This window comes from Equus caballus, chromosome 1 (assembly GCF_041296265.1).
Source record: "Equus caballus isolate H_3958 breed thoroughbred chromosome 1, TB-T2T, whole genome shotgun sequence".
In the NCBI taxonomy this organism is placed as follows: Eukaryota; Metazoa; Chordata; class Mammalia; order Perissodactyla; family Equidae; genus Equus; species Equus caballus.
Window position 1 is genome coordinate 197,114,694 of NC_091684.1, and position 72,089 is coordinate 197,186,782.

Genomic DNA, 72,089 nt, shown 5'->3' on the forward strand with positions numbered 1-72,089 from the left:
GGGTGCCCCAGACCCCTCAGCCTCTCTTACTGCACCATCTCCACATCATGCCATGTGTAGGTCAGGTTGGCAAGACCAGATATGGGGTTCCTAAGAAGGACCAGACACCTTCTATACGAGCTCCACCCAGTTTCACAGGCCAGAATGTCTTCCCTTCCACAGCTCTGCAATGATGCCCTTCAAGAAGTATAAATACAAAATTTAATCCCAAGGACTTTCCTCTCTGTCAGACCAAAGTCATGCTGAGGAGGGTAAAAAAGCTGCTTCTTGTTCCCCATTCTGAAGGTGATGTTCAAAGTAAGAGGTTTTCTATTTTTGTACATGCTTTGTAAGCATGAACACAAAATTACTGGGAGTCCTGACCGGTAAATTTCTGTTTCTGTTTTTATCCAAACATGCTGAAACACCACTTTCCTATTTCTTTCCCCAGAATATGCTTTCTGTGTCCAGTGCTCCCCTCCTAGTCTTCCAGAGCCCTTTACGTGACAGTCTGAAGTGAAGGTGCAGCAAGTCAACCTTTCATTGATTTAGCAATGCTTCCCTTGGCTTGGAGAGATGGAGAAATGTTTCCAGTCCCTTACAAGGCTTAAAGGTAGAAAATCTAGTTTTGCAAAAGGCTGACACACTCTGTCCATGTGAATACTTTCCTTAACTTGCTTGGGCTCTGACACGCGGCAGTTATGGACGCCCTCCATAACCCAACTAGGCTCTGACTCCCATGTCGGGCCACCAGTCCCCCTCCTGTACGGGAACTTAACCCAACTCTTCTCCGGTTCCAAACCCGCACTGGGCTGCCCTGTCATGGGACCACCCCTCCCACCTCGCTGAGGCCCTGAAAGCTCTTGGGTTCTTGGGTTCCTTTAAATTCCTCATATCTGAAATAGTCTATCTTGCTCTATTTTCTCCCCACAGAATTTGCTGTAAATATTGCTATGCTCTATAGAAAGAAAACAGGGTAGGAAGGAAGGAAGGGAAGCGGGGAAGGAGGGAGGAAATGTCCAGGGACGTTTTCTGCCCACGTACCTCTGCATGCTCGTAAAACTAAACCCTTTTTCTTCCACCGTCTCTTTGTGTCCCTGGATTGCCAACATTACACAGCTGTGGCAACAGCCATCAACGCTGCAGCCACACACCATTTGCAATTCCTCTACCTCTTAACAGTTTACTCTTCTCCCAAGGTATTTTGCAGGTAAGGGTAAAAAGAAAAGGTTAAGAAAAATTTTTGCTCTGCGGCAGCCCTGGAAATTTTAAACTCTGAGAGGGGCATTTACACCATGAAGCCAGCAAAGAGACAAGAAAAGCTTTGCTTTTCTCAAAGCCCATTAAAAAAAGACAAAAAAGGAAAACCAAAAGCATCGCAGAATTAGACGTCACTAAAAATATTTCATTAATTCAAAATGAGTGAGACATGGGGCTCCAACCTCTTTCCTTCCTGAGATGACATCGATAACTTGGTACCAAAATTGAGAAAGGAATAAATGAGCCTACCCCCTCCCCACGCCATGGCATACCCGTCTGGGAAGAGTAAAAGGAGGGGCAAGACAGAAAGTGGCTGGAGGACGGAACTAGTGAAAGGTGGGAGGCCTCGCTGGAAGCCGTCCCCGTGCGTCTGGCCGTTAGAATGCACGGGTTACACGGTGCTCTGGGGACAGCGGCAGACGCTCCTTTGGATTTGAACATAAGCAATGGCCAGCCAGGGAGGTTTAATTACCTTTGCTTTCGATTACCACTGTGATATAATTAATTATCTCCGTCCCCAAAACAACTCTTTTTTTGGTTTATCTTTTGTTGATGGGTCTTATAAATGATGGAGCAACCAGACTTTTTAACCCTGTCTGGCTCATCGGACCACAAGCACCCCAGTAGAAACTGCCAGCATCTAGGACAGTTGTCTCCCACGTGCAGTGCACAAACCCACAGCAGTGAGCAAGATGACTCTCTGGAGTGCTGAAAAAAATGTTAGGACTTCTATTTTTTTGTATATTTTTATTCCTAAAAAGAGAAAGAAACCAACGCCTACTAATATCTATTCTGTGGGTCAACTCCAGCACCCTAGGCAGGGCAGCTGTCCGGTTGCCCAGTAGTCAGACGTCACCTATGGGGAAGAGGTACTGAAAGGAGAGTGGGAGGGGCTGACAGCCCTGCCTGGCCTGTGCTCTGATTTTCCTCATTTTGCCCTAATTGAGCAGTTTACGTGTGCGCAATTAAGTGGACCCACAGATCATATTACCTAGCTTTAATCAAGCTAATCTTCACCAAATGCTCTGATGGCGTTAAGATATTTCTGCAAAGAAAGCAACATACTAATAATTCAAATGCATGTAAAAATACAAGAGGATGGCAGTGGTAAAGCTGACACTTCTAGTTCCTAAACAAGCTCTTTGTCAGCTACATACTTAATCCGTCACTTCAAGGTAAATTAGATGTTTTAACAATAAGCAAGAAAGCAACTGCTTTTCAAGAGAAATTTGTGTATGGGAAGAGCATTGTGAAAATGAATGTTTGGAAATCTTTCCATCATTATATGATTTTGTTGAAGAAAACACTGTAAGTATATCGCTATAAACACTCTCCTATCTGAAGACTATTTTTAAGTCTTCAAAATGGAGCATTTCAGTGGGTTTTGAATGCCTTTGTTAAAAACATTAAAATGCATTACCTCCAAATTTGTTTTGCAAAAACATCTGATTGAGATCATAGAACATGGAAATTTGCTAGCCATATTTCTATGAAAACCATTGCAAGATGAATTTGGGGTTGAAAATTGGGTTACATGATCAAGTAAGTCAAGTCCATGATGTATTTCTTCTACTTGGATATTTTTAAGATTTTATTTTTTTTTTCCTTTTTCTCCCCAAAGCCCCCCAGTATATAGTTGTATGTTCTTTGTTGTGGGTCCTTCTAGTTGTGGCATGTGGGACGCTGCCTCAGCGTGGTTTGATGAGCAGTGCCATGTCCGCGCCCAGGATTCGAACCAACAAAACACTGGGCCGCCTGCAGCGGAGCGCGCGAACTTAACCACTCGGCCACGGGGCCAGCCCCTCTACTTGGATATTTTTAAGGAATATTTTTCAACTACAACAATAATTGAAAACCAAGTCTCAAAGTAAACTCAAATTTGAAACACATCTTCTAATTGCTTCATTGCAAAGTTTTAAACTAATATTTTAAAAACCAATAAAGTATATTCAAGTACACTGCTCTCATTTAAAAATGGGAATAATACTTTAATGAGAGCAAAAATATTTTGCAGCTATAAACAAACAATAAAATATCATCGTAAGGTGTTTACTTATATTTATGTCGTCACTTTCAATTCCTTTAAGTGTGTGTTTTATAGCAAACATCTACTATAGCAGTACATGTATATACATCATAAATATGTGTAGATTGTGGGTGAATACTCAAAAACATTTTGCTGATAGAGGCACAAGGTCCAAAGCATTCATGAGCACTGTGCTACAGTGCTTTCTGCCTGGTGAGAATTTACTTCCAGCACATGATGGTGCCTACTGTGTACCGCAGCCAGAAGCTCCTTGGTAGTTAAGTAAGGGAACAACACAAACATATTCAGAGTCATGCATCAATAAAGCTTCAATTAAGAAAGATAAAATGCACTAAAATGTACGCCACAAACTATAAGCTTCAAGCATTCATCTTGACCTCAGAATCACAACCGGTGCCCATGGTGGCTCCAGGACCCTGCTTGAAATGCATTTAGAAAGGCCCAATATGACTAAAGCATGCTTTTAGTTCAAAGGTTGCTAAAACCACTTAACTGCCCTTCCACCTTCGAGTGAAATTTCATGTTCATGGATGACATCAAAATTTCTGATAAAGGAAACACAACTTTCATCGTAGGTAAAATTTTCCCTATGCTTATACGTCAAACCACATCGCCCCAACATCCAGCACCCTCCAGCAGACTTTCCACCTCAGAGCGAAAGCCCAGAGTTTCAGAAGTGCTTACAGGGTCCTCTCTGATCTCACCCCTCCCACTTCTCTGGTCTCAGCTCCTAACCCTCTGCCCTCAGTGGCAGGGCTGTAGCTACACACTGGTCCCTTGCCCTTTCTTGAACATTCCAGGCCCACTCCCACCTCAGGCCTCACTTGCTGTTCCCTCTGCCTAGAAGACATCTCTCCCCATTGGGTCCTCGTCCCCAACCTCAGGTGTCTCCCCGACTGTCACTTCCATGAAAGCCCCCATCCCCTCCCTAATCTATTCTTCTCCTTAACTCCCACCAGCAGCTCAAATAAGCATTTATTTACGGGTCCTTCTTTTAATTCAGCCCCAAGGGAAGATTTTTGTGTTGTATTTACTGCAGCATCCTCGCACCTAGGACACTGCCTGGCACACAGGACAGGAAGTGTCTTTTGCGTAAGTTCTCATCTTAAGAAGAAAACTGAAAAATTGTTTCAAAATGCTGAAAAGGACCAGGAGAAACCACTTCCATTAATTTATTTGACATTTATTGTGCGGTTACTATGGATAAGACACTGTTTTTGATTGCTTGAGGAAATACAAAGATAAACAAAATAAAACTCCCTCAAGAAGTTTATGAATCGATATGAGACACAAACACAAACAGTTACAATACCCAAGAGGCCACAGATGGGAAGCAGCACCACGAGCTGCTCACTGAGGGAGGAGCGAGGAGAGAAGCCCCTTCTGACTGGAGAGGGAAGGTTGGGGACACAGGGTACTGGGAGCGACGTCAGAGGAAAAAGCATTCCAACTCTCAAAAGTTAAATTGTGTTCAGAACTTTAAACAAGTCATAGTTCTATAATAGCATTCATTTTTCTCTAAGATTATTTTCAGTTTTTCCCTCTTTCCATTTCACAGAGGGGTAAATAAAATGAACTTATAAACGTGTTTGCTCTTAATAAGCCTAGAGCGTCTTATAAATCTAGGAATTATTAGATTTTTAACAAAGTTTTTTTTTAATTTAGAAACAGAGAAATTTGACCCACCATAGCAAGGGGACATTGTCACATCAGAGGAGAGTAAGTGTGAGCTCAGGTGACTGGGACATACCCTGGTCTGCAGAGGGGGCGACTGTGTTTGATTTTAACACCAACAGTTTCTTTCAACAAATGCCACATTCATGGCCAATTTATGTTTCTTACTATGTCATTTTGCAACTCAAAGAGGAGAACATGGAAAAGTCAAAGTGCCATGAATCTCTGTTAATCTTTGATTCAAACATTACCTCAAGGATCAAGACATCAGATGTAACAACTTTCAGGTTTTTTTCCCCCAAGTATTCAAGTTCTTTTATGTCAAATGGGAAAACAAGATATGAATCCGGGATGACCACATTTATGCTTGCCGGCATTTTTATCTCATTCTGCTATTATATGTCTGTGATCACAGCACCTGCTCGGTCAGAAGCACCAACAGACCAGTTCAAGAGCTCCTGCAACTATTTAGCTACTGAATGAAAATGGGTGTCTGGACGGAGGAGACTCCTGCTCTCTTTCTTTAAGAGAGAAGAGCAAATATATCTTCCATGCTGTAAAAAATGCCTAACCTTCCAGCAACAGGGCGACGGTGGGCCGGTGGAAGAGAGGATGGCATCCCACGGGCTCTTTGAGGTTATAGCTGGAGTGTGTTCTTCATTGCAGATGGTTCCTATCAAACATGGCATCAAAAACTCAAATCTGTCAAAAAAGGACTTCCCAGGAGGCCTGAGGGGTCATTTTCTTTGGAACAGCACAATCAGTTGTCTGAAGATGAGCGGGTTCTGAGAACAGAGGACTCCAGCATTATTTCCACATTGACTGAAGAGATAGGGATGACTATCAGACCCCACACAAATATTTTATTTATGAATAAAAGTTTGAAATGGCATCTAAACACAAAATTGTTTAAGGCAGGAAACTCTTCCCATTAAAAATAAACACGCACAGAGGTCCGCCTGGTGACATAGTGGCTAAGTTTGCATGCTCCACTTCAGTGGTCCAGGGTTCACAGGTTCAGATCCCAGGTCCAGACCTAGTACTGCTCATCAAACCATGCTGTGGTGGCGTCCCACATAAAATGGAGGAAGACTGGCACAGATGTTAGCTCAGCGACAATCTTCCTCAAGCAAAAAGAGGAACATTGGCAATAGATGTTAGCTCAGGGTCAATCTTCCTCACAAAAAAAAAAAAGTCCACAGAACCAGCCCTGATGGCCTAGAAGTTAAAGTTCAGTGCTCCCAGCACTTCAGCAGCCCAGGTTCAGTTCCCAGTCACAGAACCACACCACCCATCTGTCAGTAGCCATGTTCTGGCAGTGGCTCACATATGAGAACTAGAAGAACTTACAACTAGTATATACAACCATGCACTGGGGCTTTGGAGAAGAAAAAAACAAAAGAGGAAGTTTGGCGACAGATGTTGGCTCAAGGCGAATCTTTCCCAGCAAAAAAAAATAGAGAATAATGGCAAGGGATCATTTGATCTTAAAAAATAAATAAATAAACATTCACAGCTTTTAATCAAGTATAAAATACTCTCTCCTGCTGGAATCATTTTCTTAAGCAATTAGAATATGCAAATCAACAAAGAAAAATATCTTAGGGGTAATGCCTTGATTATATGACAAGGATCTTTCTCAGCAGTCATGAATGTCACTTATCTACAAATGTCTTTGGGAAGAAGGGCAGGGATAGATGCTGGACAGACCAACACAAAGCTCAGAAGAAATTCACTTGGTTTGCTAACCCCTTCCGTAACCAGACTCGTGTTTGTATTTTCTTGTTGATCAAGAATCAATGAACAGTTTCTTGCTCAGTTCGCGATGTCCTTTTGGACAAACTCTGATTTCCAGAGCCAAGGAGTTAATGCTCATGTTTTACATGACACTCAATAGGTGAATTATGAAGCAGGTAGTGTACATTTCATTTCTAGGAGGAGATACACATCTCCCCAGTGGTCCACGGGGACAATGGAAGGCAGAAGAAAAATCTGATCTTCATTTCGCTGTTGATGAAGTGAATATCCTGAATGGATAGTCTGTGGCAGTCTGATGAGAAAACACAGCTCCCAGCGGAAATTTGAAATACTCTGAGTTGCTATAGAAAGGAGATTCAAACCTGCCTTTGTTTATTTTCTCATTTCCAAGGGCTTTTATACCATTTTCTCCAAATGTGAAAATGCCCCTTGTGTCTCCCCTCCCACTCATTTTTGATTGTGTATGTTACTCAGTGCATAGGAGCAATTCCAGCTGGGAATGGTCATGCCAGCCCCAAACAAGCACCTGAATTTGGCTTCTGTCCACAATCGGGGTCCATGAAAACTTGTGTCCACTCTTAGGCTCTTTGCCTCTTGCCTCCTCATAGAAACGGCCTTTACCCATCCAAGGACCAGCCACAGGAACCACCGCGCACAGACCCAGGTGAGTGATTCAGTAGCGCCTGTATCATTCATTCCCTCCTGACGAGCAGACCTCAGGCACATTTAGAATCAAAAGTGGGGCCGAGCTCCAACAAAGGAAAGTCTGCCCCCCAAGGACATTCCACCATCAATTTTTACTGAAATCCTTTATCGACTCAAGTCTAAGTTCTTTTAGGGCTAGACAAACATCTTTCGAGTCCTATGGCCTATGAACCTATGCCACTATTATGACTGATCTACTCCATGGGAAGACAAAAATATCCGACCTTCAAAATTGTCAATCCAAAATTTTCATCAAAAGTTTTTTGGAGCTCCCAAAGTACACCTGGAAAACAGTGCAATGCTTATTATCTCAGATTTCTTTATATTTCCCTTGGAGAAAATCTCCCCCCTCACTACCTTATACCCTACCCTTTCCAAATGCAAAACCCAAAAGGCTAGCTCATGTTAAATTCTAAGATCTGTAAAGGAAAAAAAACTCAGTAAATTTCTATTGATTAAAGCAAAAGAGCATAAAAATTTTCTTCCATCAATGAGATCACAGGAAAAGAAGGAAAACTGGAACCAAACAAAATAGGCTTGCCCTCCCTCAATCAAGGTTTTTATTGAAAGTCCATGGTTTGTAAGCACACCCACGGTTTTTACTTGCTGCCAGAGAAGTGAAAGGATTTTAAGTTTCAATCCTATGCATTTTCCTTAAGAAGTGACACTGCAGACCAGAGAGAAGAAGTAGCCATGAATTGCCAATAAATATTGTTTTATGAACTTTAGGGCCCCAGGGGGGCTGTTATTTTACCAACGAGCTAGCCTTTTAAGCAGGACAGATGAGTGCACTGGCACATTAGAGCTGCCATCCTCCAGCCGTTGACTGTCTGTGCATCCCCCACTGAGATGCCAAGCAGCAAAATAAACTGCAGCCTGCAAGATGAGGCCTTAAATGATGAAAATTAGTTTTGACTGTCACCATGAGCTAGGCTCCGTTTTGTCCCACCCTGAAGACCAACAGCATCTTCTCGTTTTTGCCTTTCCTTCTGGGTGACTTTTCTCTGTGTCTCTGCCCCTCGTTCTGCCTCATTCTGTGGAGGAAGAGGCTGGGGTGAGGGGAAGGGTTCTCTCTCCCCTTCTGTCTCCTTCCCCTGGTCTCTCTTCCTCTGTTTCTATCCCTAAGACTCTCCTCTTCTCTTCCTCCCTCGCCTCGGTATTTCAATCCCAGTTTTCTTGTTTTGCGGGAACAGTGCTGATTTTCTGCTCTAGGAAATGAGAGAATGCAGCTGGGCAAGGAGCCTCCTGCGAGTGAGTCACTATTGTCCCAGTGGTTCCATTTGTCTTCTTTACAAGTCTCCTTGCTTCCCACAAAAGGGCCGAGTTCCTGATAAATGGGACAGCGAAGTGTCACATTTTTCCCTTCTAAATGCAGAGTAAACTCACAGCCTTGCTCCACTGCACTGAAAAATGAAGCTAGAACTACATGCTGGAAGGTCCTTAAAGCATTGCCTTTTAGGCATGGCCCTGGAGCAGCTTCCACACGCTCAAAAAGCGCTTCACTGGAAAAATATTTATCCTTATACAATGATTTCCCGCAAGAAAACTTCGGTTCCATGACTACCTGTCCCAGGAACCCTAGTTACACCACCGACGTTAGAAGCCCCACCTGTGATGAGAAGCATATGGAGGGGAAAAGATGACTTCTCAGCCCTTCCCAGTGACCACTGAGTCCTACAGACCCTTCTACCTCCACTGGCTGCCATAGTGTCAGCAATAATTGTGAATTGGTAATGATGAGGCCTATGCTTTATGGCCTAACGTCCTGCCAAGACTAGAGTCCTGACCTATCCTTTCTCTTCCCAGAACTTTATTGGCTCTCAGAAATAACTGAGATTTTCTTACAGCTTTCAATAAGCCACCACTACCAAGAATAAGAGCCTCCCTCCATGGCTACACCAGTTCACACCTATAGACCCTGTTGCTCCAAACCAGGAGCTGGCACACTGTGGCTCACGGGCCATATCTACCCACCTGTTTGTGTAAAGGTTTAAAGGGACACAGCCATGCCCATTGGCTTACATATTGTCTGTGGCTGCTTTTGTGCTACAGAGTTGCATAGTTGCCATAGAGACTGTATGACCCTTTACAAAAACAATAGATATACCTGCTCTAAGCAACAGAATGCCCAATGATTATACTAATAAATGCTATCACTCACTGAGTATCTATCATGAGAACATGCTAGATGCTTTACATGGATTATGTCATTTAATTTGCACAACAACTTTATGAGTTAGGTACTTTTATTATTACCATTTTAAGAAAGCAACAAGGCACAGTGTATACATATATCAAATCACCATGATGTGTTTTAAATAATTTACAATTTTATGTCAATATAATTATACCTCAATAAAGTGAGAGAAAGATAGACAGAGAGGAAGAAACTAAGTATCTTCTAAGAGGATCCAGAGTCAAATCCAGACAGACTAGTTCAAGTTGTCTCCAGATTTGGGGATGGTAATGCTCTGGCAGGCAAGAAATTGGATGACAGTAGTACATAGTGCAAAACAAAACAAAGAATGTAGTACATAGTGCAAAACAAAATAAAGAATGTCTTTTTCTAAAACTGAAGAAAGTAGGACCAAGGAATGAGAAAGTATTTGGGTTAATCAAGACAAGAGTTGGGACAGCAGACTATAAAATTTTACCCAAGTCAAACTTTTAAATCTCTTTCATAGATTCTTTACATGAAATCTAGGAAAGAGAGAGCAACTAACTAGGTACTGAATAAAGATTTGATGGATGGATTGATGGATGGATGGATGGATATTGGATGGATGGATAGGTGAGTGGCTACATGGATGAATAGATGGATGGATGGATAGATAGACAATTGATAGACGGAGAGATGAGTGGATGGATGGATAGATGGATAATGGATGGATGGATAAATGGGTGGATGGATGGATAATAAATGATGGATAGATAGATAATGGGTGGATGGATAGATGGGTGGATGGATAAATATATAATGGATGAATGGATAGATGGGTAGATGGATAATGGATGGATGGACAAATAGATAGATAATGGATGGATATATAATGGATAGATGAGTGTATGGATGGATGGATGGGTGGATAGATGATAGATAGATAAAAGAAAACTAGGGTTTCTCACAGAATCAAAGGGAGAATTGAATGGTAGGGACCACAGTAAATCCAGAGACCTCAACAGGAGAATTTAGAGGTCTTCTCTACAGACCAGCATCATCAACATGACTCAGCCCCAGCAACATTCAATTTCTGGGTATTTCCAGGCTAGATTTCAAATTCCAAGGAGACAAAAACCTTATTAGGCCTCTACTATGTATACCTCTACTAGAGCAGTGGTTTTCAGTCCTGGTTGCACATCAGAATCACCTGGGGAGCTTTTCAAGCATACTAACTCCTGAGCCTCACCTAAGATCAATTGAAACTGAACCTCTGAGGGTGAAGACCTGGGTGAACCCAAGACTCTATTCAGTGATTATAGTAGGGCTTTCTCGCTCTCCCTGTAGTCCCAGGTGATGTTGGTAGCCATCTTATAAGACCAACCGGAAACAGAGCTGAGAATCTCAGAGCTCGAGAACACTTCTCCCCACTGCCTGCTGACTCTAGCCTTTTCATGTACAGGAGCTAATAAAACCCTCCTTATTCTTTAAATAACTTCTGTTGGGCCTTTTCTTACTTGAAAAAAATATGATACTCTAACCAACAGAATCCTGATCTCCCAGAATGGGGCACTCTCACTAATCTGCATCTTCACAGTGAAATCAGGTCTAATTAGTTAATCAACATATTCCAAGAGTCCACTCTACACCCAGACTTGTCCAGAGTGCTATAGGGGGCATTAGTAATTGTTAGAGGCCTGTGTTCTCAGGAAACTTATGAAATAATTTCTTAAAACTCTGACCTATGGAATCGAGGAGAAAGAGAGCATGAGAGATTTGAACCAAGCTAGTATGCTAATAATATATTCCCTTTTTGTCTGGCTACTTTCTTTTAAAAAAACGAGTTTTCAAACAAATACAGAGAAATTGTGTTGGGAGGGAAATTTTTAAGAATATTATCTTGGACATTGGCTTAGATTTTGGCCTCCTGATCTGGGAAGAAAACTAGTAATGTTTCTAGAAGTATTTGCAGGGCTGACTAAAGGGCAATCAAAAGAACTCATAAGATTATCTACAGCTGCAGACTCGTGCTTTTTGAAGCAAGACAGACTTTCCATGTAAAATCACATCTCCTCAGTGCAAGCTAGCGGGCAGGCACGGGGAGCAAACACAGATTTCAAAGAGAGCTTCTTACCAGACTCATCCGGAGCTCCAGCGGCCACTTGCTTCTGAGCAAACCACGTGATCTTTGTCAAGAGAAATAAATCTCCTCCTCTGTGGTAGTCCCATGGAGGGTGCTTCCGAGATGCGAAAAGACAGAAATTTAAATAATTAAGGGAATAAGCAACTGCAGACTCTTGTCCTTCAGCACTAGAGAATTCCTTTATTAGACTTTCAACCTTCCTGACTCTGAAGCAGCCACACGGGGCCATCAAAACTGCAGCCATTTAGGGCCTGACTCCCTCTGCTCAGGCCTCGTACACACTCTCCAATAAGATCCGTCACATAGCTTACAGAGCAGTTGAATGGGGAGCTACAGGAATTGGAACCAGGGCTTATCATCATGAGGATATTTGAAGAAACCACTCCAATCTGTTAAGTGAACCTGAAAACAGGCAAATTCTGATAAAATTTACAAACAGAGAGGCAAACGGGCTTTGATGGTGACGGTGATGACGAGTTGAAATTAGAATGTAATGCCGGCCTTTTCCTTTGGAATTCGGAAGTGGTTTTCTTTTTAGCTTTTGTATCTCAATTTCTGAAACTAACGGTGGATATCACTTGGTGGTAGTGTATCGTACGATATTCACTGTGGCTGAAAAACGGACTCTTTCAGTCTCAAAGAGCAACTGCTCAAATCAACCAAAAAGAGAAACACAGTTTTCTAAATAGGAATGGCATCTTTTTAAAATACGGTTCTCCTAAAACAAGAAAGTTAGCACTGTTATTGTGACATGCTTATCAGAAAGACAGACACCTGGTCAACTGCCTACCCTTCCAAGCAGGCAGATCCCATTAAGGCCGAGCAGAGACCTGCTCAGCAGAGTGGAGAACCATTTTTTAAAAACCTTTTTGTGTTTATAGCTGTATGGGCTGTGCCATAACACATCTCTCGTATAACTAACAAGAGGATTTCTGCGGCTTGGAAACCAGAGATAAAATTAATGTATTGGTTGATACCCACAACAGCCTCCCAGGTGTCATCATTGAGAATTATTATTTTCAGCAGTTCATGGCTCATTTCTTTAAAATTAAAATTAGTGTTGTGGCACCCAAGGATAATTTTCCAGCTGTCTCTACAGAGAATTATATAAGCTTGGTGAGTCTAAGGAGTGGTAGTTTACTGCCAGTCAGTGTCAATGCACTGGATGGGTTTGTATTTACAGGACCCGGAATCACAGCCTTACCACTGTCTTCATTCCTATGAAATCCTTATATAGCCATGTTAGCTGATAAATTATGCCCAGCATCTTAATTACCTTATCAAAGTAAATGATTCCTAATGACCAAGGAGGGAATCAGGGAGTGCAGGGAGAAATCAGGGCCAAATTAGTTGGGATGAAATTGAACCCTCTGCAGATTGGCAAATCAGATCTGAGCTAGTTAGAGGAAACGTGTGGCCAGAGTCAGCAGGAAGATGAGGAGGTGGCGTGGAAAACAAGATTAACTAGGAACCAGAACGAGAAGGTCAGAAAGGTGAACAGGGGACGTGGCAGACCCTGCGACTCCTGGAAACAAGCAACACTGCTCACACAGACATTTACGTCGGGTTCCCAAACACAACCAAGCCTTGCAATAATCCAGAGGGCTGGAACTGCTTAGGGACTTGGGGAGACCCTATGGGTGAGACCCATGTTGTGCCACCCTGAGCCCCTTTGCTCCTCAATCTTTCCCAGCCTTGCTCTGCTCAACTGTCGTACAGAGGGACCCGCCCTGGCAGGCTGTTTGCCATGCTCCCTCAACAAGTGGCTTCCCACTGGGCTTACCAACAGGAGCGCTAATAAGAGACGGGAAAGCCGGAGGAAGGGAGAGGCCAGCGTGTTTCTCCCTTTCTCTATCTGTTTTCAGTAGCATCCCAGCAGAAAATGTGTTTCCTCCTTGGGCCCAGATCATGCTGGCCAGACAGCTATGGGTGACCCCAACCCATGGGCTCCAAGAACAGCACCATCTCCCTTAGTCCCTCCAGATAGGGGTAATGCAGCCTCTTGTTGTTTCTCATCTCTACAAGACCTACTGCCCTCTACATGACTACCCATCTCTTCCCTAAGCCATAATAACCGAGCCCTTCTATTAGATTCACTTTATTTTAAATGCTGAGAGTGATTTCTGTGATACAGGAAATAAGAGATGGAGAGGCCACCACGGAAAGGCCTCAGGAATCTGTGTGACAGGCCCTGTCACTCTTACAAGCATTGGGGTCTGGGAGGCAATTCATTATGAGAAAATGCCTGCAGAGCCGGGCGCCCAGGTTTACATGAATTCACAGCATTGTTCTCCATCAAGCAGCCTAGGAAGTGAGGAAACCCGGGAGCAATACCCTCCCAAAGCTGGCCCTTGCGGAAGAAAACTGCTGTAAGCAAAGCTCTTCCTCTTCCCCTCCCTCCAGAAGAGACTTGAGAAGATGGAGAGGGAGCTACCCGACGGCGGGGAGGCTGAGCAGGCGGCCAGCATCTCCTCCCCACTCAGAGAGGAGGCGGCGGCATCACGGGATTTCCACGGCACCTAAGCAAGATGAACAGAGCCACACAACGGAAGAAGACAGCAGAGATTTCCAGCAACAGTGTGCACCCTGCAGCCACGCAGCAAAAGCTTAATTGGAAGAAAATACTGATTAAAATTAGCTTCTCTCTGTCTTCAAAGTCAAACTGAGTGGGAAGCCTGGGCTGGGAGCGCCTGGAGACCAAGGGCCACGCCCCAGCACCTTGGCAAGGTGGCGAAAATGCTTATGAAGGATGCGCTCCAGTTTCTCCCCAGGGTGAACGCCACGGATCACAAATCACCAAGAACTGAAAGAATCCCGTCTTCCTCAGGGAAGAACTGAGACAACGGAATGGGATGGAGACCGCCCAAGCCATCGGTGGAAGAACGAAGACCTCCACAAGATTCGGAAGAAGCAGACGCCCCTGCCATTAACAGTGCAGCTGCTGCACTCCCCCCTCTCTGCAGTCATTGCCGACCTGTCTTCCATAAGCTCCTCACAGCGGAATTAAAAGTCACCGCCGCCGCTCTTCATCTCCCTGCCTGTTTGCTCAGTGGAATGAAATCGTTCTTCCTTATGCTGCAAATGAACTGCCTACTTCAAACACCCCACAGATGCTCGTGGCATTTTCTTGAGGAAAGTCCTCCTCTAACAAGCCCTTAATTAAACCGAGGTGACAGGAGGGGCTCCCCCCCCCCCGGCCCTTCCCCCTGGGCTTGTGCCACAGGAGTGAGTGCATCCCCCAGTTTCTCCTTCTCCCCGTGTGGGCTCACGTGCAAAGCGCTCACGCCCACACACTCAGGGAGCCTTTCCCATGGAGTCTTGAAGAATGTCTGCTACAGGATGCTGTGGTTCTGGGGTGTCTGGGCTCTGGAAGGGGGAGAGGGGGAGAGAGCCCACCTCTGCACGCCCTTGTCCCTTGTCACTGACAGCTCCCCTGTGTCAGGGCCAGGTCACTGCTGCCCGCCCCGCACCAGCAACCGCAAGCATCTGACCAGAAGCACTCATGAACCTGACCTCCAGGTCCAGCACAAAGAGGCTGCAGCAGAAACTACGTCAGTGTCGCCTTAGCCTTGAATGATTTTCCATCTCAGAAACTTCTGAGAACATTTGAAGGTGGAGCAACACCTTCTGAAATTAGGCCATTTGAAGGGAACATATAGTGAAATCCAAGATTGGCTTGTGCAGACGTAGTCACCGGGCCTAGTGCCCCTGTCTGCCCCGCGCTCCTCCAAGAGGCGGTCCGGAATAGTGGCCCCGAGGCAGACTGCAGGGCCTGGGGACCTAAATTGGGTTCCAAGTTCCACCACATGTTGGGTGACAGAGCAATTTCCTTCTCTGGGTGGTATTTTCTTATCTGTAAAATGGAAGGGTCATAAGAAGGCAGCCTCCTCGAGGTTATTGTGAGGCCAGACAGGCGAGCCCTGGTAGAGCAGATGGCCTTTGCACAGTGCAACTTGCTCTGTTAGCACTATTTCCTAAAAACCCAAACACTGATTCCTGCTGACTGCAATTCAAGGATGAGAGTTTCGTTGTTGTTTGTTTTTGTTTTTGTGAGGAAGATTGTCGCTGGGCTAACATCTATACCCATCTTCCTCCACTTTACTGGGGTCGCAGCCACTGCATGGCTTGATGAGGGTGCCAGGTCCTTGCAGAGTAGGGCCTGCGAACCGCCCCTCCCCCTCACCCCCAAGCAGAGCTCACAAACTTAACCACTGCACCACCTGGCCGGCCGTCATGTGTTTGTAAGCCATCCGCACCTCTTCTGGGGGCACCCAGGGAGGTGGCACATGGGGAGCGGATTTGCTCCCCTAGGAAGAAGTTGGCAGGGATTTCTCAGAGCTGGAAGAGCTGCTAAGCCTTGCCCTGGAGCACATAACATCAGCGCTCCACCCACTCTCTGGATCCCTCTACCACAGCTCGTCTCAGACGAATCCCCTGGGGGTCTTGCTATGTTGTATCTCATGATTTCACAGCTCTAGGTGGGGCTTGAAGCTCTGCATTTTGAACACACTCCCTGGTGGTGCTGGTGCTGCTGGTCCACGTTGACACTTTAAGTACCGAGGCCTTTGTGCACACCAAACTCTAGCGCACTCGCTCCCCACAGCCCACCTGTGACTCTTCATCCGCTGCTGGCTGCACCACCCTGCCCTCCCCCACCGCAGCGCCACCACCACCCACTGAGAGCTGGAGAGCAGGGGAATTGACACCTGGGGGCAGCTCTTAACCAGTGACACAGGGTACAGATACCTCAGTGACCTCACCCCTGCCCTGGATAAGCTCTGAGGGGGGACCAGTGCTACCTCAAGAGCTCTTCTGTGGGACCAAGTCACAGTCCCTCTGTGGGACCTGCTTGCCTCTGTACAAGCCTTGGTTTCCTTCTTTTTGCTGTCCAGCTTCCCCACGATTCTCTTCCCAGATTTGTTGCTAAGAACACTTCTTAACAAATCCCAATGCATGTTGTTTGCCATTCACTATCGATTCATTCATTCAACAAATACTTCCTGTTCTCCCCGACTGCGGCACACGCCTGACAATGACCCAAACACCATAGATACAGAAACAGGACTCAGGCCCTGAGTCCTCAGTCCCCCTGATTGTCCAACAACCACGGAGACCAAAGTCCACAAAGTTAGCTCTTGGAGGGAGCAGAAGCTCATGGCAAGGTGGTGGCAACCGCAGCATTGAAACCATCCCACCTGGAGAACATGTGTGGCTCTAAACATGCTCGTCCCCAAGTGGCCTTTTCCGATGGTATCCTAAACAGAGAAATCGCAAGACCAGGACTTGTAGCACATCAGTTGCTCTTTCCAGCCTTCCCTCTCTGGGGACCTCTGACAGCAGGACGCCAGCGGCAGTAGACAGCCTGCAGCTGCCTCCTGCCTGATGGATCTGAACCAGATTGGCCGAGCCTGCCCTCGCTGCCCCACCACACAGAGAGGCACCCTGTCCAGAGCTGCAGGTGCAAGATGGCTTTCCACAGCTCCTGCCCAATGCAGGCAGCAGCATGGGGAGAGAGCAGCGGCAGGAGAAGTGACAGCTAGTCACAAGGTGACATGGGCTGGACCCCCTCACTCCACCTTCCCTGCGCCTCCGGGGGAATGGCTGATGTTTCTCAGGCTGCCTCTCTCGTGAAGCCAGTCAGAGGTTCTGCCAAGCTGGGGCTGCCGGAAGCTAGAGGACTCCTCTCCTTGGAATCTAAACGAGGAGCAACCCAGGCCAGGTGGGCTGGAATCCGCACCCGGATGCAGGGAAACATGGAAAGCACCCGTGAACAGCCGGTAGATAAGGAGGCCTGGTCACTGTATGTGAGCATCTCGAGGGACAAACAGGTGAGGGAGAAAAGCATCCCTCAGAGAAGAGATGAAGTTATGACAGCAGGACCTCGCAGGTACCTTTGCATTAGGCATCAGCAGGATCATGCGTTTAAAATCATGGGCTACAGAGCAGGGCCTTTCAAACTTGGCCCAGAATTCCAACTCAGAAACATCCTCGCTGTGTGCCCTCAAGCAGCTTGTAACATCTCCGTGTGTCCCAGTTCCCCACATGTCAGCTGGAGTGATGACGCCAGCCTCAAGGGGATGCTGTGAGATTGGATGGTCGCCTGATGTGCAATGCTTGGACAAGGCCCAGAAAGCGGTCCTCCCTGGGCCTCAGAGCCTCACCCTACTCCTTGACGCCACAGCTCATTTCCCTGCCCTTCCTTTGAGCAAATCTCCTTTCCTTTTAACATCCATTCTTGTCCTTGGTTTTCTCACAGTTCACCTAAACTCGAATGCACTCACCTTCATTTCCTCCAGGCGCCCCCAGAAGCCTGCCTCACCCACAGAAAGCCAGGGCAGCTCCTGGCCTCACAGTCTGACCTTCTGAACCTCTGGGTCCCCCACCTTCTGGAGCAGCTTCTCAGACACCTGATAAATGTGGACAAATACATACCTGAAATCATTTTCCGTTGACAGGATGTCTTTTAGCTTGAATAAGACAAACATTTCTCTTTGCTTTGTGCAGCCACTGCTTGTGCCCACACGAGCCCATTTTGAGGACCATTAGGTGTTGTTTCTGCACGTGGCTCAGAATGAGGAGTGTCATCAGGTGCCGTGTGTCCTAACAGCACCCTTCTTGATTCACAGCGAGGCCCCAGGTGGGTTACTTTGCCTCAAGTCACTTAAAAATTTCTTTAACACTAAAACAAGGAAATCTTGATATACATAGATAGCTTCCTGAGATTTAATGTGAAATCACTAAAAAAATTATATATACGTGTATCGCAAAAGTTAAAGCACTTCACAATTGTCCAGTAGCAGTGAAAATACGCAAGAATATTTTTCATGAAGAGTTGCTTCAATATAAACACCTTCGGGGGAGTTATATATTTTAAGTACAGTCACATGATAAATATTTGATTTGCATTCGTCAGATAGTTGGGAATGAAAGTTATAACCCCAGGAAACACATTTAGCGCTTCTAAACGATGAACATTTGAATAACAGTGTTGAGGGACCCAAATAAGAGTGAAATGTACCCAAGAGGAAAATTCAGAGACTTCAAAATAGCTTTTTGGAAAAATAAATAAATAATAGAATAACAAAAAGCGCTGCCGCTTGAAAGATGGGGCAGGGGACAGAGGTTTTAAAAATTAATGAACTGAGATCTTTTCTCCAGAAACATCATTTCTGTATCATTTAATCAGACTTGAGCTTTCTTAAATTGCCTTTGAAACAAGTTAATAAACAATGCTTGCCCACCCTGTTATGCATTTCTTACAAGTAAAATGTCCCAAGATTTGTCCTTCAGTGAGCACAGGAGAAACACCAGCGGTCCCTGCGGGCTCTATTTGAGGTCAACAGTGAAGGATAAAACCATTCTCAAAGGCTTTGGAAGGCACAGGAAAGGACTACCTACTCAAAATATCCCTCGTCTAGGGGCTGGCCCCGTGGCCGAGTGGTTAAGTTCGTGCGCTCCGCTGCAGGTGGCCCAGTGTTTCGTTAGTTCGAATCCTGGGCGCGGACATGGCACTGCTCGTCAGACCACGCTGAGGCAGCGTCCCACATGCCACAACTGGAAGAACCCACAACGAAGAATACACAACTACGTACCGGGGGGGCTTTGGGGAGAAAAAGGAAAAAATAAAATCTTTAAAAAAAAAAAAAATATCCCTCATCTAACTTCTGTGGGGCAGAAATATCCACCACCAGTGTCAGGGTCACTCCTGGACATTAACCCCCTTTCTCCAAAGAGCTGTGAAAAGTAAAGATGTGGCAAACAACAGGAATTCCTTTTCTATGGCTGAATACTATTCCATTACATATATATATCACATCTCCATGATGATTCCTCTGTTGACAGACATTGAGGTAGTTTCTGTATCTCGGCTCTTGTGAACAACGCTGCAGTGAAGATTAGAATGCGGATATCTCCATATCTCTTCGAGGTCCTGATTTCATGTTCTTTGGATACATATCCAGAAGTAGGATTCCTGGGTCATATGGTAGTTCTAGTATTGATTTTTTGAGGAATCTCCATGCTGTTTCCCATAATGGCTATACCAACATGGATGAAGCTGGAGGACGTTATGCTACGTGAAACAGGCCAGACAGAGAAAGACAAATACTGTGTGATCTCACTTACATGAGGAATCTGAAAAAGTCAAACTCAGAGAACCAGCGACTGGAGCAGCGGCTGGGGGATGGGGGAAATGGGGAGATGTTGGTCAAAGGGTAAAAACTTCCAGTTATGAGATAAATAAGTCCCAGGGATCTAATGTACAACGTGGTATCTACAGCTAATAACACTGTACTGTATACTTGAAATTTGCTAAGAAAGGAGATCTCAAGTGTTTTCAGTACACAAAAACATGGTAACTACGTGAGTGATAGATGTGTCAATTACCTTGATTGTGGTAATCATTTCATAATGTTTACATATATTAAATAATCCCATTGTACACCTTTTAAAAAGTAAATTTTTAAAATCTTATAAAGATAAGATAAAATAAACACGTGGACTAGAACACTATAGATTAACCCTTTAGTACCTATCAACGCATTAACAGAGATTTAAATCCCCAGAAGGTGGGTGTTGAACCAAAATATTTTGACAGAAAGGAAAGAGGACTACCTTGAGTTAAAAAGGAGGGGCTGAGATGACATTTCAAGGAGCAGAGAAGACAGAGAGGGTATGATGTGGACAACAAGGACGCTATGTTGGAGTACTTTTTGAAAGAATCATGGAGATTGGAGAGGAAGAAAAAGAAGAGGGAACGAGACACCTTAAAAGAATCCTCATCTATTTTAGTTTTACCAAAGGTAGTAAAACCTCTACCAGGGCCCCATATGTGTCTTAACATACCAGAGAGAGAAGCTGCCACGGGTATAACGTTTTGCTTTTTAAGTCAGGAAATTATTTCTCAAAGGGCGCTGAGAAACAGCCCCCTTAGTTTTCAAGTCCACAGGAATCCACTTTCCACACAGTTTAAAGTGGAAATCTTGAACTAAGTGAGATAAAATACACGTGAGATGTTTAGTAATGTGCAAGCCGAGGAAAATCTCACCTGCCTGCCCACATTTTGATTCCCAGGTGTCATGTAAACAACTTTACTGATGCTCGACATACTACCAAAAACAAGGCTTAAATTTTCAGAGAAATAAATAATTATTCAGTAGTTTGGGGAATGGAGTTTCTTTTCATCAACTGTTCTATGTTGTGACCTTTTCTGTTTCTGAGAGAGCTGACAATACAGAGGGAACTGAGGTATGAAATTGAGAGATTAGATTACTGCTGAGTTTGTTGCAACTCTTAGCCTCGCTAAGTGTTAGCTGGAAATGGGCACGGAACACCCAGGTGAGAGGGAGGGCCAGAGATCCCCCAAAAGGAGAGAGGGGTGAGAGAACTCACCACCCATCTGTTGGAGAGCTCCTCTCAGACACACAGGCCCTGATTGAAGTTTCATCGGGCAGCAATTTCAGATTCTTCTATATTAAGCAGGCACCAAACCATCCCAAACCAAATGCTAAGTTCTAACTAAGTGAGACGTTCTAAGAATTTTAAATTGCTCTCCTTCACTCAGGAACTGACTCCCAATCAACCTCCTATCCCAGAGCATATGAAGATGGCAGGAATTTTGTGAATATTAAGTCACTGTGAATCATGCACGGCAACTTAAAACTATTGCAGACTAAGGTTTGGTTGAGAGCAGTATTCTAATCGGAAAAATTATAGAAAAGTTAGGCTAGTTCAACGCTCCAAAACAAACTGAAAGAAACTGCAGCTGAGAAGCATCGCACGTTCCCGATCTCTGTGTCAACTTCCTTGTTGAGAGAGCAGGACCCTCCCTCCGCCCTCTTCCGGGAGCATGTGTCAATCTGGAGGAGACGTTACTGGGAGTGACCTGTGTTGAAATAAAGCATCCTGGGGGCAGGGATGGGCTGCCCAGGTGGCCGAGGAATGGTGTGCAAAGGAAAGACTGAAATAGGTCAAGGAGAGACGTGGAAAGAGCAAGCCTGGGAAGCAGTTCTAACCCAGGAGAGAAGTCAGAGGCAAAGACATAACCAGGAAGACAAATGAGTCAACAAGAGCCAGCAGCAATGAGAGCAAGTCAGTGAGTAAAATTTGAGATGCACCAGAGTGAATGGTTCATAACTAAGGTCAGCAACCACAGAAGTGCTGTTTTCATATGGTCCACCTGTGGGGAGAGACAGTGAGCAGGTGGCTCAGAAGGACCATGCAGGTTGAGTACTCACCCAAGAGGCTTAGACCAAGGGGTTCAGCCCAGGAGTGGCCAAGGGCTACACTCTCAAATTGTGTTTGTGTGCCTAGTGTGGCAAGGAACGCGCAAAACCCCAAAATAAACATGACGCATAGAGCATCAATTGTCCTAGGTGGAAGCTGTTTTTATTTTAAGACAATCCAGAATGTGTTATGGAGCAGAACTCAAAATTCCCATTAATTTTTTATAATTTTCACTGACTTTTAACAACAATGGAATGTTTATTGTATTAAAGGCTTTTGATGCATATTAATGGTTTAATTGTGGAAATGAACATAAAGCATTTTAAAATTTTCCTACTCTTATGTTCATCTACATCTTTGACTTGCGTCAGATGACAGAATGATTTTTACCATAATTAGGGAACATGAGCCCTTAGAGAACGTGACTAAGTGTCACTTGCTCATAGATGACAAAGACTAGACGCGGGGGAAGCCACCAACTTTTTATAAAATATAGTCAATCTGTGGTATGATCTATGTCTCAGCAGGCACCAGGAAATGTTTATTCATTGTGTCTCTGATTTTGGCCCTAGGAAATGTACCAACTAGAAACTAATCCCAAAATCCACTATTGTAGGATCTCACAAGCAAAGCTGACTGTATCTGTGGCTATGTTTTGTCGTATATGGGGCTAGTGCTACATGCAAATCACATGAATGAATAAAGCAAGACAACCGCAGAGGGAGCCCAGAACATTGCCCCAGCTCTGCCTCTCTGCTCAGCCCTGACTGTTCTTTTTTTTATATTGAAATATAATTGACATACAACATTATTTAGTTTCAGGTGTACAACGAAATGATTCAATATTTGCATATATTGAGAAATCATCACCACCATAAGTCGAGTTAACATCTGTCACCATACATAGTTACAAAAAATATTTTTTCTCGTAATGATAACTTTTAAGATCAAATCTCTGAGAAACTTTCAAATATGCAATACGGTATTATTAATTATGGTCTTCATGATGTGCACCACATCCCCACAACTTACCTATTTTATTACTGGAAGTTGGTACCTTTTGACCCCCTTCACCCATTTCACCCACCCCCTGCCTCTGATAACCACCAATCTGTTCTCTGTATCTACGAGCTTGATTTTTTTTGTTTTTTAGATTCCACATATAAGAGAGATAATACAGTAGTTGTCTTTCTCTGCCTGACTGACTTTACTTAGCATAATGCTCTCAAGGTCATAACATGGACATGTGGAGTATCAATTGATCTGGGTGGGTAATTCAAACATTTTTTTGTTTTAAAACAATCCAGGATGTGCTATGCAGCAGAACGCAAAATTCTCATTAATTTTTCATAAAATAAGAGGCTTTAAAAACTGTGGCACTAACAAAGAGAGGTCTGCGTAGGGTTCTGTCCCAAAGTTCCCTGGGAGCACTAATTCTCTCTACTTCACCAATAAGGGAGCTTAACTGTAAGGTTATCCAAATGTACGAATACAGTTGAACCCATTGGGTCACCTTTTCTCAGACAAACAAGATTCAAGTAAGCAACCCTTCATCTCCTGTGGTCTATGTCCTGCCTCGTGACAGGTGCACATCCCTCTTTGGTTTGAATGTTAATTTAAAACCAAGTTCGGAGAGCAGGTTCTGGAGCCCCAGAGCCTCAGGATCACGAGGATCTTTGAAAGACTGTGTTTGTGAGGACTCTGCTCAGCCTCATGAACAGTCCCAAGCCTTAATGGCCTGAAGAAGAAGAAACCCCTAAGAAAAAGCCATCTCTTTGAAAACTTTGAGCTGGTGGGTGAGGGAGAGAAGAGACAGGAAGGAAAACCAGAGCTGGGCCAGAAGAAAGCCAGGTCTGTTCCTGTTCTCCAAGTCAGCGAGAGCAGACACCTTGGAAGTCACACACCGAGAATCAAAAGGTAACCACTTCCGTCTATCTCGCCCAGGGACCCTACTCAAGCTTAGTTCTCTGCACTCAGTTTGGAGAAATATGAGATTCCCCCAGGCTGCTTCCAGGTTTCATGACCTACTGAGGAGGCATATTTAGTTCAGATATCGCCTGGAGGAAATCGTAGGCACTTCCAAGTAACCCACAAGGAGCATATGAGCCCACTCTGAACTAAGGAAATCTGAAGACCTGTGCCTTGCCTTAGAGGTTTAAACCTGCTAAAAGGAAACCACGCATAGATGGGTTAGCCAGGCTCACCCCTGGCAAACCCGCCTTCCTTCAAGGATCTGCCCCTGAAGAGCTCAAGGCTCAAGGTGCTGTGAGCTGTCCCTCACTCGCGGTGCTGAAACGTGAGGGCTGCCTGCCAACACCAAGGCAACGTCGAAAGAGATGGGAGTGCATGAGGAGGAGCTGCTGTTATAGCCCACAGAGGTTGCCAAAAGGAGCCATGATCAAAGAGTGCCACCACCACTCACCACTGAGCTGCTGTCACTGAGAACAAGTGACACCGAGTCACCAGACAGGACCCTCGGCAGGGACTCCCACAGACAGGATTGCCCCCAGACACAGCAGACCAGGCTGAGTAAGAAAGGAGGGGAAAGTTTTCCCTGAGGGATTTTCACAGCTCTCCCTGCCACCCCAACGCAGCGACGTCCTTGCAAATCCAAAAGGAGATGGGATTGTACACCTTAAATTTACATAGTGTTAAATGTCTAATCTATTTCAGTTTTTTTTTTAAAAAGGAAATGGGAGATCACTGGTCTTTTGATATATTATTGAAGGCCTTCAATTCACTGAATAAAATGGACAATTTTACACTAGATAATTTCATAGGGATTAGAGACCCAAAATTTTAGGCCAGTTCTACTCTATGTGAGTATATTAACTCCAGCCTCTGACTCACCAGGTCCCAGTAGGTGACACTGGAATAGATAACAAAATGTGGTCAAGTGGACATTGCTTTTCTAACTGTTCCAAACTTCATCTGTAAACTATGGATAATAAGATCCTCCTCATAATTTGTTAAGATTAAATTATTTGAAAGATACGTGAAAAGTCTCTGGCATACTGGTTGGAACAGAGGAGGTGCTTATTGAGTCGGAGAGAGACTGTGAAGAAAAAGTCCAGGAATGAATAATTCCCACTGTATATGTATCTGTACTGCAACTCCTACCACAATAATTACAATTAAATCACAATTATTCTTTTGTGTATATCCTTCACAAAGATAAAATCCATGTTTATGCAGATCCTTGTGTCCTGCCATTACATTGTTTTTTGAGTGCTTAGTAACCATCTGTTGAATTGTTTACTTGTACTTCCTACTATTAGCCTTGAAGCATGAAGAGTGGAAATGAAATTATTGGGGTGGTCTGCAGTCTTCTTGCCTAATACCTAGAAACTTCAGTGGATTATAACAGCAGCTACTCCTCCTTATCTCTAAACTCCTTCAACATCTCTTCAGCATCTTAGCAGACAGCCAAATGCGCCTGGTCCACACACCCCATGATTGCGTTGTTACTGTCTACTCATCACGCTAATAGTTGAAAATTACCACAGAGTTGAGCTGTGCTGTCTGCACTGTCCGCAAGTCAAACAGCAGAAGAGGGGGGAAAAGAAAACAGGACAAATGAAAAAAGGATGTGCTATATTTTCTGCTCTCTCACCTGTGGGCACAGCTGCTGGACACTTTAGCTACAATTTTTTTTATTCCTGCACAAAACTCCTGAAGGTTCACTGAAGGAGCAATATCGCAACTTTTCTGTAGATTTCCAAATGTGGGTTTTGAATTTTTTAATGTTTACTAATTAGTTAGTCCAAGCTATACTCCAAAGTTCAGAAATCAGATGAAATGCCTTAAAGAACATACATTATTAACTTTTTCAAAAAGTTAAAGTCCTGCTAAGCCCTGAAATTCACTCATTATTTCATGGATGTCCATTTTACAATTCAGCCTACTGACCCTAAAGTGACAATCTCTAGACATTTCTCTTTTTTTATTCTGTTTCCCATGCATAATTCCAAGTTGGTAGAGAAGCTGTAGACGTGGCACTAAATGGATGATACAGACCAAAGAGAACTCTCTTGCTATCTGCATCTTTATGATCAAATCCATTTGCAGATGCCAAGCCCCACACTCAGCATTGTCACCATACGGGAGCTGCGAGGCAACCCAGACCATACAAAACAAGAGCCAGGTCGTTGACATGCACGACCAGAATTCAGAACAAAAGACACAGTATTTGATCTGGGCCTGGACATACCTCATAGTAAAACACAGACATTTTTAATCTTTGATGCAGATAATCAAAGGGAAAAAAAAAAAAGAACCTATGGTGTTTGATCCGATCTCAGAAGGAAATTAACCATGGCTGTTCCATTAAACATCTTGGGGAAAAACTCCTTGTACAGAAACACGTAACCTACATTTGATGCTAATTTCAAAGGATGTTGTCAGTAACTGCGCTGTTATGACTAAGCCAGTGTAGAAAGAGCGAAAAAGAAGCGAGTGCCCCCATCTTGGTGAAAACGGAACAAACGTTGAGAAAGAGCGCCACCTACTGGAATCGGTTTCCCCCGCTCTCTCTGAAAACAGGAAAAGTCATACATCAGACTGGAGAACACAAAGGTGCCCTCCACCTCTCCTGAACTAGAACTTCAGCAGGGTCATAGGTCAAAGCACAGTAACTTCTTTGGAGCTGGTTGACCCTGGTGTCAGGCCACACTGAGGTGCAGGGAATTTTTCAGTAAAGTCAAAGAAGAATTTTTTTAATTAATTGACTACTTTCAACCCCTGTTTATAGAGATGTATTTTAGCAACCAGAATCAATATTATACAGAAAAACAGGAGTTTTTCTATTGCATTTCTAAGCGGCCAAGCAGAGCTAATAATAATATCGCCTAGCATTTGTAACTCTGGTTCACAAAGTCCTTTTATACCTATTATCATTTAATAATATGTAGCAACTACTGTTTCCGTGATCAATATCCAGCCAGAACACACCAGTATGACATATTAAAAGTGTTCATTCTGATTGGTGTCTGTGCGGTACCAGCTGTCAGATATTTCTAATATAAACTTTGACTCTATCACATCCTGATTCAATTAAACTGAATCGAAAAGAGAAAACTTGGGTAAATTTCAATGAATAAATAATATTTTCTTAAATCTATCCTCCCATGCTCCTCCTCCCTCCCACATACACTCCCTAAGCCAATATCTGAGCCGGGGCTGGGGGAGAGATCCTGGCCACCAGTTCTAACCACGCTCCTCCTCAGTTGGAGGGAAATATCCTTCACAGGATTTACGCACACACACTTACACACTTCTCTTGCCTACCTCTGAGGAAGGCTCAGTTCCTTCATTCACAGACTTTACTGAACACTACTGTGTACCAATTAAGTTCTAGAAATGCGGAGATAATAAGGAGGAAAATAAAATGAATCCCTGCCCACTACCGCAAGAAAGTGCCACATGAACTCTGACTGGATCAGTCATTGTCTTAGTTCCAGCTGCTATAGCAGAATACCATAGACCACATGGCTGAAGCAACAAATTTTGACTTTTCACAGTTCTGGAGACTAGGAAGTCCAAGATCAAGGCGCTGGCAGACCCAGTGTCTGGCGAGGACCCGCTTCCTGAGTTGTAGGTGCCATCTTCTCGTTGTATCTTCAGATGGTGGAGAGCAGAGGGAGAGGAGGCGAGCTCTCTCGGGTATCTTCTTGTAAGAGCACTAGTCCCGTTCATGGGCTCCACCCTCATGACCTAATCTCCTCCCAGAGCACCACCTCCTAAGACCATCACATTGGGAGTGAGGATGTCATCACATGAATTTGGGGGACTCAAACATTCATTCCATAACAATTACCTAAATGCTATAAGGGCCAGTAGGAGAAAAAGTAGAACACCTACAGGCCCTAAGGATGAGAAGGACTTCTTAAACAAACTGCAGAAGCACAGTCCAAGGGGCAAAGCGTTGGCTAATGAGGCTGCATCAAAATTCAGCTTCTCCGTTCCGCAGAGAAGACCGTGCGCAAAATTAACAGAGCTCTCACAGAGTGGGAGAAGACTCTCACAAAGCTTTATCTCTTCTAGACTAATATCTAGAATGTCTGAGAAACTCCTAAATCCAAAATAAAAAGACAGCAGTCTCAGAGGAAAAATAGGCAAAGGATTACAAAATGCAATTTACAGTAAAGAAACCCGGGAGAATAACAAGCATATGAATAGACACTCAAATCCATGAGGAATCCGAGCGACGAAAATTAAAACAACAATGCAACATAACTCTACAACAGTTAGACTGCCAAAATTTAGAAAGCTGGATAATGCCAAGAGTTGGCTGGGGTGTGAGACTATGAGACCCAAAGGAGAAACAAGATAAAGAAACCAGTGCCACAATAATGACTAATAATGCCACAGAAATTAGAAGTATCTTTAAAAATAAACCTACATTTTTGAGCACCTGTTCTGAACCAGTCCCTGTCCTGGTCACCTTAGAGTGCATTACCTTCTTTAATCCTTGTAACAACCATTATTACTGCCCCCACTTTATAACCGGTATAAGGCAACTAGAGCTCAGAGCAATTAAGGCCTGTGCCTCGGGTCACACAGCTGCAAATGGTTAAACGGTATTGAAACCAAAGTCTTCTGACTCACCCACCGAGGTTCTTCCTCCTACAGCAAAGTGTCTGCCATTTCTTTCTATACCCCACCCCTAGATACGCGCCAGTGGGCCCAGGAAAGAAAGCTCACTTGTAGAAATAAATCACTGCAATTGCTTCTGAGGTAGCTGAATCGACCAACAGTGAAGCCAGCTCCTTGCTCTGGGAGAGCTCACTAATGGTCTTTTCTGGTTACGCAAAGGTAGGACCCTAGTCCAGGCACGGCTTAAGAGGAATTATGAGACTTGCCTGGGGAAGCTCCAAGGGTGAGAAGGGAGGGAAGGTGTTAAGGGTCCAGGCTCGCAGGGGAAATGGAGGGAGACCCGCCATGCGATGAGAGACCCGGGCGGCAGGGCCCAGGAAAGGGCTTGTGAGGAAGAACGCCCATTGTGGGGAATGACGACGAGGACACCTGTAGGAACAGACGCTTGAAATCCACATGCAGTGGTTTCCCACCCTGCTCGAGCTGGCCCCCAAGACCCTGGCTCCACCTCACAGCCAGCCCTCAGCATTGTTCCTCCACTCCCAGCCCACTCCACGTTCCCACCGGCATGGCAGCCTCGGACAGGGCATGGGAGGCAATGTGGACACACTTTCTTAGTTTATTGGCCACACTGACCACACCTAAATCTGGCAGGATCACTTTATTCTTTGTATACATACTGTCGTACTCCTTCCCTCAGGATTTCATTTGTCTGCTGCTCGAATCTCTCCAGAATTCCTTCCAGACCTTACGTGGGGCTGGAGCTCGCTAAGCCATGGACTGCTCTTCCTCTAATTAACGTTCACTTTACTGACTTACGGATTTTCTCACCAGGATTTCGTAATCATGGTGGAGAGAGGGAGAGACCGCGCAGCCAAAGCAACCCAGAGGAGTATGTGCTCACTTCATTCTCATTAGATGCCCTGGCCCATTTGGCCTGGAGTAAGGGGAAAACTAGGAAAGACTTCCTGGAGGAGGTGACACCTGAACCCAATCTGGAAGGTTAAGTAAGAGCTCACAGGTAGAGAAAGGGAAGCAGAGTATCCAGACAGAGGAAAGGGGCAGAGGTCCGGAGGGAAGAATGACAAGGGGCATGTCTGAGATAAAGGGAGCTGGAGTGACTAGGCATAAAGAAGGCAGAGCTTGCTGAGACAGAGAATTGAAGAGTGCTCTGAGCAGCATTTAAACTAAAGACTGGCAGGCTCTGGTTTGTGCTTTATTTACCCTGACAAAAATTGCCCCTAGGAAAGCCTAACACAGGGTCTTTCCTATTTCTTTAATCAAATGGTACAAAAATATTTACAAAGACTTTTAAAAATAAGCCATATTTAATCATCTGCTTCTCAAATCATCAGAGATACCGCAGAAAATCTATGCTGTAGACACCATATTAACTTCTGGAACATGACAATGGAAAGATAGTTATTGTTCCCATGGACACAAACCTAATTTTTATGAGGAGTAAAAGTTCACATCAAGAAGTTAAGGCCATCTGCAGAAATCCGGGAGGCCCGAACACAGCATTGAAGCCAGGATACGAGGTTCAGGAGCAGGCTGAGAAATGGCCTAGCGAGGAGTGGCAGGTGGGTCCCAGGAGCTGCGGCCACCAGAGTGACGGGAACAACGGGGAAGAACAGAGCAGAGGTGTTAGTAGCAGAACGGCTCTCTTCCCTGTGGCTGAGGCCGGCCAAGGAGGCCAGGCCACAAAGTAGATCCTGCAGGACTCCTGCGCCTGAAAGAACCCCCTCCAAGCGGTTTCTGTCTGTACTCCTCGCACGGCATCGCCAATGCTGTCCTTTCTCCGGGCCTGCTCTAAACCTGCTCATGGCATTGTCGCAGCTGCACGTGCTCAGTCATGTGTTTGCTATTTCCATGTGCATAGAAATATGCCAGACACACACACCCCAACAACAACATATGCCTGAGCGTCTGTCAAGCGTGCTGTCCCCATTTCCACATCTCTAAGTTCCTGCAGCACACGCGGCTCCCAGCCACCCTTGTTAGCACCAGAATCAGTCAGGGGCGCCTGCTGTCATGTGCTGCTCGAGGACGTGTAGACTGGTGAACACTCTCTGGAGCTGTGTGTATTCTGATTTAGCAATTCCCCTGCCAGGAATTTACCAAATAAATATGCAAATGTGTAAGTACAAGAATATTCATCACAGCATCGTCCACAATGGAAAAGGAAATTTTTGACACCTTCAATAACCATCAATAGGGAAATGGTTAAATAAACCTTGGTACATCTGCTCATGGAACATGACAAAGGCATTAAATACAACAGAGTAAGTTCATATGATGTAAAAAAGCTGAAAAGGCAGATTATAAATTGATATGTCTAGATTTATTCACATTTGTAAAACATACATGTGAATATATGTGTGTGTATTTAAGTATACACATTTTTAAAGTATGAAAGATTTATTTAGGTGATTTTTTCTCTATTTTCTTGTCTGTGTTTTCTAAAGTTTCCACTTTCAATACCAATATTCTATATCTGCTGTAAGAATAAAGTTATTTTTTAAAGAAAAAGAGCCATGGGTTTCAGTTGCCATCACAATAGGAACCAATACTATGAAGTAAGTGATGCAAATATAAATTGGGCAGACATATTGTGTTAACGGTTCTATTGCCAGTTAATAGAATACAGTGCTCGGGACTCGGAAGGTGGAGTTCACTGTCCGCACACCCCCTTCCAGGCTGGACTCCAGGTGCTAAGAGTGACTTTGATAAACTAAAGCTCATCCTGAGAAGTTCCCAGGAGAGTGAAAGGCTAGGAACTGTCCTTAAGGAATGACTGATGGAACTGGGGTATCTATCCCTGACACCGACAACCTAGGACTGGCACCGGCGTTGACTAATGGTGGAAGGAAGATCTGGATCATTCTCTCCAGCTTTGGAGGACCAGCAGGCGGAAGTACACATAAGTTGGATTTTCACTTACAGCAGAAGGAAAAGACAGAGAAAGAAAAGAAGGAAAATAACCTTCCAACAAATCAAACCTTTTGAAAACTGAGTAGGCCAAAGTGCTAAGTTAGTTCATCACCGGAAATGTGCAAAATGCAGCTCAGGTCCACCCGTCAGGAATGGCATGGTGGGGCTCCTTGAATTGGGGATGATCTCGAATGTTCTTTCCAACTCAAGGGTGTTATGAAAATTGACCCAGCCCCTTTTCACTGCAATATGCCGTCTACAAAACAGAGGACAGGAAATAAATCAAAGGACTGAGTTCAATAACCCGCAAAAATGAGGACAGCTTAATTCCCTTGAGTGCAGCGTGACTCACCCAGAGCCCTCACATTTTAGGATTCTTTTCCGCAGAGTGTGGGGAAATTGTGATGAAAATGTTAAGTGCATAAGAAGTGAATGTCACTTAAAGTTAGACTTCCCTCCGGCTGCCACACTGCAGAAGTAACAGCCTCTTGTCCCCGTTCCAGATCTAGTTTATCAAAAAGAAGTTTGGCTTGAGGATTTGGGTGACTGCTCGGTCCCCCAACTGAGAAAATTCATAGTTGTAATCCTCCCATAAGAAGGTTTTCTCACACAGAGCTTATCTCGTTGATGTGAATCTGTTTCATCTTTTAAAAATGAGTGGAATACTAACCTCTCTCTCACAAACATAAGGATGAATAAGAACAAATTACATTATTTCTCTAGAATATATATAAACGATAATAAGTACATTTCATTAGAATGAAACTACATATAAAATCGGGCGGATTTGCCCATATGACGCGCATGTCAGACCGCACGATTGTTTCCTGTGTGAGGGTGATTGTTACGTGACAGGATCTCATGAGAACAAGCACCATCCACGCACTCCAGCATCCCCTGGAGAAGCGGAGTCTGGCCTTTCCCAGGAAGAGTTCCCCACATCCCTCAAGTTCTGAGCAGCGTCCGGAGGACAAGTGGGGCGGATCAGGGTCCGAGTCCCATGATCCCATGAGACAGAAGCCCAGAGGGCACAGGTTTGTGCACTTATTCAGGAAGACCACAACATTTCCTGGGGCGCTGGTCCTAAAGAGGGGCAGAAGGTAACACCAAACAAAAGCAGAGCTGGTCCTCAGACTGGTCCCCCATCCAGAGAAGGGGACAAGTGCCCCACGAAGCTCTGGATTTTACCCATGAAAACCCCAGTCAGAGTTCAGAGTCTGAAGTGGAAGCCCCACAGCCACTGGTGTCTCTCCAGGGACCAGACTGAACTGTGATTCCAGCTCTTGACTAGCCAATGTTTATTGAGTGCTTACGGTGCCAGACACTGTGCAAGTCGTTACATCCTCATTTTGTGCTCACGACTCTGTCAGGCAGGAACTGCTATTCTCCCATTTCACAGACGAGAACACTGAGGTTTCAGTGAGTTTCCGAGGCCATGAGGCTAAGGCGGGTCTTTCTGGCACCAGACTCTACATCAGATGCCTCCTCCTGAGGTGAACTGATCAGTGCCGATGGTCTCACTAACTAAGACCAGGCTGCAGTCTGGGATTCCGATGTTGGGAGCATACAAATTGGTACCGTTATTGCCAGCTCAACTCCTCAGGCTCAGGCAGCTCCCTGGATGCTTCCCACACATGACATAACTCCAACTGTTCGGAAGTTTAATCCGCTTACAACATTAACTGAGAACCACTAAGAGCAGGATGCTGTGCTGTGCTCTCACCTGGATGAGAACCAGACACACGTCTCCCCTGAGCAGGCTCAGTACAGTCCCCGAGGGAGGATAAGACAGATACAAGGATGCGAATACAAGACATGACAGCAAGAGAGAGGCTGGAAGAGGTGAGAGTGTTCCCAGATAGAGGAGAACGGACAAGGAAAGAAGAGAAGGACAAAGCTCCAGGGAAAGTAGCACGATCAAGGCACATTTACCAGAGATAGGTTTTGACTAAAATGAAAAGTACATGAGTGAAAGTCATGAGAAGTAAGTTTCTAAAGACAGGTTTGGGTGCAACCTGAAAGAGCCCAGGTGTAAAAGGTGAAGAAGTCGGACATCCTTCTACGGGCCACGGCTGAGAAACTCGACATTAGAGCATGAGGACCTTGGCCTTGACCTTGGCCTAGGACCTATGCCCCTAACACACAAAAAATAAAAGGGCCCAGTGCCCAGGAACAAATTCCAGTCAAATTTACATGAATGGTCTGGGGTTAATCCCCATGAAATCCTTAGAAGATTTTTTTCGAAGTTTTTCTCTGGTTTTTTTTTTTTTTTTTGCTCTTACCAAATGCTGTTTTTAAGGTAAATAAATAAACATATAAATACATAAATATGTAAACGATCTTCCAAAAAGTCTTTCAAAACTCTGATGAACTACACATAAACACACGCTGAATGGCCTTTAAAATCCACGTAGGAGATGGTTATAGTACCAGAGTCTCACTGAGTTAACCATATTATATATTTTCTAAATAGTTTGGCATATAAGCTCAGCTACCTTTTGTTAGAAATTCAGTTGACCTCAGGAAAATAACCAGAAATATACTAGCTTGACACGTAAGTGATGTTGTCAGAGGACAACCCCATTAGGATCTTATAGGGCCACTCATTTTGACAGTAGGTCCCACCCAAGTTAAGACCATGGACAGTTTTATGCCAAATTACGTGGCGAGGAAACATGAGACTCCTTGCCAAGCAAAGGGACATATTAAGGGAGAGTCTCAGCACAGGCAGGTTCAAGGCTAGAGCCTAAAGGGGTTTCAGGGGAAACAGTTTCCCCATCTCAGCCGTGTCCTATACAATGACGCTCCTGGCTCTCTCCAGGAAAGTTCTGTACAATCATTGGGCCAGAAGGGAGAGTCATATCTCAATTCATTTAGTTGTTCAACTGACCTGGGAATCTGTCTTCACTCAAAATAAAACCAGCCGTTTACGTATTTAGCATCCTCTGCTTTGGGAGTCCTTCAGGGTTTCTAGGGTGTTTAGTGTCTTTGAAACAGTATTGATGATAATCAGTGAATCAATCAATAACCAACAAAATTCACTTATTCATTTATTTATTCAGAAAAATTTAGTGAGCACCTACCACAGCTAAGCCCTGCACCCTGAGGTGATGTAGACAGTCCCTTCTCTCAAGGTCATACTCTAGCAGGAAAAATGACTTTGAATATCTATCATTATGCCAAAAACTGTGAGTGTGTTAGTTGGGCAGATACAGGAAGGAAGGAAGAAAAAAATAATACACCAGGATATTGCCCTGTCCTCAAGATTTTCTCAATCTAGTTGGAGCTACAAGACATAAAATCAAAATAAGTGAAACTTTATAAACTTGAGAATGAGAATTTTGGCTTCAAAGGGATCATACACACGCACACGTTCACACACGAGGTTTCAACTTGAGTCTCATCTCAGTAATGCGTCAGCCGTTTTCCCCGCCAGCGAGGGAACTTGTCTGAAAAAGTCCTACCTAATGAGTCTTCCTCTGAAATCCGAGTTGAGATGCTAAAAGGGCTCTCCACACTGGCACAAGGCAATTTGTACACATTTGAGAAATGATTCTGTAAAGAAAAGCTTCGAGAATGTCACTACATTTGGAGCACACCTGCTGGGGAGCCAATTGTCAGATGTTATTAGATGGTACCTCAGCAGCCGAGGAGGTTTGAATGCATAATTATTGTGTTTATGTTCTGCTGAAGTTCCCCATTTATTGTCATTCTCCCTGTGATGTCTGACCTGCTCTCGAGGCCCGGGTCCACCTGCTTCCCTGGGGTGATAATGACTCTAAGTCGGTGACTGTGAAGCACGTGCTCCCAACATCTCCTTGAAGATGATCAGAAGCTGCACCTCCCCCACTGCAAACTTCCTTAAAGGTGCAAATCCCAACAACATGAGCCGTTATGACATATGTATAATACGTGAAGCATGGGAAACTGACATGGAAACAGGTTACCACCTGACATCACAGTTTGGGCTAAAGCTCTGTTTTTCACAATATAAAGTTATGACTCTAATACCACAATTCAAGTGTGAGGGAATATACTAATTCTTGTCTCAAAATTAGTTTATTTAAACCTGGAGTTCTACAAAGACATCTGTGCAACCTTCATAGGCAAACTCATCTCAGTGGACACAAATGCCAACTCACACGTGTCCCAGCCCTGTGCGGCCACACCTAAAACAGTGGTTGGGACTATCAGGAGGGGCTTAGTAAATCTTTGCTGAATGAACAGATGATTTCAGTGAATGAAAGCAGAGTGAGCAGAGTGAGCAGGGAGAGTCTACCGAGTCAAGGATAAAGATGAAAACACGCGCCAGGGAGCCCAGCATCCTGTGCGCCGTGGTAAGGAGTTAGGCTGTATTCTCGTAACACTGAGAAACTTCTGATGGATTTTTAGCAGCACAATGATTCGATTTGTGCTTTAACTCTGACTACTACAGGCAGACTGAACTATAAGGACAAGTTGAGCGAAACAGCAGTGGTCCAGGAGAGAGGTGGTGCTTGGACCACGGTGGGATCGGAAAGGAAGAGAGAAGTAAATGAATCCAAGATATTTGAGAAGGAGGATCAAGGACGGCCACCAGATTTCTGCTCTAGTGACTAGGTGGACAGGGGAACTATTTGCCAGGATGGAGAAGACGATAGGGCCAGGTGTGGAGCTCAGTTTTGACGCTAAATTTAAGATGCTTGTGAGACATCCAAAGAGAGATCTCAGGAAGGCAGTTACACACGAGTCTTGAGCCCAAAAGGAATGTCCAACTAAAGATAAAAAGCAGAGAGATGGTACTTAAGTCACGGAAAGGATCAGATTGTTGAGGGAGAGGCTATAGACAGGATGAGGGGCCAGGATTCAGCCCTGAGGAGCTCCAGTAGGGGCTGCCTGGGGCAGAGCCCAGTGAGGAAGGAAGAAAATCAGAAGATGGTGGTGTCACAGAAGCAAGGAGGAGAATGTTACAAGAAGGAAGGAGCAAAGAACCAGGTGGCGGGAAAGTGGTACAAATATTCACGGCTTTGTCGACAGTCATCATGGACTTGGACAGCCATTCTAGCAGAAACCGGATTGCCACACAAGGGCAGTGAGAAAGTGGACGTTGCTTGTAGACCACTCTTCCAAGACGTATGAATCCACTACCTTCATCATTTCCGTAAGTTCTCTCACCTGTTTCATCCTAAGAAACAAACTCAAAAAAATTTTCATAATATGCTACGAAAATTTACAGACCACTTACCATGAAATAGTTCCGCCATTAAAAAGAATAGTTAAATGGAAAAAAGTTGAGAGTTGGAAAAAAAAAAAAGAAAATAAATATATATGTTAAGAAAGAATGTGTTAAAGAAATACCTGATAATAAGTTATGAAGGAATTTGATAAGATTGTGAAGCATTTCCATTCCTCCGTTATGTGTACATGTAACACAAATTTTATGCTAGCGTGAATTGTTTTTACAATTAGAAAAAGATAAGTTTTATTTTGTGTTGTTTTGCTTTTTAGTAACTACAAGGACCAAACAAAACAGTGTCAAAAAGAGTGGCCCTAATTTAGAGGGTTTTTTTGGCCTTGAAACATTATTTTTCTGATTAGTAATTATTTTTACTTTTTTGTTTTGTTTCACATGACTTTGCATTTTCTTTCCTTAATGAAAAAAGAAATGACTTTCTCAGGGCGGTTTGACAGCGTAGGGCACCTGCGCTACGTGCAGACACTTTGTCCCCGGGGACCTGGAGCGTCGGCATCTCGTTAATCCCTGTTCACACCCAGTGACTTACATTCATCTGCTCAGTGTTCCAGGCCAGGCGCGCGCTCGAGCCTGCTCTCAACCCCTCACGGCAGAGGCTCAGATTTAACAGGTCGGTAACGTGTGGCCTGGGAGGGCCCAGGCATTGTAACAGCCCTGCGGAGCGAGAGACCCTCCATTCTGCCAGAGCTTTGGGTCAGGGCTTTGGGTCAGGGCTTGTCACAAAACGTTCCCGAAAGGCAGTCTTCCAAAAGTCAGTATCAACTTCCAAACTTTCCACCGAAGAAAGACGTCTCAGCGCAGCATAGGGGCCGACCTGAGCAGAGGCGCGGATGGAAGAGCGCCCTCAAACCCAAGTTCGAATTATCCTCCTTCTGGGGCTGCTTTTAGGGTGAGAGCTTCATCGGTTTACTTTCTTTTCCTAATAAATACCAATAAGTAGTTAGAGGAATACCATGTTTTCAAAGCAGATCAGACAATTTGGGGCCGTCTAGTCGTCTACAAGGGCGGGGGCATCGGAAGGTCTGACCCTCGGGCAGGTCCGGCCCACAGCAGCCGCGCAGCCCACGGAGCGGGAGGATGGAGTGGAGACCACCTCCACCTCTGCCTCCGCGGGAACAGCTGGTTTCCCGGGAGGAAATTGCACTATTCTGGGATATGTGTTCAACCACAGATCCTGCTTTGCTTGTAAACTTGTCATTTGAGTCTGAGTTCTATATCTGTCGCTGAAATGCAGGGGCAATAAATCCGTGTCGTTCTGAGTCATGGCCCAATCAGCGCCAGTGACCTCCTGAAGAGACAGGAGGGAACCCGACACGAAGAAGATGACCCATTAGCTCTGTGCCCTTCATGGTCCTCAATTTGTCAGTCAGACCACCCTCCAATTCCTGTCTATTCCCGGATACATAATTTTTCTGCTCCAGAACATATTCTTTTATTTTTACAATGCAAAATAGAATTGTCTGTTCTTTGTTTTATCAGTTTGCAAAGCATACCTAATCTGCTGCTATTCATTTCCGCCTTTCTTCTCCTACCAAACATCTGAGCACTTCACATGTTTTTTGTCTGATTGTATTGTTTTACATTTATATAATTTCCTAACACTCTCCAAACACTAACCAAAAAAAAAAAAAAAAATCCTCGAGGGAGCCATTCATTCAGTTGTTCACATGCCAGGTTATTATTACTCAGTCTGGGAGAGATATAAAATATAATTTGATTAATAATTAGAAGAGACTCAGAGCTCAAACAGTCCAACCTCCTCATTCTCAAACGAGCAAAGAACCAAGCCCAGTGGTGTGCTGTAAGCTGATTGGATCCCCGGGGGCGGGGGGGGACACAGGATGGGGACACGGCTGGAACCGAGAACTGCTAACTGATAAAGCTCTGGACGTTATTATTTACGTGCCTAGCTCAATCACACTGGCCTTGCATAGTGGTTATTCAGGACTCTGTCTTCCCCAGTCCATTGGAACATTCTGGAGAGCAGGGACGGCAGTGTGTCTGTTTTACTCACAGCTGCACATTTTGCACACGGCAGCCCTTAGTAAATAGTTGCCATCCTCCATGCATTTGCTGGCTTTCTCATTGGACCCAGGGAAACGAGACGGTTGCTGATAACTAGCACCGCTTACAATCACGACAGTGTCAGGCAGAAGGACGGGTTCTTCCTCTGCATCTCAGCTTTCCTAGCAGCACACCCAGCAGACCCCTGTCACGTCACATTGGCTGCGACTGGGTCACCTGAGCACCTCCAGGCCAATCACTGGCGAGGGGCATGGGGCCACCACGTTTGTCTTGTGAAGTCACTGACATCCACGTAACACTCTGCAACAACCTGGCAGCTTGGTGGTATAGATATGTAAACGAAAATGCAAACTTCAAAATTCTGTGCGCATTACAATTTAGCTTTGTAAAAGTTGGCAAAAAAAAACACATTTGGAATATACACTAATTACAATAGCTTTGCTTGGGGGAATTTCTTTTTCTTTCTGTTGTCAGTTTCTTCCTTGATATTGTAAGATGGTTTTAGAATTTTTTTACAAATCAGATGAACTTTATATTCACATATGTAGCCCAGCTTAACTGGACAAAAACCTTTGACCTCTGACTTTGACCCTTCAGGACTGCCAACCGGGGGTAATGGACGCCCTCCCCAGGCAGGTCGGCTCCAGGAGCAGCCAAAGGCAGGCTCCCCAGAGGACAAGCACTGACAGCAATTTTCTCGACCACGTCCAACGAGAGTGAACTGAGGGCAGCTGAGAAAAGTGGGGACAGGACACATCACGCTATTTGCGGGAAGTGGAGAAGAACGGCAGGGTCGCGGAGAGGGCTCGGTCACCCTTCCGACTCTTCTGTAGTCTCCTCAGACACAGACTTGCAAGGGAGGTGGTGACACGCTGTAAGACCACACAGCAGCCTTGCACACGGTATGGTGTGATGTGATGAGAAGAGCAGGGACCTGCGCCCCACAGAGCAGGTCAGATAAGCAGCCGCACCTGCGGGGACACATTCATCGAGGGCCGACAGGCAAAGGAAAAGAGATCAGAGCCAGGGAACTTTACCATATTGGCTGTTGGAGGGTTTCCAAGCGTGGAAGGTTATACTGCTGATTTTATGAAACTTCCTTCTTAGGGGTCGTGGCCAGGAAACTTGTAAATGAGAATCTGGTTCCGGGCTCCCAGCACAGCACAAGGTAGAAGTTTTCCAAGGCTTGTGGATGGGGCTAACCCCCAAGGGAGAACTCCCAAAGCAGGGCTGTGCCGCCGGCCTCTGAACTGCTCCCCCAGCTGCCCTCCTTCCTAATGTCCTCTGACGGGCGCAAAGCCCTGAGTCCAGAATCTACTGAACTAGTTTACTTTGTAGTAAACAAATATTTTCATTTTGGCTTTCTAAAGGTAAGAAATATTTGATATTGTATATACGGAAATAATAGATTATAAACATTAATCATTACAGATGAAAATGAATTTTTTAAAAAATATATTCCATGGACCTACTAAGGAAATACAAATTAATACAACACAAATGTTTTCCATCTACTATATTAGAAAAAATATTTAACAATATTAAGTGCCAGAGAAGAAATGAAATTGCATTTGATACTCTGGTGCTAGTAGCCACGTCAATTAGAATTGCCTTTTTGGAGAATAATTTGGCATAAAAACAAAATTATCATTTTGTTGGAATTACAAACCCATTGCAGAAATCTAATTTAAGAAATATCCAAAATGCAGACAAGTCTGTAGTAGGCTCGAAGATGTTTGTCATAGTATTATGTATATTAATCTCAGTGTACAATGTTTGGGAGTCATTAAACTAAATCACAAAACACATCAATGGGCTATTGTGCCACTGTTAAAAACTGTAGTTACAAAGACTATGTTGAAGCATAGAAAAAATATAATTTAACTCACACTTTAGTTCTGAAATACAGAGAAAATGCAATATCCTTATTCGTCTGTAAATAATTTGGTCATCCTACTGAGCCCCCACTCACTGAGGAAACAAGGAAAAAATAACTTCCTTCAACTCTGTCCAGTCTGAGATTTTGTCCAATCTAATGGTTTAATAACAACAATAATAATATTCCCTTCAGGTTCTATTCAGGCTTTCTTGGATAAAATTGTTTGTTCTCTCAGCCAGCCTGTTTCTCTTTAGCAGAGGATGGACTGGAGCATGTGGTGGCATGGACGGGAGAGAATGGGGCCCCAGCCGTGGCTGGACCTTGACTGCTTGCTGGCTGGCATCCTCTGATCTCCACAGTGCCCGCTTGCACCCACAGATGAGATCCGCCGCGGTTAGAACAAATGGCCTGGTCTCTCTTGTGTCTGTGCGTCAGGACTCGCCGGATAACTTGGCCTCCCCTTGGAGCTCACTACTGAAGAACTCTGAGCCCTGGCCAGGTCCGCACCTGCCCCGTGGCCCAGCATCCATCCCTGCCTCCGCCTTAGGTGGGCCTGGGCAATCCCGCGGGCTCTTGTTTTGGCATCTGTGCTGCACAGGAACTCCTCCCCTAAAAACCAGTCTCAGCTCCCTGAGCTTTGCTTGAACATCTCGCATTACCTTTCCCTCTGGCTGTGGCCAAGGGGAGAGGAGGCAATAATCCCTTCTTCCTGCTCAGGACTACCTTGAAGAATGGACCGCCACTGCTCTGAGTTTAAACTAGAAAAAGAGCTCAGGAAACTCATATCTGAATGCTTGTTCTCCCCTTCCCTTTCTGGCCCCTCCATCTTATTCCCTCTTCCTCTCTCTCCCTCCCTGTCTGCCCCTCTCCCCTCAGGTCTCCCACAATTCCACAATCCCCTGAGCCCAGAAGGGGTGAGCTTTTCCTTTACTGTCCCTAAGACATAACTTCTTTCTTCAAATTCCTAGTTAAGTCTTGGGGTTGGCAGGAGTCTCTCCACTAGACAACTGGAGAACACTGCAGCAAAAGCTTCCAGATTGAGTTGTCGACATGCTGAGGGGAGGGGAGGAGGGCAGGGAGGATGGGGTGGAGACAGACAGTGAGGGGAGCTAGAGAATTTAGTAAATCTCTCAAGCCGGACTTTTAAGATTCTTGACCTACTGCATAATCCTATTTTGAATGTTAATCCCAAACATGGCCTTGGTCTTTCAGTTAGGATCCTTTATCCTTGAATACAGAAGATCCAACTCAAATGTGCTTCAACAGTAAAGAAGCCCGGAGTCTTCAGAGTTGATTGACTTAGTGGCTCCCCAATATCATCCCAGTTTCCTTTCATTACTCGGTTCTGCCATCCACAGACACAGCCCTGGACATGGTGCAGAAGGACTGTCTCTTGTGGGGTCTTCTTAAGACTGAGAAATGCCTCCTCACCCTCCCATCTCACCGGCCGGACCACGGTTGACTCTTAAGCCATGGAATTGGTCCCCCTCTCCTGAATCGTGTCGGGGAGGAAAATACCTGGACAAAATCAGGGTTCTGTTAGCAAAGAGGACTAAGGGCCTACACAGGGAGGAAGCAACCAGCAAAGGTCTGGCCTGCTGGCACGGGGCTGGGCATTTCTTCTGCAGCAACCTCAGACTCTTGCGAGCCTCAGGAAGTTAGGCACCAAAGTTGGGTACCCATTAAAGCAAAAATAAGAAAGGATGTTAAATTTTTTTAAATTGCAATCCTGATTTCATGTTTATAATAGAATGTTGAATAACAAAAGCCAGTTGAAAATATGCATTGACTACATTTAAACTATGTTTAAAAATACGTTTTAATGCAAGAGAGAAAACACACCGAAATAATAACACTGATTGTAGTTGAGGTCTTGGGACTGTCAGTGACTTTCCCCCTAATTTCCAAGTCTCCTATAATATGAACAAATTTCTTACATGATTATTTACTTATAAGAATTCCAAATTCCATTCTATTTTACAAATTCTTTTAAAATTCTCATCACCATTGTCCTCCAGCTTTCTTTGCTTGAACATCCTATACAAGGAAATAATCTGTATGGTCTCCCAGTAATCAGCTTACACATGAGGCACAAATACTCTGCAGGAAGGAGCAGGATAATTAAACACAGTGTCCCTCTGTCATAAACGCATGATCACTGTATCAAGACTTGCCTGTAAATGCACTCCCTCATTAAATCTGGAGAGCTTATTTCAACTATTTTTCCCACAACCCCTGTACAACTCTAATGGGCTTTGTAATTATTTCCTATTTTCCAAGGCACTTTCTAATTTGTACATTAGCGGCACTGAAGCATTTAAGCTACTATTTTTGAGATAATGTCTGCCCCTAAAGCACCTTTCAAAGGGAACTCCTAATTCTACTCTCCCCTCATCTCCTAATTTCTTCAAGCCCAAGAGTCAGCCTGGCTTCCAGAGTAGTTAATATTGTATTTGAAATATTTAGAGGTTTTACCATTATGCCAACTCCCGTTTGTGCAGAAGAGGATCCTGACTATAACATGCCCCCCTGCCCTGCACCCCCGCCCTGCCTCCCCCCCGCTGGGCTTCCCATGCCCGCGGCTGCAGCGCTGCGCCTTCTCCCTGTTGGTTTTCAGGTACCGCCGAGCGTCTTCAAATCAGCCTGGAATTTCTTTTCTTCTGCCAGATCCAATCTGGATAGTTTATTGGCCAAGAAAACAGGGAACCTAATGGTGGCTCCAGCACCGTCACTCTCCTCCTCCTCGCTCCAGTCTGGAGTGAAGAGTGGTGGGCGGTGTAGACGCTTTCTCTCTGGCATAGCACTTGCTAATGCCTCCATCAAGAGACATCTTCATAAACTGAAGTCTCTTTCTAATTGCCTTTTGTGTTCTCTCCAGTTAACCTTCTAGCCTGGATTAGCCAGGGTTCTCCAGAGAAACAGAAGCAAGAGCGGGTTGGGGTGTGTGTGTGTGTGTGTGTGTAGAGTTTATTACAAGGAATTGACTCGTGTAATCATGGAGGCTGGCAAGTCCCGAGCTCTGTGGTGAGCAATGTGGAGATGCAAGAGAGCTGAGGGTGTATTCCAGTCTGAATGCCGGCAGCCTCAAGACCCCAAAAGAGCTGACGCTTCAGTGAGAGGCCAAAGGCGGGGAGGAGTGGGTCCCCGCTCAGCGCGGTCAGGGGAAGGAGTTCCCTGCTGCCCAGGGGAAGGGCAGCCCTGTTGTCCTATTCAGGCCTTCAACTGATCAGATGAGGCCGACCCACAGGAGGGCAATCTGCTTTACTCAGTTTACTGACTCAAATGTTACTCTCACCTAGAAATATCCTCACAGACACACCCAGAATACTGCTTAACCCAACATCTGGGCCCCCCGTGGCCCAGTCAGGCTGACACATAAAGTTAACCATAGCATAGCTCATAGTTTTTTAAAATAACACTTCATTTACCTCCTCCTCATAGACTATATTTTTTTTACAAAACTGCTTGCTTATTGCTTTCCATTTCTCTTCAACCACCTTGCCCTGCGGGTTTTGGTGTTTTTCCTTTTTTTAGGATGTCACCACTCTGAGTTTCTCCTCTGCAGATTCTCAGTGAGGCGCCATCAATAGAAAACTTGAAGATCTCAGCTTGTTTGGTGTTGAAGTCATCAGAGCTCTTACGGATTATACCACAAAGCAATAAATGTGAAAACATCTTTAAAACTTTTTTTGCTTCTTAGACAAAGAAAAAACACGTTCACGTTAACGAAACATCACTGGTAGTGCTTTCAAAGAATTGAAAGCCTACTCTTTGTGAAAAAGGAATATATAAAAATGTGTGTGATTGCTCACAAATAAGATCTTTATAAAAACTGGGGAACGAAACTCTTTTAATCTCATAGTGTTCGCTTCATCACCTGCACAGATAAGAAATTTCCCTTTATTCTTCAGGAGTATTGTATACACGCCTTGATTTGGCCGTACTAGAAAACATAAATACAAAACATCCTGTGCTGCCTCCTGGGAACTTCGTTCCACGGAATGGAGCAAATCTGAACCAAAATTAAAATCCTAAAAGGAATACTGACCACACCAAGTGCGGTGGATTGTTTGCAAAATTGGTGCCAATAGTCCCATCCTGCGCTGACTCTGGGCTTGGCCATTGGACTTGCTTTGACCAATAGGAATAACAGCAAACGTGATACAAGCAGGGACTAGGAAAGCGCTTGCCTTTTTTTGCTATTTTCAGGAAACTGCAACCACCACCATATAAGAAGTTCAGGCTGGCCTGCGGATGACGAAAGACACTTAGCCAAGTCAGCTCCCTCGCCCGGTAGACATCTAGGCAACACCAGGTGTGTGAGAGAGGTCATCCGAGACCTCCCAGCCTCACCTTGCCGGCCCTAATCAGAAGAACCACCCACCTTACCCATAGATTGGGAGAAATAATCAGTGTTTCTTGGCTTAAGCCATTAAGTTTGGGGGTGATTTGTTACAAAACACAACCTAAGTGAGGGAGAAATTGGTTCCGGAATTAGAGTGAAATAGGAAGCCTTGGCGTTGAGCCCAGGTAGCAGGGAGAGCCTGGAAAAGCAACAAAATACTTTAAGCCGCTCTGGAAAATGGCAAGCAAACTGTTAGCAGAGGCTGACAAGGAAGGAAGAGCCTACCACGGCGGGCTGGAAAAATGACACCATGTTACGTGATAAAGAAACAATCACAAAACTATCGCCCATGGTAACTTAGAAGACAGAAAAAAGCCTCATGTGATTAGGGACCTTGCAAGATGATTTCCAGGCAGAGACTGAAATGTCAGTTGGCTTATTTTAGCTGATTAGGATTAGGATAAGGTGTGGGAAGAGAGATGGGTTCCGGTTGCAAATGGAGTTCAGAGGCTACAGGGTGGAGCCAGAACTTGCTGGATTGGACAATAAGATTCTTTCTCATTTCCAGTCTCAAGGCAGTGAAAGATGCTCAAAGCAAGAAACAGCCTCAGGACAAAGATTAAATTAAAGTGACCCCCGATGAAGGTAATGCCAACTTGGACGAATATGCCCGAGACGCTTAAAAATGATGAGAATCCTCTGGGCCGCCAGCTTTCTATGAGGAAGCAGCAGACAGACTGCAAATGCCAGCCATTCCCTGTGGAAATACAGGCGGAGGGCGGAGCTAGGAGCCATGGAGGACGACGGACTCTGGAGCCACTCCCAGGGAACAGGACCCAGCCCAAATTAGGATCATTCCCTGATCCCAAAGGAAATGTGCCCTGGCAGCATGTGTTCAGCTGGATTTCAGATTGCTGGGGACTAGTAAATTCAATGTGATCCCTGTTTTTTGCCTTTTGAACAGACATCTCTATTGTGGTTATCCTGGCCCTATCTCATGGAGGGGATGTATAACCTGTCTTTTTAGTTCGTAAATCCTTAGATCAAGAGGCCCCCCACCCAAGGAGCCTCATCTGGACCTGATGGGGATCACAGGACCCCAGACTTCGAGCGTGGTGCCATAATTAGGATGAGACTTTGGGGTCCTGAGTTGGGAATATTTTGCGTGTGAGAGGAATGTCAATAATTGACGGCTGACAGGCAGGCCATTGGTTGATTGTAATAATGGCCACAATTCCTTCCATCTCAGTATGTTCCTTTGCCAGGTGACTGGACAGGTACGCCCACTCTACTCCTCCACGCCTCAGAGCTGGGCTTGGCCACGTCACTTGCTCTGGCAAATAGGAAATGAGCAAACATGACACAGCAGAGACGAAAGCCCGCGTGCAGTGGGGCTTCCCCTCTTGCCTGCTGTGCTTTGAACCTGCTCCGCCATGTGAACAAACCCACGCTAGTCTTCGAGAGGACTAGGGGCCATGTGGCAGGGAACTGCAGTCAGCTGTACCAGTGGATAACCTGACAACCATCTCACATATGGTGAAGCTATCCCAGCCACCAGCCGCTCCCCAGCTGACTGGATCCACTGCATTGTGGGCTAAGAAATGTTGGCTTGTAAACCTCTACTTTTGGAGGGTTATTATGCAACAAAGACTAATTTATACACCAAACAAGAAATGCTCATTGAGCCTTTACCATGTGGAGGTCACTATTTAAAGGAAAGAACAAAGGAAAATAAAAGACACAATCTCTAATCTAAAGAAGCTGGTAATTTAGATATAGAAAAAATATTCAAAAATATTAGTAATACATGGCAGAAATAGAGGGTCTTATCAATCGAATAGGCACTGGATGCTTTAAGAAAACAGAAGCAAGCGCTGTCATTGTGGGCAGAAGGGAGGTCACGGGAGACATTATAGAGGAAGCGGAATCTTAACTGTTTGAACAGAAAGTTCGGTAAAGTGTGGAAGTGAGGTGAGCAAGGAGGAGCGTACAAAGCAGGGGAGTGGCAGAGCTGCACGGCTCTTTCAAGGACCGGCTTCTGCTGCAATAGCCAGCAGAACCCCACCCCATTCTGGGGAATAATAAACACAGCCAGGTTTTATCCCCCCACCCCCTCTTCAAGCCACAGCTGAGGACCTCCGGGCTCCGTGGCCCTGAGTTCCACAGGCACAGATGGCACTACTGGGCAAAACCACCCGTCAACCTGTCCCAGATCCTGAAACCCCTTCTCGGGCTTCATCACTGAAATCCACTGCTACCCATTTCCTGGTGCCTGGCTTCAGCCCTGACCCTCACTCCTGCCTGATCCTCTATGCCCTGCATGGACGTCCAGAGGTTGTTATCTCAGCAGATGCCCCCATATGGTTTAGGCTTCCAGCCTTGGAACCTATCCCAAGTCCCTTGCCTTGAGCTAATGTCCAGACACCTGGATTTTGGCTTCCTGTAGGGCTCGTGATAACCCTGTCCGTTCCTCTACGTGTGACTTCAGTTCAGCCAATGATTATCAGGCACCTGCTTTGTGAAAGGCCATAGTCCCTGTGATGCAGGATGATTGAGTACAAGGTCCTGCTCTCTAGCAGCTTAGACATAAACTCACACATGTGCCGTAGAAGCTGTGTAGATTATTTGCAAAGATGGCCGTGACAATTCCTCTCATCCCCATAGGCATGCCTCCTTTGGAATGAGACCTTGTAGGTCCTCTCATCAAGAGGTGGAGTCTATACCCCACTCCTTGAATTTTGGCTGCCCTGTGACTTGACCAATCAAACTCAGCAGAAACGATATTGGGTGATGTCTGAGCCACAGCATCGGGAGGCCTTGCAGATTCAGCTCTCGCTCTTAGAAGCAGTGCTCCCCAGGAGGAGGCTCAGGCTGGCCTGTGGGAAGAGAGCCACAGGCAGCAGATGGCCATTCCAACTTAAGCCCCCGGATAGCAGCAGAGACATTGGTGACCCCAAGAGAGACGAACAGGAGAACCACCTATCTGATACCAGCCCAAATCACCAGAATTTGACAGGCAGAATCATGAGCAAATAAAATGATTGCTGTTTTTAAACCACTAAATTTTGGGTGGTTTGTTATACAGCAAGAGGTAACTGATGCAGAAGCAGAGAGGAGGAAGAGATAAATTCTACCTGTGAGAACATTACTCATGTTTTCTGCAGATAATTGCATGTTTTTAACAGACGTTTACTTACCCAAATGAGTTGCCCACTGGCCAGACTTCAGGCTGAATTGCAAGGTGCACTAATGGGGCAGGATCAACGTTAACCAGAACAGTCCTCCCTGGCTGCTGGTCTGGGTTGGGGAAAGAGTGGTCCCTCACCCGAGCTGCTCCTGATTTTCCCAGCTTCCTCCCCACCTCACCTGGCTCTGGAGCCACAGCTCATTCTCTAGCACTAGTGCACTGACAGTGACTCCTGCGTCAGTGACAGCCAAGCAAGAAAGTGCAGACTAGAGCGCAGACTTCTGCTTAGAAGAACATCCACTTGATGTCCATAAAAGATGTAGGCATTGTTCCCATCAGGTAACAAGACTCGGGATCAAAAACTTGTTCCTACCCATTCCTTTACTTTCCAAATAAAACTTTTTTCTGTTGTCTGCTGAAACTCTGTTTTCTATCTAAAGCACACAAAAGGGAGAGTACTGGCCATCTCTGTCAAACAAATATGAAATGAATATTTAAAAGTTCCTGAAGCAAGAAAAAGTCATTATGCTCGTCTATTCTTATACCTGGGTTTCAAACAGTAAGCCCATTTTCCCCGGCAGTGACAGAGGACCTACCAGTGAAGATAATTAACACTAGAAATCGTCCATGAAAAATGCACACAGGGAGATAAAAGACCCAACTAGGAGCCATACCCCAAATTCTGGGAAGGACCAATACCACTTTATAACCAAAATTCATTGTCGCTGTGCCTCCCGGGAAGCGCTAGCCAGGCTCTGGGGACCACAAATCTGAGATGAGCCACCTGTAATTTCCCTAAAGCGAGAAGGGATGGTACACCCACAGAGTAAACTCCAGGCAAAGGGAAAATAAATTAGTGGCTCTAGGCGACTCCCTTCTGCCTTGCAAGGATGGAGCTTGCTTTGGATTTTCTGAGAAAAGTGTGCAAGCTGAGAAGGGGAGCCGAGGTAGTTAGGGTAATGGGAAGATTCTGGGTATGGAGGGGGACTGAGAAGAGAGGCGAGACAAGGCAGAGCTGAGAACAGAGCTGTCTAACGGGGAATTTAAGGCCGCGTGAATCCTTTTCCCTGTCTCCCCTTAGAGCCCTCAGTAAACCACCTTCCCACCCAATGCTTTGAGTAGTGGATTTGGGTTTTTTGGTTGAAATGCCTCAAAAAGGGTATGGAGCCAGGGCAGAGGCTCCCCAAAGGGGCTCAGTTAGATTTGGGCGGTACTAATTAGGGTTTCACCCACAAATCCGTCCCTAGTCTCCTGGAACTCTGGACTAGACCCAGCTCAGATATGGGTCCCAGCCATCTCATCACTACCTCCTTCACTTCATTCCCTCTGGCTCCCCGTCCAGGGCGGGGACCCACCTTTCTCCCTGCGTGAGAGGGAAGAGCGAAAGCAACAAATAAAGCAATTCAAATAGAAAGAGGACAGAGGGCAGACAGGACGGAAGGAAGAACTTTCAACCTCTTCACACCTTCCTTTCCCCACTTATTTAGGGTGCCACCTTCACCAAAAACCTGGCCTCCTGGGGCCAGCCAGGTGGTACATCCATCAAGTGCATATGTTCTGCTTCCGCGGCCCGGGTTTTCCAGTTCGAATCCCAGGTGCGGACATGGCACCACTTGGCAAGCCATGCTGTAGTAGGCGTCCCACATAGAAAGTAGAGGAAGATGGGCACGGATGTTAGCTCAGGGCCAGTCTTCCTCAACAAAAAGAGGAGGATTGGCAGTGGATGTTAGCTCAGGGCTAATCTTCCTCAAAAAAAAAAAAAAAAAACCCTGGCCCCCACACACACCCAATCGTCTCGGAATTCTCTGTCCTGTTCTGTTAGGTCTATTCTCTGTTCTGGCACCAGAACCTGACTGCTTTTATTATTATGGCATTTTAACATTGTTGAATCTCTAATGGGGCAAACTTTGCTCCTCTTTTCAAAGTTGACAGCTTTTCTTGGACATGTATTCATTCTTCCATACAAAGTTATTCTAAAATTGAATTTATATTCTGCTTTATTCCTGTCTATTAAGCATGCGGGCTCCTCAGCGAAACTTCTTTCTGGAAGGGAATGCCCTGGCAGAGCAAAGTGAGCCAGCACAGTCAGAGGGATAAATCAGAACCACGGAAGCTTGGCCACCACCCAACAAAAGAGCAACGAAAATACTTTTCTGTCCAACTCTAGAGCCCGGGGAGCCCCCTGAGGTGCAGCTGCCCCAGAGCCTTCGGTGGACAGCTCCTCCCTCGCCTCGTTTGGCTGCCGTTCCTGGTATTTTGAACTGAACTCCTCAGGCACCCTGAGGTCTGAAGGAGAGCTTCGTACCCGTCACCACCAGGAGCTCCGTGCGGTGGTGGCAGCGTTAATGGACCATACTGGACATGCCTTTTGGACTTGATCACCCATAGTCACCAAGGGGAGTGCAAAGGGGCTTAATCCAAAACGTCTGATTTTGTGTTAGATGCATCATCACTGCTTTTACAGCAATTTCTTCTTCCAAATTCTGCATATCTCAGGGTAATTTGGAGTAGGTTTCCTTCTCTGCACACATACCAACAGGTCTATGGGGAAAAGTACCCTGGGTTCCAAACTGCCCAAAAGTAAAGTTTCCCTTCAGACTTGCAGATTCTGGATGGCGACTTGAGCTCATAGACAGACCTGCATTCCCTAAGTCCCGCTGAAATGGCCGAGGATCTAAACACGAAGCCCTAGCAGCGGGGCTGGGATACGCCAAGGTCACAGCACAGGCTGAGCAGGATTCCTGGAATGGGACCAGATGGAAAGGAGACCGCCCCTTCCCTGGGCAAAGGAGGGCCCTGCAGAGAGAGGGGCCAGATTCCCCCACAAACACTGATAGGGACTCGTAAACCGCCAGGTCCTCTAACAGACACTCTCTTCCTCCCTCCTTGTCCCCCTTTTTCACCTCCAACTGCTTTCTCATTCATTTAATTACTTGTTTGTTCATTCAGCAAATATTTGTTGAGCGCCTCTTCTGAGCCGGGCACTGAGAATACAGCCCTGAACAAGGCAGACAGGGTCAGGCTCTCAAGGAGCCAATATTCTAATAGGAAGACAGACAATAAAAATACCAGAAAGCACCAGATAATGATAAATACTCTGAAAAACATAAAAGAGCGATTTGGTAGAGATTATCTGTGAGACTTCCTTAGACTGACTGGTCAGGGAAGACGCCTCTGAGGAAGTGATCTTTAAACTGAACATCAAGGAGTTAGCCATGCAGAGGTGAGGGGCACAGCATTCCAGGCAGAGCAAACAGGTGGTGCAAAGGCCCTGTGGCACAAACCAGCACAGTATGTTTGCTGTCTCAGCTTAGACATCCTGTCCTCCAGTGCATACACCCAACCCACATGCACGTGCATACACGCACGCATGCACACACACACACTCGGGTGGATTCCGTGTGTTCTCAAAGCACCCTGCTCTCCCTTACAGCATTATCACCCTCTGTTAAAACTGTTGCCACCTGGCCCATAGCCTCCTCTGGAGTTACTCCCTAACGGTAGTGACCATGTTGTCTTCTCAGCACCAGCAGTGTCCAGACACAGGAGACAACTAATCAATACGATTAGTGAATGAACTCATCCTTCCCCTTCTGATTCCCAGCCTGGTCCCCTTCCACTGTGACATATCACCCCTCCAACAAGTGAGGACTGTCATTGGAGTATGTCTACTTGTTCCATCTTAGAACTTCCATCAGTTCATACCTGGCTAATAATTAAATTTTTGTTCTTCTTATTAAGCTTTTATATTGTGTTGGAAACAATGGAGAGAGGGATGTTGCCCAGTCTGTGTCCATTTCTAAATTAACAAGAAATACTTACTCTCCCTAAGTTTTCTTAATTTTCCCCTGTCATCACCTCTGTAAACAGCAGCCAAAAATACCTCCACATACTTGTTTCTACCAACTCAATGACTTCTTTCCCTAATGCCTCCTTCTGTTTTTCCCCTTCTTTTGATCAAGCCCAATTTCTGACTTTATGGTCATGATCAGCCTGATTTTTCACCCCCCGATCCCACTCTGCCAGCAGCTGCCTGTGTGTCGACTTTCCCCTTGGTGCGCTCAGTCCAAACTCCCTCACTCCGTGGTCCCCAGACCCGGTGATGCCACGGTCAGACCCAGCCGCCAGATGCTCCGGGTGCCTCTGCCGTAAACTCTGCAACCAAGTCAGTTGATTTTACTTCCCCAGGTTCCTAAGCTCAGAACTCTCCTCTGAGCAGACAAGGGTCTAACCACAGGGACCTGTGTGACTCCAACGGCACAGACACTCAGACGAGGGCAGGGGCCACTCGACGATCTCAGGGCTCGCCCTGTCCGGCGCTCCCTGTCCCCGTGCACCTCCTCACATCGTCTCTTTTGACTTTGACGGCACTGGGTGGTGCATCTAGATGGTGTCGCTCACGATCTGGATTTAAAGTGAAAGAACTATGAAGCTCAGAGAGGCTATGGGGATGGCGAGTATGGCTAGTGTGTGGTGGCATTTATTCCACAAATCTTCATTAGCACCTACGGTACGCAAGGCCCTGGGCTAAGGTGGAGAGAAGAGCACTGACCCAGGGAAATGACATCCACCCCTCATGACACGGACATTCTAGTGGAGAGAGACAGATTGTAAAGTGGTGGTCAATCGATCCATAAGATATTTTCACAACATTCTTAGGGCCACTTTTGAATGTACGTGCCGTGATGGAGGGCCCAGGCAGGAGCTGGAGGAGTGGTGCTACTTGACATCGGTGGGCAGAGAGGACCCTGTCGAGGAGGTGAGCTGAGACCTGGAGGAAGAGGAGCAGCCATGTGCAGACAGCAGAGGAAGAGTTTCAGGCTCCAGGGAACAGGTGCAGGCCTGGCCGGGAGGGTTTGAGTGATGGCGACAAGAGGCTGGTTCAGAGGCCCAAGAATTTCAGAGTCAACATCTCTGATTCTCTGGGTCTTTTCCTCATGGTCACAAGATGGCTGTCATGGTTCCTGACATTATGTCTACATTCATGGCAGAAAGAATGGGGAAAGGCCAGTGTGCTAGTGCATCATCTCCTTTCAACAAGAAAGAAAGAAAAGCCTTCTCAGAAACCCTCTGGCAAAATTCAGTTTGGCATTGTTGGCCTGAGGCGGTTCAAAAACACCCCTCCCACCACCCATCCAGCAGCAAAGTAGGCTGGGAAAGCAGGGATTTGTCCTAATTGTCTTAGATTAGTCGTGTTCCATCGCCTAGAAATATTGACATCTGAAAAAAAATCAAACTTCTGTTGGTAAGAAGGGAAGGAATACGAAAGGGAGGTAGGCCATGAGAGTGACTGTCATGATGGGGGAGAGAAGTCGAAACAAGATCAGGGAAACTGAGGCACCAGATAATATTGGGCTTCGTACACCATGATAAAGAGTGTGGATTGCTTCTAAATGCAACAAAGTCATGAAGAATGGAAGTAAAGTTGTGACTTTTACTTAATTAAGGTTGCATATTTGTGTCTGTAAGAAATTACTGTGGTTCCCACATGAAAAATGAATTGTCGAAGGCAAAAGCGTAAACAAGGACTTTAATTAGAAGGCAGTTGCAGGGGAACAGGCAAGAGACGGGAGCGGCTTGACCGGGACAGCAGCAGTAAAGATGTCGACAGGTGAATGGACTCATATATTTTTGGAGTTAGTGCTGGCAGGACTTGCAGGCACAAAGATAGGGGTTGAGGCAGGAAAGAAATAAACCAAAAGCTATGGTCTGAGCCTCATAGATCCATTATAATAGCATTTACAAAGAAAAGACTGAAAAACAGGCCGAGAGAGAGAAAGAAGACGAGGGCTTCAGCGATGTGAAGCCTGTGATGTCTGTAGACATCCGGGGACAATCTCAGACCACGCGGCCATGCGTGCCGAGCTGCTGCCCAGTTCTCTCGCCGAGGTCAAGGCGCTAATTCCCACTACTGCCAGGAGTGATGGCTGCTGATGGCTCATAGCCGAGTTCCTCCCTGGATAGTGCCCTTGGCCCAAGGAAAGTGCCCTGTCCAAGTTTACACCCTGTGTTTGAGGGCAGCCCACATCCAATGATTGGTTGACACAGGGGTGCAATGGCCTGGCCCCTCGCCTCAGTTTGAAACTACTTTCAAGGGCCTTCTCGTACCAGTCTGCGTGGGACTGGCTGAGGCCTCTGCTCTGACTGAATTAAGCACATCTTCTGCCCAAACCTACTTCCTCCACTTCCTCCTAAGTATTGTTCCGAAGACCACTCCCCAGTGAACTTCCTGCGTATAAATCTCTGTCTCAGAGTCTGTTTCCCAGGAAAGCTGACCTAGACGCTTGGTGCCAGGAGCAAGTGAGTAAGCAGAAGCTAAATTGAGACCGAGAAGCCTGTCCCCGTGCTGGGAGGCTGGCCAGAGAGGCCTCCCCACTGGTGGTAGGTGCAGTACTGAAGCCCCCGCCCCCAGCATTTTGGCGGGAGTGCAACTGTTAAACCCTCACTGGCAGGGAACCAGGATGGGATGCTGGCAGAAGGGGATACTGACAGCTGTTTTACCACAGACATTTGAGAGGGGGTAATTATAAGGGCAGTGGAATCAGATGGTTATTGCTGTGTGCTATTGGAGAAAGACAGTGAAAAATCTGAGGGTAATTAATCACTAATTTAAGGTGAATTATGAAACTTAAAGGTCCTGGTTGATAACACATGAAAACATTTTCACCTCCTGCAGCCAAAAGATAGAAACAGCTAAGAATTAGCCTCAGGACCTAACTATAAAGAGAGCAGAGCTCAAGACAGGGTTCAATTGTCGACATTGTTCAACCATGACAAGTCGACTGTGCCAAGGTCAGAGTTCTGTCTGGGAAGATTCCTGAGGATCGGAATGTAGACATCTAGGGGGATGCGCTTTAAAACCTTAAAACACCAGGTCCCCCTACAGAAGTGTCCTATTCCCCCACGTTGAAGGCTAAAACTTCCTCTTTGCTTGCAGTTAATGCAGAGGCCTCCACCTTGCAGGACATGAGCACCGACCCCCGCCCGCCATGATCTACCCCCACCACCTCCCTTCCTAGTCAGTAACCAAGACCAGTAACTAAGATCAAGTCAAAATAGAACCAGCCAGAAAGTACTGGGCCTGTTAGAAGGAGCTACAGGACCCAGCCCACATTCACCAGCAGGAGCCAGGAGCATATGCACGGGGCCACATCCAGGGGGAGCTTGATTGGGAGAGATTGGGGGATGAACCATAAATGTGTGAAAGGAATATAGGATTTAACACCCTTGCAAGGACCCCAGGAGACAGGACGAACACGCTGCTGATCCGGCTCATAGAGGCTTGGGAAAATTGGTGCCCGCACCAAGCGACACAGAAATGTCTGAACTGCGATGGCAGATGAGAGGAAAGGGATCAAAAGACTCAGAGAAGTGGACCTGAGAGCGTGGATGTACTGTTAAGGCCAAGGAAGCCCCCAGCCAACTACATTCTGCAGGAGGACACTGCACTTAAAGCAATAAGGGAAGCAGTAAAATGCTGCTTCGAGGACGGCCAGCGCTGTTGGAAAGGTGAGCAATCGCTGTCCCTCATGAGCCAGGGCTAAGGGGAAGAGCGACATTGTGGAACCCGGCTCCCTGATAGCAAAGAGGATGGCAGAAGCCCAAGAGCATCCAGACCAGGGGCCGCACTTAACCATTAGAAGCAAGAAAGATGGTATAGTCAGCATGGGATCCCGATGTGCAAAGAACAATGGAGATGGTTAAGAGAACCCGGTGTCCACAGGCACAAGACAGACAGTCAGCAAGGGTATTTCTCAATTTATGAATTTATTTTAAAAATCAAGAACAGATAATCAGGATGATGAGAGAAACTACCCTATTCAAAAGTTATGGGGGCCAGCCCAGTGGCACGGTGGTTAAGTTCACACGTTCTGCTTCGGCGGCCTGGGGTTCACCGGTTTGGATCCTGGGTGCGGACCTACACACCACTTATCAAGCCATGCTGTGGCAGGTGTCCCACATATAAAGTGGAGGAAGATGGGCACAGATGTTAGCTCAGGGCCAGTCTTCCTCGGAAAAAAGAGGAGGGCTGGGAGCAGATGTTAGCTCAGGGCTAATCTTCCTCAAAAGAAAAGTTATGACGCCTTGTCCAGTTTCTGTACCTGAGCCTATTTTTTAAACCCAGAACCCACTGACTAAAGGAGAGACTGGGTCCTCAGGAGAAAAGACTCTGAAACACCAAGGCAGGTGTATATGGTGATGATTTCTACAGTCCTTTGCCAAACGGACATATGATCATTGACTCAGGTGACCACACATTGGGTAAGGGAAATACCAGGACATTTTGAGGATTGCTGGACACAGGTTCCAGGTTGACACTGATACCCGGAGACCTGAAACCTCATAATGGCCCCACTGTTACAGCAGGGATGAGAGAGGGTCAGATAGTAAACAGTTCTGGTCCAGGTCCACCTCAGTGAGTCCACTGGATCCAGGGATGGAACCACCTAGTGGTCATTTCTCTGGTCCCCCCAAAATATAAACACAACAGTTGGCAGAACCCCCAAGCACACTGGTTTTTTGCTCTCTGGGGTGAGAGCTGTCATAATGTGGGAGGCCAAGTGGGAGCCTCAGAGCATCACTCCCCAGCTTAGCTAAGGTAGTAAATGAAAACAGCATACGCTGGAAGGAACGGTGGCGATTAGTGCTACCCTTAAAGCACCATGGCGTGCTGGTGTCGCCACCTCTGACATCCCCCATTTCATTCCTTAGTCGGCTCCTGCAGAAGCTGAGTGAACCCTGGAGGATGATAGGGTTCTGCTGCAAAGTCCACCAAGCCGTGGCCCCAGCTGCATCGAGTTGTGTAGACACAGCATCACCACTAGAGCAGGTCAACAAGACCGCAGGTTCCTCGTATCTGCAAGCGCAAGTCTTTCCCATCCCTACCAAGAAGGATCAGAAATGGCTTGTGTTTACATGGGATGGACAATAGTATGCATTTATCATCTTGCCTCAGGGCTAAGCCAACTCCCAGCCTCAGTCATGACCGAGTCAAAGAACCTTTACCATCTAGACTCTCTTCCCATCAGCACATTACTCCTACATCCGTGACAGCATGTTAATTTTATCAGATGAGCAAAGAGTGACTAGTTTTTAACACTGGACCCCAACTATGCTAGAAGAGGCAGTGAATCACCTTGACCGGACTCGACACCTCTTCTAAGTATGGGTTTGCCAGCCCTGCCTGCAGGACCTTAACCAGCACCACTATTTGAGTGTGTGCATGGGACTTGCAGTGTTTGATCCAGCAACATGGGATCCCACATTATATCTCATTGGGCCAAAGAGCCTACTCTACCATATATTACGTGCTGCTGGCATTACAGAACAATGGATGGCCTTTGAAAACACAGCTCAGGGGCCAGCTTTGAGATGATACCGGTGAAGATGTGGCCCATCCTCAAGGAAGCACTATTTACCCTGAATCAACCACAGTGAAATGGTGCTGTTTCTCAACAGGTAGAATACGAGAGTTTGGGACTCAAGGGCAGAAGTGGGAGTGGCCCTTCCCACCTTCACTTTCAGTAACTCCTTGTGAAATGTGGTCTTCCCATCCCTGGAACCCTCGGTCCCACAGGTTTGAGGGAGAATATTTCCATGAGGACACAGCAAAAGTTACGTTAACCTTTAAGCTACAGCTACCGCTCAGTTTCTGTAGGTTCCTGACACCAGACACCAGCAGGCAAGGCAAGCAGTGGTCATCCTGGCAGTGGTGACTGACCCGGAGGAGCAGGACAAAGAATGGGGTGCTGTAGGACAGTGGTAACAGGGGAGAGTATGTTTACACCCGGGTGACCGTGGTGCTCTCCTGCTCAGTTTTGATGGTAAATGGACAAGCGCAGCCACCGTGACCTGAGAAGGGCCTGGTGACCAGGAACTCAGCCCCTGAGGGATGAAGATCTGGGTCACCCCACCAGGCAAGCCACCTAAACCAGCAAAAGTGCTGAGGGTGACAGGACCAGAGCAGGGAGATGGTGGGGCCCAGAAGCAGCCCTGAGACCAGCTGCAGCAGTAGAGGTCGGAGTTTATGTCCCTGACCTTTCCCTTATAAGTTCCCCCAGGAAAAAGGAACCACAGAGAATCGTAGAGGAGTTATTCTCAGAAGGAGTACATTTATTACTTGAAGCAAGCAGATCCAAGCGGCAGGAGATGTGAATTCACTGGGGACCCTGGTGTACCACCTGGATCTCGCCCCGGACCAAAGCACTTATTTTTTCCCAGGTGACAGGCATTGTGGCTGCTCACAGCCTAGTCCTCAGGAATAGCCCTCAGCTAAAGGGAGCTACCTGGATCCCAGGTTACTCCCTCCTCCCAGAGTCAGCCGGCATCTGATGACTGGTCAATGTGGCAGTGGGACGGCCCAGACCCTGCTTCTCTTCAGGACGCTCCTGGAGGAGCCTCTCAGCTTGGAAACTGACTGAGGCTCTTCTTGCAATTGATGCTTCAATTCTCCTCCCGCCCTGGTCTGCTTTCCTCACTCCCTCACAGTGCGATCCCCAAGAACAGTCCTCTGCTTGCAAATCTCCATTTCAGAGTTTGTCTCCCAGGGAATCCTCCTCCCTCCCCCTCTTCTCAAGAAATACCCACTCAGGTGTTTAGGTTCCAAGTTGCAAAATCTTTTAAACGTGGATAGTAATGAATACACGGGAGGAAGAAATGGCGCTAGTCCTCGGTTACTTTAAACAAGACTAAAACGTGAAGAAAGAGAAGGTGCTACTGCATTTGTTTTTAGCGAATAAGTTAGCGACAAGTGTGTTAAAACTAGAGACGCCCACGTTGGCACTGTTTGTATGCTCAAAGGCTAGAGGCAGCCAATCTCTTGTCCTTCTTTCTGTTGTGGAAAGAACTTTTAATCCCAAGAGAAAATAGGAATGCAAAGACATTTCTAATTGTGTAAAAAAAAAACAAAAGTGAGAATTAAATAAGGACTCATTAATAGTTTAATGAGAAATTAGCTCAGAAGTTCTAAAAGAATATACACAAAATGTTAAAAAGTTTGCATGTTGAAATTAAAAGTGATTTTTTAATTTTATGTTTTTCCATATTAGCTAAATTTTTAATTAAAAAATGAAGCTGTTTTTAGATTGGTGGTCCCAAGAGGTGGGGGGTCAGGGGGCAGGTGAAATGGGTGAAAGGAGTTAAAAGGTACAAACTTCCAGTTATAAAATAAGTCAGTCCTGGGGCTGTAATGTACAGTGTGGAGACTAGAGTTAATAATGCTGTCTTGCAAATGTGAAAGGTGACAAGAGAGTAGATCTGGAAAGTTCTCATCACAAGAAAAAAAATTCTGTAATTGCGTGGTGACGGATGTTAACAAGACTTATTATGGTGATCATTTTGCAATATATACAAATATCGAACATTATGTTGTACACCTAAAACTAATACATATAATGTTGTACGTCAATTATACCTTAATTTTTTAAAAAATGAAGCTGCTTTAACTTTGAAAAAATTTTGAGACCACCGTATACATAAGAGCCTCTTAACCCTAAACATGTTTACTTAAAATTGTCTGACTCTTAACATAACATGTATTTGGATATAAAAGGTCTAGGAAGTTACACACACATAAATTCATCTCTCACTGCTGACTGAGATGCTTGAAAATTCCTCCTCCAGGCTCCCTCCTCCCTGTTCGCTTTTCCCACACGCCCTCCTCCATCCCCACCACCAGAGCTCGGGGTTCCAGACCCCCACCCCTGAACCACTCCCACGACCTCTAGGTCTTCTTCAGGTTCCCCCCTCAAATCTCTTCTCCACAAGGCCATAGGCCATTCCCCTCCGGGCTCCTCAGATGATCCCCTCCCCACTCCCCACCTGCCTCTCCGACTTTACCCTCCACACTCTCTACACTCTAAGCTGCACAGGCTCCACTCTGCAAAGCATGCTGTTTCTCCCAAACCTCCTCCCCCGCCCCAGTGAGTCTATTTATTTGTCAGTTTACATTTGTGTTCTAGAAAGAATTTAAGGTGGCCACCATTTTCTTCACACGTAGGCAGAAAAACAATCAGGGTGATGAGGGCAACGCTGGTGAGGAGGCAGGAGGAAAGACGGGGGCAGAGGATGCCAGTGAGAGTGAGAATAAATGAGAACGGTCCCTGCCCTGAGGAGTCTGAGGCTTTTCGAGAAGCTCCTCCTCGGATAGGAATTCCTCGTGCAATTACAGTTGAGCATTCAGCCTGTCGACAGCTGAGCAAAACTGTGATGGAAACACAGCTCGTTTGAATGCGCTCCACCTTTCAGCCCTTCCTCACAACCACCAATTCAGCTTGAAATTTCTCCCCCTCCTCCGCAGAATACCACCGTGTCACGAGGGGCGTGACGGCCCCGTGTTAAAGTGTGTGTGGGAAATACTGCCGCCGTAGCCACACTCCTAGAAAGACACATTAACCTATTAAGAGCCCTGAAGAGATTACTTCATTGTCAAGGATGTGAAAGCATACTTGAGTGTATTTAGCAATGAGTCTCAAAAGCCTTTAAAATATTTATATCCGTTGACTCAGCAATTCCTAGTATAGAACTTTATCTTAAAGAATCAATCATGGGCACGTGCACAGATTTTGCTACAAGGATGTGTTGTATATTTACTCAATTAAATAAGGAATTGCAGAAAAACCCAATACAGTAGGGGGTTGGTTATGTCCAGTAGGGCAGATCCATATAATGGACTGTCATGCACACAGAAGCAATGATAAGGAATACTTAATAGCATGGGAAAATGTTAATAAAATATTAAGAGGAAAAAGCTTACACCTGAATATGAAAGGATAACTCCCTATTTAAAATTAAATATTGTCCAAGAGGGAAACAAGAAGGGAAACAGAAGACTTATAACTGGGGGTTCAAACCCAAATCCTCAGGGTTCAGGCAGATAAACTAAGACAGGGGGTTCTTTCCCAAAGAAAACAGCTCCACTCAGCTCTGAGCCTCGACATGTGAAATGCAGGTCACCTGAGGCCAATCTTCAACATTCCAGAAGAAGCTAAAAATATGCATTTGTGAGAAATCATTCAGTTTTTTCATGTTGGTGCTCTCATTCAAAAGCGTGAATATTACACAGTCAAATAAAACATGGTCGGCAGCTCTGATTTATGCAGAATGTCAACAGTGGTTATCTCTGGGTGTCAGGATTTCAGGGGATTTTTATTCCTTCCATTTTGTTTTTTATGGTTTTTCTATATTTTCTACAGTGAAAAATAAACCATTTTTTAATTAAAAAATACATTTTGTTTGAATTTTTTTAAGTTCTATTGTTCTTATTGCCACTGAAAATAAAATAAGAAGAATGTTGAATTTAAGTATTTAGGCTAGGGGCCAGCCCCATGGCCAAATGGTTGAAGTTCCACATACTCCACTTCCGCAGCCTGGGTTCATGGTCTGTGCCCAGGTTTGGATCCTGGACACAGACCTGCTCCACTCATCAGCCATGCTGAGGTGGTGACCCACATACAAAATAGAGGAAGATTGGCACAGATGTTAGCTCAGGGCTAGTCTTCCTCAAGCAAAAAAAAGAGGAAGACTGGCAACAGATGTTAGCTCAAGGCAAATCTTCCTCACCAAAAAAAGAGAGAAAAAAAAGAATTTAGGCTAGAAATAAACACAAAGTAGAAACCAACCTACATGGTGGCAACTTGAAGCATAACATTTACACAGTGTTAGAAAATTAGCATACTTCCTTCCTGGCCTTGGAGTTATCTGGGGGAAAAAATCTTTTCTGACATCTTTACAGATTCTTTTCTTTTATTCAAAAATCATAAGGAAAATAAATCTATCTATCCAGAATACTGTTTCCCAAAGTAGGTTCCTTGGACATTCCATGGTCAAATCAATTTGGAAATAAAGCACTTCATCACAGTCTCCCCCAAGAGCCCCGTGCACATTGACAAGACAAGGCTCTGAACTGTCCTGCAGTGTAAGCACACACGCGCACACACACACAACCAGGTGGCTTTGTTTAGCAGAGACTCTCAAACTGATTTGTCCACAGAACGCTTTTTATGCAGCATCCATTACCATCCCATAGACACTCATATTCTTTAGGACTGTCGATGCAAATCATCTATAATCAATCCATAAATCAAAATTGGGGTGTGGGGCTGGCCCCTTGGCCGAGTGGTTAAGTTCGCACGCTCCACTGCAAGTGGCCCAGTGTTTCGTTGGTTCGAATCCTGGGCGCGGACATGGCACTGCTCATCAAACCACGCTGAGGCAGCATCCCACATGCCACAACTAGAAGGACCCACAACGAAGAATATACAACTATGTACCAGGGGGCTTTGGGGAGAAAAAGGAAAAAATAAAATCTTAAAAAAAAAAAAGACATGTTTAAAAAAAAAAAAAATTGAGGTGAGTTTATTATGAGCCAGGTCTGAGGACTATAGCCCAGGGCCTTCCTTCCCCAAGGAAGGAAGGGCACCAAAGAAGTGGGGTGTGCAGATTGGTTATATACTGTCTTGGAACAAAGAGCATTCATCACGTATGACAGGAATATCTCTTTTACTACTGACACAAGATGCTTAGCTGCCACAGGAGGGTAGGTGGTCAACAGGTCAACGGTCACAAGGTGAGCACAGCAGGTCAGTAATTAATCCTTAGTTTCCAGGAAGAGATGCTTATCCTTAAGGAAATGTCGATATCAGGGGGAGCTACATCCCTACCTTAAGGGCATCATTCTCGGCTTTGGGACATAGGAAATGTTTAAAGCAGTTGTACAAGGCAGGCTCGACAGGCCACATCAGGCCCTTTTGGAAAAACAAGGTCAGACGGAATAAGTTTTACACCAAATGGCTTCCTCATAGACTCCAATATATCCTATTGCTTTTCATTTATTTATCAGGATGCAGATAAGAAAATATAGAATGAGTCAGGAACAGAAAAAAAAATTCCCTTAGAAATCCGTTCTGTATAATTGACTATTTGTACTGAATCTCAAAACTACAGAGTCAACCTTTATTAAAGAGGAACCAATTTCTGGTATCTAGAAACTCGAGCGAGGAGGAGCTGGCTCTCGCCACTCAGGAGATAACCGCCTTGGCAGTGAGGTGCATCTCGAAGAGCCACACATTAAAGGGTCCTGTGAGGGCAGACTCTGGAGTCTGCTAACAAAATGACACTGCACTAAAAATCAGTGGAGGTCAGCCATGGGGCGGAAGTGAAGGCTGCCTGAAAATGGCTTTCCTTTTCTAAGTTTCACTTAGACCAACTCACTTAACGGGACTTCTACTCAGTGCAATGGTAAAAATAAGCAGCATCATTTGACTTTAAGAGAAAACAACTACTGAAGCTCCAGCTCAGTCTTGGGCACCTACTTCAACTCCAAAACTACGTTCCTGAGTCAATTGTTTTAAAATAGACGCTCCCATCCAAAAACACCTGATACTCAACTGTGAGGTCCTCCGCCCACCACAGCTGCACTGAGAGCATCCAGAGTGATCAGAGCAACATCTCTTCGTTCCTCTTGTCTCTCCCCCCGACTCCCCCTCCCCCCTCTCCCCCTCCCCCTCTCTGTATTACGTGGCTCTGTCATCACTTGAGACCAGAGAGCATGGCAGACTAACCTGTTTGTGAGGTTGCGCTTGCCTGTGTCATCTTGCATTGTGAGATCTTAACATGGACAGTACTTATTTTTGCATACGTTGTGTTATCCGCACAGAGTGACATACCATGTTGCTATCTGACAGCTTCCTTCCACCAGACACGGCCGCAGGACCCAGCTGGCCTTGCCCTCTCAGTCACCTCCAGCTATTACCCTTCTCCTACTGAAAATGGGCACTGTCCTCCACTTGGTAGAGTTGTTTTTTTATTATTTGGGATTTTATTTTTCATTTTTCCCGTTTCGGCTTTCCCAGGAGATGCTGTTCCCGCTGGCTCAGCGTTGGTTTGCACAGTTCGGACGAGGGCTCTGAGGGGACTCTGGCTCCTGGCTTTGTTTGTTGACTGCCTCCAGGGAAAACGAACTTCTGGTCAATAACCACTCATTTCAGAAAGGCCACAGTCACTAAAATACACCAAAAATCTGAAAGACATTGAGAATTTTTCAGGGCCAGGAAAAAACTACCTTTTTCAGGATCCCAGTCCACACCGGGGAGAAGATAAGAACCCCACAGTCTTTGTCCGACAATAAGCTTAAGTGAAAGCAATTTTCCAACCTGGAGCTCTCTTTTCATGGTTTACCTCAGAAAAAGCCCATGGTGGGATTTTTTTCCTTTGAATCATGTTCCCCTTCACATCCAGTTGATAAGAGGCCTGCTTTTCTGAGAGCCATTTGATGTTCAAAGAGCTCTTCAGAACGTGTGTGAGCAGCCTTCGGAGGGTTCTTGGAACACGGATCTAAGCGTGGGCCTCCAGAGCAGGAAAGTTTCCTTAGCTATAAACAAACTCCAGCGCCTGCCAGATTCCACGGAGGAGGAGCTCACTTCACCGTCACTGTCACCGGCCCCTGAGGTCGGGGGCAGGTCAGAGTTTGACCCTTGACCGCTTCCATCCATCACCATCTAAGCAGCAGAAACAGCTACTACTGGACAAAAGACACCGGCAGCTGTCACAGCTAAACTCAAAACTGCTCCTGTGGTCCAGTCATAACACCAAAGGCGCAAAAATATCCACGGCCCCCATTTGTCAAAAATTCCTACTGTTAAGTCACTGCTCCGGTTCCCTCTGTGCATCTGAAGCTCCATGAAGGCCCAGGGGGACACGTGAGCAAGGCTTACATTCTTTTCCTTGTCTGGGTCTTTAGATTTTTTCCAGCAAAGAAAGAGACTTAAAGCCCTAGGAAAAGTAGATAGGAAGTGGGTGAAAGAGAACAGACCACTGATGGGTATGGTTTTTCATTTTTCACCATTGGGTCTAAAAACAAACCGATTCTGGTTTGGGTTTTATTTGGAGTTTTTCTCTTCTTTTGTCCTTTCAGGAAGATTCCATACCCTCTATTAACTGCAACATTGTCTTGCAAAGATTCAGAAGAGGAACTCTGAGAACTCCATCTCTTTCCTTTTTTGTTTGTTTGTTTTGTTTCTTTGCTAATTCTGAGGAAAATCTATTTCTAGGAAATAACCGCTCCTCCCTGAGAGGTCACAGCCACTAGAATACAATGGAAATGAAAGTTTTACAGTAACACTCGCCAGACCACCCCGTGGTTCTCCTATTCTGACTTCCCTTAGCTTCTTGCTAACCATAATAACAGAACTCCCCGAACGTACTGGGCACTTACTAGGTGCATCTTACCGTTTCACAAAACCCCACTGAACCCACATAAATTCTCCCTCCACTGGGCTGAGGAAGCACAGTGCTCGGTTCACCTGAGCACAAGTGCTGCAATGAACGAGCCACCACAGATGCTGTACTTGCTCTAATGTCCACCACTCCCACACCTACCTTCCAACCCACACCTCTCCCGGGCCACAGACCCATACGTCCAACCCAACTTGGCAAGCACTGCAAACTCAATTTTTCCAAAATTTAATTTGTCTTTTTCCCAACCATCTATTCCTCCTCTGTTCTCCATGGTAGTAAATGGCATCAAAACCCACCCAGGACCAAAGCCAGGAACCAAAGAATCACCCCAACTCCTCGCTTCCCCTCCAGCCCCAGGCCCGAGTACCCTACCAAGCGGCCGTAACACTCCCTCTGCTGGCCCCATCCTCAGCAGGTTTCTTCCTGACTAGGCCCTGACCTCCCTTTTCTTAGAACACTTCCTTTTAGAAAGCTTGCCATTGCAAATTCTTCCTCTGCCCTTTTGAGATGTACGTAAATCTTTTTAAAAGCCTCTTGCCAGTTTTACAACCCAGGACCTGGGAACAGGCTCTCTGAAATGTCGCCATCAAGGAGGACGGATGTCCCAGTCTCAGGGAGGGTAGGAGCCCAACTCCAGCTGGCACCTTGCTCCACGTTGTAAAACTACCTCCTGTCACAGATGAGAGGGAGTTTACTTTTTCTCTGGGTAAAGCCAATCAGCAAACGCAGATGCCCTGCATTCTCCTCTCACCCCAGCTCTGAAAACTGTCCCATGCTTTGTTTCGGTGGAGTTGAGTTCAGAGTCCTGCTCTCTCTCCCCTACTGTGATAGCTTTGAACAAAGCCTTCCTCACCCGTTTAACTTCCCCACAACACCAGCCGGCCCAACTCCTACACATGTCCCACTGTCTTTCCTTCTCTCTCATCTCACAGCCAAATCTCTAATTAGGGCTGTCGTCTCACGCATCTGGATGATTACAATCATTTCCCAACCTGACTCCCTGATTTCAGCCTCCTTTCCAATCCCTTCCTTATACTATTGTAGTCAAAATAATTCAAACAACAAAGTTTAATCACACACTAGCCTTACTTAAAAACCTTCAAATTTTCCCCATAGTTCATAGGATGGTGTGACCATACATCCACTTTTCCCCACGGAAAAAGTCCTAATTTATGCCTATTGTCCCAGATTACTGTTAACTGCTGCCTTTACTCTCAAAAGTGTCCAGTTTAGTATGGTGGCCTAAGGGCCAACCTCTGAACTCGTCCGCCACCAATCCTCTCCATACACCGCACTCCAACCACAGCAAACTGCTGGTGACTATGGACCCCAGTGCTGGATGCACATCAGCGTCACCTGGAAGTCTCTGTAAAAGCATCAGATTAGGCTCAATACCAGCCTAACTGAATCCGCCTCTCTGGGAGTGGGTCTCAGCATTGCTAGATTTTAAAACTCCCCAGGAAACTCTAATGTAGAACCCAACTGAGAAGCCCTGACACGTGGTTGCCAGATCAACCGTATCATGTTCTTCTGGTTCTTCTGCCTGTAAGGTCCTAACACCCATGGAGCCTCTGCCTTTCTTAAACATCCTCTCATCTATAAAGCTTTCTCTGACGTTTTACGGTACAGGACTCCTAACACCAAATTACAATTGTATACTTACCTATCCATCAACAGCTAAGTTCTGTTGATCTGTGTTCAAGCTGTCTCTCAAGTCGGTCTCCTCCTCATTTCCCCACATGAGCTCATCTTCATCCCTCACTCAGGTGACTGCATAAGCTCCTTATTACTACTTCTGCTTCCGATCTGGCCCCCCTCCAAAGTGCTCCCACTTATCTTTAAAAACCAATGGAATGGTAACATTCCACGATTCAAGTTCCTGATGGCTCATTGCCCTCCAAACTCCCCAGTGTGGAATTCAAAGACCCTCTCAGGTGACTCCCACACACACCACATTCCCCTCACTCCTACACGTCCACCTCCAACCCCAGAGGTGACTCGTCTGGCTCTGATGAAGCCACCTGCTTTGGTTCCAGCAGCTCCCTCTACCTGAAATGTCTTACTCTGGTTTTCCATCAGACAAACTCCTTATTTTCAAAAACTCCACTAAAGTGCTACTTCTCTAAAGCTGTCACCCAGCGAGAACTAACCACTCCCTCCACTTCCCACACTTAACCACTTTAAATAGCTGTAGGTCACTGATCACAATTTGGTGTGCATTACATCAATGCCCACCTCCCTCATTCGACAGTGACCATCTCTAGGGCAAAGGCCAGTGATGCTAGTGAGAATCATCCCCAATAAGGGACTGGAATTCTTGTGAGAAAGCATTTTTAAATCCCTAACTGGTAAATTTAAGGTAGGCATCTTTTATCATTTCTGTCCCCTCATCCATAAGGGGAATTGGCTGTGGAAATAGCTTAGATCTCCATGTCCTAACATTATGAGGACTGTGGAGCTCAAAGAGATCTTTGGAGACTGGGCCCAATGTACATTTTACTGGTGAAAAAAAATTCAGACTCTTTTCAGACGAAAATACTTCCACACGTGAAATGTATTAAGCCAGTGCCTTCCAGCTCTTAGATTTTGACTCTGTATTTTAACCATGCTGACTAGAAGGTCATTTATTGATAGAAATAGCAAAGCCAAGTGATTTCTTATAAGATCTTAAGAGAGTTCAAGGAGAGTTTCTCATTTCTAACCTTTCCAGTAGAGTTTCAAAGCCACTGTTTTTGTAGTAAGAGCTAGTATGAGCTGCAAATCAGAGAGGTTTGAAGCCTTTTTTACACCCTCAGAAGACTGGTGCCACTTTAGGAAATCTGCTAGATCCCTAATTCTGGGTTAGGAATGGCTTATTTGTATAAAAAGTGATATCTAATGACACTCCCAGACACCTCCAAGAATCACTTGCATTGCTTTGTTGGATATCAACGTAGTGACTGCCTCTGCATTTAGGATGCATGAGGTTTCAAACAAATACCTTAGGCATAGGGGCCAGAATGTTTTTTCTGAAATATCCTAAAACACAGAGCATTCTCTGAAATTTCTTCTACACAAAAATGCAAGATCTTGGTGCAGATGAAAATTTCCTAACAGTTCCTTAAATAAACCCTCTTATATATACAGATTGCCTCCTGAGCCAAATGTGCATGGACCTCTTCCCTTACGGGCAGTGTCAACGAAAATAATCCATAACCAATCTATAAACGAAAATTTGGAAGAGTTTATTCTGAGCTAAAATGTGAGGACCATGGCCCGGGGCCTTTCTTCCCAAAGGAGGAAAGGGCACCAAAGAAGTGGGTGTACACAGTGGTTACATACCCCCAAAGAGGATTTTCACAGATGATCGAAATGTCCCTTTTACAACAGTCAAGAGACTGCTCTGTCAGCACAGCAATTGATGGACACAGCAGGTAGATTGATGGACACAGCAGGTAGATTGATGGACACAGCAGGTAGGTCTGCTGTCTCAGTGGACACAGCAGGGTGGCAGGTCTGTTGTCTCGAGCTGGGTGGTCACAGGTGAGCTGGGTGGTCACAGGTGAGCACAGCAATCAGTGCCTAGCCTAAGGAAAGATGCTTATCCTTAAGGAAATGCCAATGTGGGGAGAAGTTGCACCTTTATCTTAAGGCCATTTGTTCTTGCCACAGAAAATGTTTAAAGCAGATGTACAATGCATGCTCAATGGTCACAGTCAGGCCCTTTTGGAAAAAACAAAGTCAGGCCGAATTAGGTTTATACCAAATGGGTTCCTCATATACTCCAATATATCCTATTGCTTGCCATTTCTATTTGTCAGCAGTATGATGAGGTGGGAAACTGCTGAGTCATGAGCTACACCAGCAAACATTTTTTAATAATTGTGTATTTATTTTAATGTATCTTAGGAAAAAAAATACAACTAGTACGACACCCCCAAGGATCTTGTGGCTTAGAATGACACGACGGTTGTCGTGTCTGCAGTAACCCATCTGATTCAGACTGAAGGAGGCACTGCCCGGCATGGGCAGGAGTGTTTCAGATCTGGAGTAACTGACTGTGTCAACTGCTTGGAAGCGTTACTAATGACGACAGCCTATATCTCTCACATGGATCCAAACGTACCATATTTCTACACACGTTACTGAGTTCTTGTATGTGTAAGCATCCATAATTTTATCAGAAAATACAACTAATTATCCTTGACCTTTTCTGACCATGTACACCTGTGAGTAACACTCTTAGTGCTCAATGACACCAAAATGAAAAAATAACTCGATTGAAGTAGAACTTCAACTTTGTTTCAAACTAGGTGACATTAAACCTACCATTCCTTTATTCTTGACTGCTCAAAAAATTCCATTCTTTTCCTCAAGGAACTGACTTTAGGTATGCATTTTGTAAGTCAATGACATTTATAACTTGACGTTATTGTTTTTCTTTCTTCTTTATTTAATAGCAGTATGGGGTGTTTCTTTTTTCATTTTATTTATTATTATTATAGTTGTCTTCTATTTGAGACAAATGAAACTGGCTTTTACTTGTAGTAATAATATAATGTTTCTTTTTTAAATAAATCTGAAGTTTTAAAAAAGGCAGTGTATTTAAAGATAGTGAGGAAATAACAGTACGCATGACAGGGAAATCATGAAGATGGCGTGAAAGACATATTTTGGAAACACTGTCCTAGGGAAGATCTCTTTACAGAGATGAGCCCTCCTCCAGAGGGTACATAACTCACACTTTACTTCTGTTGGCCCTGAAAGCTGGCAACATATAAGTAGGCAGCCACAAAGAATATCACTCTAGAAGACACAGGTAAGGCTAAAAATTGAAAAAAGCATTTGGTTTTGGGATAATACGGAAAACTCCAACAGGGATGGGTAATTTTTTGATTCAACATTGAGATATCCAAAGACCAGTTTAGTCCCTTTCTAAACCCTTAGTCATTCCTCCTTTACATAGTGTAAAATCTCCAGCTCCCCAGGGAGAATCACAAATAGGAAAAATGCTATCATCTCCCAAGGAGCCTCACCAACCGAAGAAATACTTCCTTGTGCTTTACCTTTCATTGTTTGTATTTTAAAACTAGGGTTCCTCACACAGACATCTGAAAACTATATTCTGGTAAATATGCTTTTACAAACTCCACTCCCCTTTTTGGAGATTTCCTAGAACCCACCCCTTCGAGAGTCATGAAGCAAGAGCTGGAGATGACGGTCTCTCTGACATTATCCTCATGAAAGATAGAAGCTACTCACAGAACCAAGACGTTATTCACAACTCCTTCCAAAGGCAGGCTATAATTACTTCAGACTGTTTAAATTTTCCCAGTATAATGAAATGCACTGTTAGAAACCACAGTTAACTTGCTACAATAAAGACGAATTGTAGAGAAATACAATTAAACTAAGTTACTTTCATTCATATTTTAATAACATGAGAAGAGTGAGTTTGAGGTGATATAGCAACTCTGTAGTTTGTAATAGAAAGTGAAGTAGTAATACGATTTTTATGATAAAAATAAAACAGTTGGTATGGAGAGAATGTAATGCTAACCGTGATTAGCATTCCTAGCCTTGCAAATATGCAGAAAAATAATCTTTTATACAATGTTACATGCCAAGACTAAAAGTGGTTCAACTGCACTTTGACAGATCTGCACATCTGCGGGTGCCTTGTCAAACACAATGTAAAACAGGCTGTCAAACAAAATCACAAACCAGGAAATGTGGGAAAGCAACACAACGAGGGACATGTGGGAATCTCAGTGTCCCTGCCCCATGAGGGACATGTGGGAATCTCAGTGTTCTTCCAGAATTCCTTTTTTATGTAGTAGAGAAGCCATAAAGAGTTTCCAATGGACCCAAAACTTATTGCATAAAAAATAAAGAACACTGCTAAAAAGAAGATTGTAGGCATGCATTGTGGCACATACCACTGTTTGTCCCTCAACGATCATTCTTCACTTCTTTTATGGTAATAGAACTCCTTGTTTTTCATGAGTACCTGGCAGCCCAGAATCAGGACATTTCCCAGCCACCGTTGAAGATAGGTGTACCAAAATACGACTTAAATTCGGAACGATAAGATGTAAGAGAGAATACTAGATGCAACTTCCAGAAAGTGTCCTTAAAGGAAGGAGGCATGATCTTCCACTTTCCTTTCTTCCTTCCTGCTGGCTGGAGCACAAGCGTGATGGCTGGAGCAGCAGGACTTTCTTAGAGCATGGATGGCCTTGAGAAGGGAGGCCAGATGCATGACAGAGAAGCAGACGTAAGAAGCCTGGACGTCTGAAACCATGAGCACAGTCCCTGAACCACTTACTTTTAAATTTTAACATGAAGATTAAATAAATGTCTATCTTGTTTAAGCCATTGTTATTTGGGTAACCCCCGTCACTCTCAACCAAACCTAATCCTAATCATAAAAATATGTTTTCAACCACATGTGAAATTTTCTCCTTCTAACAACTCTTTAGATTGCTTGAGTTTCACTGGTTCCAATTGTTTTAGAACATGCTTATTGTGGACTGTTCAAAGCATTAACTGTGATGCACAAATTGTATCACATGCATGTACTAGGAATGCCAAAAGAGCTCAGCGTATAACCATCTCATACGAACATTTCCAATGCTTTTAAAATTTTTGCCTTCCACTGATGAGTAAAAGAAGGCACCAAAAAAAACAATTAATCTGTTCAAGTGCACATTCAACATGCAACAAATAT